The following is a 72,089-nucleotide window of genomic DNA, read 5'->3' as shown; positions in this document are numbered from 1 at the left end:
TCATGTGTGAATGTGACTCCAGCCCGTCCTGTGATTCCAATGTGAGGTCGGATGATTACAGAAGAGCTGTCATAGAAAAGCTGGAGTCACATGCTGATTATTTTCGTAAACACTGATTTAGAGAGCACCGCTCTGCTCTGTCCACGTCAAGGCTGGATATGGTTACTTAGCAAGTGTCGACAGCTTCTAAAATGTTTGTATGAAGCCTGAGAGGTTCAACCTTTACAGACCCACTAAAACCCTAATCCAACTCAGCAGCCTCAAATATAGATATATTAAGGTGGAAAAATATCAAACTTTCATTAAAAACATGATCTTTTGATTAAAAAAAAAAACCACATTTGCTGGAGAGTAGTATGCACTGAAAATTACTTTGTCTTGTTTTCCAGTAAAAATACCTAAAATGAGACAAATGTTTCTTGTATTGAGCAATACTCAAATGTAAATATCAGTTAAAAAGGATGAAATATAAAATACACAACTAAATAATAGGGGTGCGCCGATCCGATATTCGGTATCGGTATTAGTCCGATACTGGCCAAAATCACTGGATCGGATATTGCATGATTCGCGGGAGTATAACCCGATCCGATACGATCACGTCCCTTAGTCCTAAATTGTCATACAAATGCTTAACAACACCTGAGAGACATGCCGTAAAGAGAGATGAGCAACACGCGTCACGCAGGGTTGCCAGATTTTCACATACAAATCCCGTCCAATTGCTTCTTAAAAATAGCCAATCGCGTTTCGGGGTGGGAGAGACCGCGGACTTGGCAACACTGGCATCACGTGAACGGTAGCTAGAGGTGAGTGAGGTAAGCCCTCTCAGCAATTAAGTTATCATGTCAGCTGTGTGGAGTTATTTCAAATAAGACGCGATACGTTCATAATTAATAAACTACAGAACAGCGCGAGCAGGAAGCGGCGCGCCTCACGCGGGCACGGCTTATGCTCCGAGAACGGATTACTGCACTAGTGATATAAAACGCATCTTCCCCATGAACAACACAAAGTACACTCGCACGTAACACACATACACAGGTCTGTTAACTTAAGCAATACTTTTAATAAGATAGTCTAATATTTTTCTGACTAACAAATTACTGACACAGTAAGGGTAGATTTAAATAAATAAAAACGAAATTTAAATAAAGAAAAAAACGAAATTTAAATAAAGAAAAACGAAATTTAAATAAAGAAACGAAATTTAATTAAAGAAAAAAACGAAATTTAATTAAAGAAAAAAACGAAATTTAAATAAAGAAAAACGAAATTTAAATAAAGAAACTAAATTTAAATAAAGAAAAAATGAAATTTAATTAAAGAAAAACGAAATTTAAATAAAGAAACGAAATTTAATTAAAGAAAAAAACGAAATTTAATTAAAGAAAAAAACGAAATTTAAATAAAGAAAAACGAAATTTAAATAAAGAAACGAAATTTAATTAAAGAAAAAAACGAAATTTAATTAAAGAAAAAAACGAAATTTAAATAAAGAAAAACGAAATTTAAATAAAGAAAAACGAAATTTAAATAAAGAAACTAAATTTAAATAAAGAAAAAACTAAATTTAAATAAAGAAAAAACGAAATTTAATTAAAGAAAAAAAAACGAATTTAAATAAAGAAAAACGAAATTAAGTTAAATTAAAAACGAGATTAATTTAGATTGATAATAAGGGGTAAAAAGCTTAATACATTTTGTTTCTATTATTCTATTTTCCACAATGTCAAAGCAACGCAGCTTAACCCAAAATACAAGCTCGCAGGCATGCACTTCTGTCCTTACAAACTCCGCTGTTCTGCGCTCTAGCTAGAGAATACTCCCGTTGCAGGAACACTTTAGTAGGCCAACTGGCCAAGAAGCATCAAATAACGAGGTTGGGTTCCTTCAACTGTCCATATTAAAAATGGCTAGGCTTTATAAGATAGTTGTAAAAAAGAGTTCTCGGAGTATATAAGCCCCGCCCGCGTGAGGCGCGCCGCTTCCCACTCGCGCTGTTCTGTAGTTTATTAAAAGTTTATTCATTCTGAACGTGTCTCGTCTAGTGTGTCTATATTTCGTCAGATTTTATAGTGTTGAACATATTCAAGCGCGAATGAGAACCATTTCGAGGGGGATGCCATGTGCAAAAAAAAAAAAAAACCACTAATATTCGAATGTCAAATTCTCAAATCGAATACCAACCCACCGAACGAATATTCGAATAGTCGGGTACAGCCCTATTATTATGACTACATAAGAGTTTTGTGTTACATCCAGTTTTTGGCACTGGAATTATAATTTTTGTTTTATTTGCACAGTTGCACTTTAAATTTCATTAATTGAATGGCGCTGAATAATTAAAAATGCTGCTACAAGTTCTGTTTAAAAATTGTTTTAATAAAAATTTAGCAGCAGTATTGCACAACCGAGTCATGTTGTGGGCTACTTATTTCTTCCTTTAGGAAAGTGGAACATTTATTGCACTGTTTGAGCATGATGCTTTTTAGATGGCTAGGTTAAGCACACAGTGCATCCTCCTGACAAATGTGTTATTAGCTTAATTAAGAAAAAAATATATGGTATTGTATCGGTATCGGTATCGACAGATACTCAATTGTGTGGTATCGGTATCGGACATGAAAAAGTGGTATCGAGCCACCCCTACTAAATAATGAAGCATAATTTGTATAGTGATAATATTTGTTTGAAGTATTGCATCGCATTCATACTGAAAGCACTATTTTGTTTTGATCTCTTCTGAAATGGTTTTGGTGTTGAAGAGATGGAAGAACAGAGGAAGAGATATGTATTATTCATATACAGTGGTATTTACACTAAACTGCATGGTAGATCAAAGAATACCACAGAATCACCCGTCTGGTAGTGTGCAAAAAAACATCATGTTTTCCATTTTTTCATGGTCACAATTTGACCATCAAATATGGAAATACTATCAAATATGAGAAACACCTTTAGACGAGACATATAAGATATTAAAAAAATGTCATCGATATATGAAATCTATATATGAATGATATCTTAAATAAGCAAATTTAGTCTAAATGCACTGGAATTTTTGTTTTGTTTTTAAAAAAAATCTGCCAGTGCAGTAAGAAAAAATACATCTGTATTTAATGAACATTCTCTGAAAACTTAATATCTTAATATCTTACGGATTATTGCTTCTCAATACATTTATCTTGTTTCAAGGATTTTTAGGTACTATAACTGGAAAAACAAGTAAAAAAAGGTCATGAAAATCTCATAAATGTCATGAAAATTCAAATTGTTTGAACTATCTTTCCTGCTGACCTTTTTAAAAAAAATTTAATTGACCTTGCATTGAATATTTCAAATCTTCTGAAGAGATATCTTTCTGTGAGGAAGGCTAACATTTGCTAAAAATCTTCATCTCAAATCAAAATCCTCAATCAAGTTTAATTCAGTTATGGTACTTTAAAATGTGTAAAATGCGCAATCATCACTGGTTCTTATCTGTCTAATCATTGCTAGCATGTGTCTTTAGGAAGACTTTGCAAGATGTTGCTCCATATGGGTTTGGAACATCCCAGTAAGTAAATGATGACAAAATTCCTAATTGTTGGATGAATTAACCATTCAATGGATAAGTACCATCAATACTCAACAAAAAAAGACAGAGCCCAGAGCTCAAGTAGCAGGAGCTGTGCTCAATCCCTAACATTTCACTTTATTTCAATTGCTATATGTTTTCATCCAAAGTTGCAAATTTAACTTAATGCAAAATAGGGATATCGCATAAAACAATTGTGAATAAAGCGCCGCTTCCATCCAGTGAGCAGAAGGGAATAAAATCATCCCTTCCTGATAAACTGGCCCAAAACATCACCAAGAAAATGGACATTTCTGCAGTAGAAGCCAATGTATATAATCATTTTCGTATTTAATAAATGACTTGCACCTCAGAGCACGCAGACAAAGCGCAATAAACGTGATCATGTTATCTTGCTTTTGGATGCCTTCTGTTCAGGAATGCAGTCGAGGTATTTATACCAAACCACTTTGACGACAGGCATTGACAGGCACAGACGTTCAGGCATTTCAGAACAACCAAAACAGCATTTCAGATGCATTGCAACAAGATTGGTCCAGTGGTTAGTCCAGTTATGCCGATGCTTGACGCACATCAAGGAATTTATTCAGTAAATGCGTTTCTATCGTAGATCATGCGCACGTTTTCTTATCGGATAAAAAATGTATCCAACTCAATTGAGCGCATACGTTTTTGTGCGCATTTTTAGAATTTAGGAGCATCTTGGCGTTTCCATACAGCTTTTTTTATGCAATATCCAAAAATGCGCATAAAAATAGGTGGATGGAAACATAGCTATTTTGATTCTACAAGGCAGTCCTGCTGCAACCAGCGAGTGACGTTATCATGAACTTCAGTGTCGCCATGTACTGATAGTGCAAATACTTCAGATGAGATAAAATCAATATCCTGAAACATAAACATCTGCATGCTTTGCTGGCGACAGGACGGGCCAATCTAATTTGTGTCGAGACGCTGTACCCAAACCCAAGGTTTGTTAGCGAATGTACAAGGCTAATCCTGCACTGACAGACCTCCGAAGGTGTCATCTCTCTGTTTCCATAGCAACGTGACTCCCAACACCTGCCTGGGTGTCTCCGGCGCAGCACGGGCCACCCCTGCGGATCACGTGACGAGTGTTTCTCATTAGCTGCGGTCCGCCTGATCTCCCAGCACGACACTTTGGATTCACCGTAGCCTCTGCTCCTGTAATCACAGAACACAGCTGCCAAAACAATTACAGCTGTGCCAGGAGACCTGAATGTAAATATCAGGACCTGTTGAAAAGGATGAAATTTAAATTGCACAAGCATACAATGAAGCATAATTTGCAGTGATAACCGTTTTTGAAGCACTCTCTGTGCATTTTATTCATTTTGAAAGCACGGTTTTGGAGTAACCGAGAGATGGAGGAACAGACAACATGATGTGTGATTATTCATATACCATGGTATTGACACTGTAATGTAAGATGAATTTAAAATATAATAAAATTACAATAATGGTAGAGTCCAAAAAAAAAAAAAAAAATTCTATGGCCACACTGTGAAGTGTCATGTCAGAATTATTTATATACTATTATATAATTATTATATTTTCGGTTTAATTTTAGTAGTTTTGTTATGTGCTTCGTCGTATTTGTTTTAACATATCTCTATTTAGCTCAATTTCATTTGTTTTAGTTTTAGTAATTTTAGTAAGTAATTTTGTCGCTAATCTTGTCAATTACTGAAAACAATTTTTAATAGTTTTAGTTACCGATAACACCACTAATACTGTGCTACTTTCTTATAAGAGGATAAAAGTTTAGGTCATCATTTACCTCCATTCATGTTGTTGCAAATCCTTTTTTGGAAGACAAAGGTGAAATTTTGGTCACTCTTTATCATTTACCAAAACTTAAAAATTACCATTAAGATGATTTTTTGCTATTGTCTTTCATTTTGCTTATTAATGACATGAGAAATCAAATTTGCCTTGATGTTTTGACATACAGAGGTCAAATGTGTATAAGAGGTCTTTGTACCATTAAAACATCCTGCAAGTTTCATAAGCTTAAAACGTTCTCCTCATTATAAACAAAGGATATATTTGATCAAGCTCCAAAAATGTCTCGTTTTGATATTCTGGGATTTGTGATGTCACACAGGAAATACATTTGCATATGACTGCCTCCATAGCAAGACATCGATGAATAATTTAACATCTTCGCATCATAGGCCCCGCCCACTGGCCTTCAGTCGCTTAACGACTGACACTGCAAAAGCAAATAGAACCCATTATAATCACTGATGCTGTCTACACTGGATACAGTATAAAGATGCACATTCACTTTCTGGCATACTCCAGGCAATTAAGTTGACAACAGGACAAATCATGGAAGAGTTAATGGAAGCATCAAGGCATGTTCGCTTTGACGCGTCCTGTTTAAACAGCTCATTTGCTCAGTTCTGTCAAAACTTATGAAGAATCCCAATGTCAGGAACAAGTGGATGATTTATTTTAATGGCGTCATGGATCACGTCGGAGGACTATATGTTTGTTCGGAGGATTTGACTGTTTTGTAGAGGCACAGTGTAATGGAGAGATTGCAAAGAATTATTATATTTTTTTAGGATAAAATATCCCTTTAAATGATAAAAAAAAACTTCATTGGGGTTTATATATCTCTTGACACTCATATTAAAGACAATCTTTATTATACAATTAACTCCTTTCCTCATTCCCACTGCCCATGAGGACATAAGGAGCTGCTGACAGTGATAATTACCCCTCTTCACCCCTCCCTTGTGAGTGTTAACGCATTAAACAGTCCCATTTCATCCAGCTGCTACTGTGTGCTACACCTGCTATCGGACGTGCTGTAAATTTGATGCTCAATATAATGTCCAGGTCTAGAACCACACCATTATCTGAAATCTAATTAAGATTAATGACACGGCTGATGATGGATGCCTGGCTATCACAGGCTGAACCGGCCCTTTGCTGCTGATCTGTGTTAGAATGAGCAGCTCCAAACTGATCACCATGTCATACATAGGCAGAGAAACCGACAACATTTTCTAGAAAAATAGAGGCATTTTGTGGCCCATCACTTGTCATGACAGTTGTGAAGCAGATAAGTGTGCGAGAATAGTAATGGTGGACTCAGAACAGGTGGAGCGGTCCAGGTGTGGGGTAACAAATCTGTATTGTTTTATCAGGTACAACTGGCCCAAGCAGGTGGAAGTATGTCAGACACCAAAAGGTGAAGAGGAGCAAAGGATCCTGGGAAGATGAACAGGTGTTAAGTGACAGAAAGAGAGCAAGAGTAGGACACAGGGCAATGACGCTAGAAACGACAAATGTTGCCATTATAAAGCTTGGAAACGTCAGGGTGTTTATTAATATAGCTCTGACTGTATTCGTCTGAAAGAAGAAAGTCATATACACCTAGGATGGCTTGAGGGTGAGTAAATCATGGGGTAATTTTCATTTTAAAGTGAACTACTCCTTTAAAGGGTTAGTTCACCCAAAAATAAAATCAATTACTCACCCTCATGTCGTAAGACCAAACCCGTAAGACTTTCGTTCATCTTCAAAACACAAATGAAGATTGTTTTGATGAAATCTGAGAGCATTCTGTCTGTGATTTTCTGAAGAGACACGATCGCTTTATATGATTAACAGATTCAATTTAGGATTTTGGTTGAGCTTCTGTTTATGTTCGCTGATCAATGTTTGAATGTGAATAAAAGCCTAAATTAAATCTGTTCATCATATAAAGCGATCCTGTCTCTTCAGAAAATGTGGACTAAACCAGTGGTTTTCAAACTGTGGGTCGCGACCCACTTGTGGGTCACACAGTGATAAAAGGTGGGTCGCACAAAGGCACTTAGCTGCAGCTAAATTTACGTTATGATGAGTGAAACAAAACCAGTCCGATTAATGACCAAACGACTCTTAATTAAGTGAGTTTTAGCGCCCGCCAAAGTGAATTTTTGTCCCGCCAAAGTCTTATTTGATCGGTGAGTAATGTAGATGAAATGCTGCGCTTGTAACAGAGTGTATGTTTGACTGAAAGAACAAGAACGAGCAGAGAGAGAGAGAGCCGGTCGCGCGCGCGCTCTCTCTCTCTTCGGAGCCAGGCGAAAGTTTAAACAAGACTTCACCGTCTCCAAACTAGGCGCTGTCTTGCTCTCTCTCCCTCGCACATATTAATCAAAATAAATCAACACGGTGGTAAAAGGTCGGAAGACCAAAGTTTCATGTGGAGCATTCGGAGATTTTTTTTTTCCTTAATTACTGCTGGGTGTGAATTGTGCTAAATAAGTTGTTGCCTTATCTTCTCTGAAAAGCGTCCCAGACATTCACCTGACATAAAACAACACTTTAATTAAACGAAAAAAAAAAAAAACTATCCAGTGATGAAATGTTGTCTGTGTTGACACAAATCTTGGATGTCCATGTCCTAACTGCTGGGATAATCACACAACGCGCACACGTCCAATTCGCGAACTAATGACTCCTTTGAACGATTCATTTTAATGAATGGTTAAAATAACTGATCTTTCCAACAGTGAACTCAGGAGACGTCTGAATCGGTGCATAACTAATCAGTAACACTTTACAATAAGGTTCTATTTATTACATAAATTACATAAAAAGTACAGTTTGCTTACTCAAGCTTAAGCTTTAAAATAAATAAAACCACTTGTTTTTTTTTTAAAGCATATGACTACATTTTTCCACACAGTGCTATCAAGAATCTATGAGAATCGTTAAAAAATCGGATCGATAATCAGAATCGTCAGTGGCATTATTATTATTGGTAAGATCTTATCATTTCCCATCCCTATGTGTGAAGACGGTAAAATTATAATCAAACATTAAAGAACATACATGTTTTTTTAAGAGTTTTTTTTAAGAGTTAAAAGTTTAAAATATTTTGCTAACATGAGGTCTTGTCATTGTCAGTCTTTTTACATCAGTGCAAAACTAGGGTATGCAGATTAAGACCATCAGCATGCATTGATTAATCCCATGGCATGTAGCAAAAAAAAAAAAAAAAAAGTGCGACCAAATCATGCTGGTGCGACGAAATGAGAAAGTTGGTAGCACCAGTGCAAGTGGGTCTTGAGATTGATTATACTTGTCTAGGTGGGTCCTAGAATGAAAAAGTTTGGGAACCCCTGGACTAAACCACTCAGTTCACATGGATTAGTTTGACGATCTCTTTATGAACTTTTTGAAGCGTCAAAGTGGTAGTAGCATAGGAGGGACAGAAAGCTCTCAGATTTCGTCAAAAATTATCTTCATTTGTGTTCCGAAGATCAACAAAAGTCATACGGGTTTGGAATGACATGAGGGTCAGGGAAAAATGACAGAATTATCATTTTTGGGTGAACTAACGCTTTAAATGAACAAATTACAGACTAAAGCTCTATCCCAAAATATAATGAACAGACTTGCCTACATAGGCAGCTCCCTTTTAAGGGAGCATCCTAACTGAACTGGAACCTCATAAATAGCTGATTTGAAATGTTCTACATAAACACCTTCATACAGCAAACCAATGACACAGAGCAAAGCAAATAGAAGACTCAATGGATTTCAATAGATTTTTGCATTAGTATGTTGCTAAGCTACTGACATAACTCTCAAATAATCATAAAAATAAACAGTATACACACAATTATAACTTTACTTTTATTTTTATGGACACTTTTCTGTGTTTAATATATAATTATAATTATTATATATGATTATTTTACTGACTTTGTCTTAGATTAAGCCATCATTTCTTTAGTGAGTTCACCAAAAAGAAATATTATAAATATTACATTTGATTATAACAGCATTAACAATAAGTATATATTGTATTATAATAAGTATTATTATTATTAAATCATTGTTCAGAGAATATATATCCTTAAAACGTGATTTTCTTTTAAATTAACTGGAGGAGGGAAAAAATCATATAAAAATTCAGACTTGTTTTCATGTTTTCAAAGAACATATCTTGAATTACGTCTATTTATTATTACCCCATTGGGGTAATTGTTTTGTGTTAAGTTACTTTTAGTTCATCTAAATCTAATTAAAATACAAACTTTTTTCAAGATATATTCTTATGTTTTCAGAGAACAAATGTTGAATAAAGTTTACTTATTCTTACCCCATTGGCAGATTGTTTTGTCTTGTTTCACACATGAACTATGATCTAGTTGAAATAATCCAAGATATAATGTCTGAATGCAAGTTGTAAAATCTTACACAACATCTTAAGCAATTTATTTACTATTTTACAGGAAAGCAAGACACAAATACTAATTAAAAAGATGTTTTGCCATATTTGATGAGCCTATGCATCAGTAGCATGTCTAGTATGCCTTGAAATGTTATTTACACATGCAGGCTTTGGAGTCATGCCTATGTAATCATCAATAAACGGACCGTTTGTCACGATTCATTAAATCTGTTATACGACAGCAAACTTTCTAAATCCACCCATGCTTTCATACACAAGCTCACATGCACAAGCGCACGTCACATGGCTTATTTAGTAAAGGTTAAGCATGAGGAAAATGGTAAATTGATGAGGGTGAAGCTATGAATACTGTAGCCCGCAGGTCTTTTGTAAATTCAGTGGCCGTTCTCCGATTCCTTTGAATCACACTTGAAGGCCTTTTCCTCTAAAGCACATGACCGCACACTTCCCATGGGACGACACAGCACATGTGTAAGCAGTGACACACTGCAGCCTGTCAAACACACTCACTCACTCAGTGTGATTGTGACGTGTGTGTGCGTGTGTATTGTTTAGCAGCTGCTCTGTTCTCTTATATGTTTGATGCTGACATTCCCATGAGCATTTCTCATTAGCCAAATTCCGATAATCTACAACACAGCTCTAATTGTGAAGGAAATCACATGCCACACAGATCTCTGTTTTGAACTGGGGCATTTCTGCATAGCTCTGATAAGAAATATGAGATGAGATCTATTTTCACAAGTCCCCTGTGACACGATTCTTGACATCGGGGTGGCCCACTGACAGTTTGATGGAAATCCCAAGACAACCTGCAAACTTTAAATGTGTCGCATTTAATGAAGGATCTATACAGATGAAGAGCCTTAAAAACTGTTTGAGAAGACCAAATCTCAAAAACACGATTGATATGGACTGAGCTAAAGGGTTCAATGGGTGCGACTGTAGTTAACAATAACAGGAACAGGATCCCATCCCCCTCAAGACACAAACACACACACAGCTCATTACTGCGCTGGGATTAGGGTTTGGGAAGGGCATGGGGACAAGGAGCAAAAATCATTAGTGTTCTCTTTATGAGCACACACACTAAATGGGTGTGAGGATGCCTCAAGAAAAAGAGAAAATTAGTCCGCTTAAACAAACATACATTCTTGTCATAGTCGTAAAAAAAAAAAATACACAAGTGCTGTAAAAATGTTACTTTTGACAGTAAACCAATGTGAAAATGCTACAGTAAATTGGAATTATATTTAAAAATCACCTTAAAATGCACCACTTCATGTATTCTTAAAATGATTGTTGTATGAATCATTTTATAATTCACAGAAGTTTCTGTGTAACTCATAGACATTTAAATAGATACATTTGGCTTCTTATGTTAGTTATGTACAGTAGGTTGCATCAGGGAGTTTAATATTACATTTCAGTAATGCAGCTAATGTTTATTAATGCTATTTTAATTATTCAAAAGTATAGTTTTACATGACAATGTAATATATTATAACCATGGCATAATTTATTCTGTCTTTATAAACCTGCATTACTACTATGTTCAATGTCTTTTCCGTTTTTTTCATAATTCCATTAAAATGAGCTAGGACTGAAGCTGTCAAGATCCCCCCCAAAAAAGAAAACACCCTAAAAGTAGTTCAAATAATGCATGCAGGCATAAATAAATAAAATTAAACAAACAAAAAATAATATATTAAAACAAGAAAGAAAGAAAGAAAGAAAGAAAGTTGTTATTTGAAATATTTTTGACTGTGATGAGAATAAATACAAAATGACACATTGAAATATGTGTCATGTGACCATTGGCACCAATTCATTCTTAAAACACTCAATTAAAAACTGTATGAACTACTTCTGTCCCTTAATGTGTCCAATTAAACACTAATATGTTTTATGTTAAAGAATGTGCCATGCAAGTGAAGCAATAAATAGGTTTCATTAAAGTCAATTTACCAGGATTCAAAAATGTAAATGTCTTGAATTACTGGGACACCAACATGGAGCTCATTAGACAGGAGAAAGTGGTAAATTATGGAATGGAAAAATAATGAGGGAAGATATTGTGCAGTGATGCATGGGAGTATTCCCACAGGGGACCGTAAAGGCGAACGCACAAGGAGACAGAGGGAGAAAGGAAGAGGTAGCCGTCACGCTCTCATCTCTGGCCCATCTTTTGCCCTCTGTGAGACCCTAGTATTGTGCACCGCTGATCTAAGCCATTGTGAAGGGAGACAGTGGCTCTCCACTATTGGTTAAGCACTTCAGATACACATTGTTACAAGCTAATGTGACCAGCTAAGTGATCTATGATGACCCCCAAATGCTCACTCTCTTTCTTTCTCTGTCTCTGTTGCATTTCACCCTCACTCTCTGATCTCTCGCAGTGGTAGTGGTGGTGGTGGTGGTGGTGGGGGGGTGTTACAATATGCTGCTAAGACCTTTTAATAGGCTTTGTAAGGGAGTTCTTCAAAAGATCTGACTCCACAAATAGGATCACTCCTGAGGAAGAGGCATTCGTGAACACAGAAAAGCCTTTACTGTATGTAGCATATAATACTGGATATTTGGATGTAAGATATATACGTTTTATTCAATAACATAAAAGACATCAATAATACCCCCTTGTGAAAAAGGTGGTTGCTAAAAAGTGGCTAAATGAGACTACAGAGGTTGTCAGGGACATTAAATATCACTCATCTACTATCTAGTTCACTTACACACCCTCATTGTGTTTATAAGCGTGCTCTTGCAAACTATTCTAACTCAAACTTTAAGGGAAAATGTTTTACTAATAAAAGACTGAAAGAGTTAACAGAAGCGTATTGGTGGTGGTGTTGAAGTCATGCAACCGTTGTGTAAGACTATAGCCTATCATTTATCTTTTTACTTCTGGCAATTGTATTTAGGCTTCAAACTTTATAAAAGTTGTGCTCATTTGTGAATGTTATCATGATGAACAAAACATGTAAGAATCATAAACTTGTCACGGAACTTATTTTCTCCTTGGCCTTCAAAAATAATAATGTAATTATACCTAAAAAATCCACACATTCTGACCAATCAACTCTCTCTCTCTGTCATCTTGACCACCCTCATTCCACAGGTCTGTATTGAAGGGCAATGGCCGTGAAACAGCATTGAGGAGTGTGTGAGTGGGGTGTTGGCGGGAAATCTGAGAGAATGAAGCCTGTGAGAACCAAATCTCCCCGCCATCCCACCTCCCATCATGCTCTGCTCCCCCTCACTGCATGGAGACAGACAATGCTGGCAGGTGGTTTGGCCTCCTTCAAAACTGAAGGTCTTTTCGCTGTTTGGAGGCTGAAACCAGTGGCGTAGCCACGAGGGGGCCTGGGTGGGCCTAGGCCCCCTCATTTATATGTCCGGCCCCCTCAGATTTCTGATGGCTTAAAATAAAATAATAAAAATAAGAAATTATTGATGTGTTAGTCTAATTGATAGATTGATCAATCAAAATACTGCGCGGTAAAATGCGGCTGTTTTCAAACTTGATTTGACGTGTTGTGCGTAACCTACGCTGTCATCTTCGCGTGAGAGTTCATGCGGTGAATGGCAGCGTTGTGCAAAGTACAATATTACGCACGAAAAGATGAGCGAGAAGGAGAAAATAAGCCATCTACATCTGAGTTTGCTTCAGCTTACTACAAGACGACAGCGAGTGAATAAGCGGCTAGGAGACAGAAACGCACATATTTCATCACAGAATAGCGGTGAGACTTCATTTCCTGTATAGCCTATATCTGTTGTATGAAGAGTTTGGTTTCAAAACGCGATAAATTCATTATGATTAATTTTGAGTAATAATGTGTTTTCTTTACCAAGAGAGTGGAAAGATTAAAACCACTATTTTTTGTTTCAAACTTTCACATAGCATATTTTAGGTTATAATAACATAATTTCAAATCCATATTTGGATAAAAAAGGATTAGTTTCCCCCCAAAATGCAATAAATTCATGACACCTTTTTTTCCAAAATGCAATTAATCCATTGAATCAATATAAAAGTTTTTCATATTTTAACTGTTGAAATAGGCTACACAACAAAGTAAGTTGATCCACATATGACAGCCTCTGAACTCGGTCAATACTAATCTTATATAGCCCTACAGGCACTGGACTAAAAATAGCCGACATTAAATCACCATCGCTAAGAAATAACCTACCTCCTGAACTTTTTTTACGGCGATCAGCTGTAAAATGGCTTGGTCCTGCTCGGTTTTCGTTGACTTTGAGTAAAACAATTGAAAGTTTTTTAAAAGATCCCCTGGGTCAAAGTGTCAGCGTGACAGAAGTTTGATGCTGTCGTGTGAGAACAAGCAACAGTCGAGATTTTTCCTCCTCCCGCGTGCCTCATCTTCTTAATCTCCTCAAGTAGCCTAGATTATTAGATTTCGATGGCTTACGTTTCTTCCCCACCGCACCACCACAGGGTCACCAATGCCGTCAAATTTTTTATTTATTTTTTGGATCACAAAGTAGAAGGAAAACTATGCCGGGTTTATTCAAAGCGCCGCCGTTACGGTTTACAGAGCGTAAAATGGTGCGCTGACTGCGTGGATATCGCATTTTACGTAAAATTAAAAATGGACTTTTCAACACCGACCAGAATACAATACAGATTTTTGCGGGAACTAAAATATTATATAGCCTATATATATATATATATATATATATATATATATATATATATTTATTTAACGTTTATCGCGTTTTGGAACCAAACTCTTATTTGCTGAGTAAGATGACATCATTGACACTTTTTATAATCGCCCTCGTACTTCATGTAAAAGATAATAATCGCCGAGCTATGTCCTATATGCTATATATATATATATATATATATATATATATATATATATATATATATATATATCCCAAAAATAAAATTCTGGCTACGCCCCTGGCTGAAACTAAGCATTTTTGTCCTTATTTGATGCCAAGTTTTGCTCACATTCTGTCCAGTTAACAATATGGTTAAGAAATATCAGTAATTGTATCTTTCTTTAGACAATTTGGTTCCAATTGCATCTGTGTGTTAAAACACTGATCTTATAGTTTAATTTAAACCTCACAAAAAATGACCATGGTTTCTGCCAAAATGGTGACTATAATGACTGTTGATCATTATTTTATTCTATTTTAATTATCTTGTCAGTGCCACTTTGCTAATGTCATGTAAACTTATTTTCTATCAGCTGCACATGGAAATCAACACAGTCACTGTGAGGTGTAAAGGTGGCTTTAAATTATTAAAAATATGCAAATAATACAAGACCAATCACAATTCAATAAAGAGCAATTAAGAAGAGTAATTCAAATTCAATATGCAAGTAATAAAATCTAACATTCTCTCGATGAAAATTAATATGAAATGATTTACAAATAGTTTGAATGGAATATGTGCATAAAGGCATTCATGTTTAATTCATTGCTGAAGTTTAATGATCAAAGTTTGAGGTTTAGAACAAACCCTATTTTTTTAGGAATACAGTAGCTTCAAGCACTAATTAATGTGGGATCTACTTCAAATAAGAAGCTGTCAAACTCTGTCATATTTTCATTATACCACTGTAAATTAACTTTCCATAAACAGGTTACTATGGTACATTAATTTAAGGGAAGGCATTTGTCATATGCTAATCAGAGGCATATTTATACATCTTGCTATTGTAGAATTGTTGACTGTAAAAAAGCAAAATAGGCTGTCAACTGAGCTGAGAGATCGCAAAGCAGATCTCTCCTCCCATCACAACGAAAATAACTTAGTCATTATGACTAAATCAGGATGCACGACACCAACATATCATCCATAATTAATGAGCCCGCAAGATCAGTGCCATAAACAACAGGGTTTGTAACAACAAGAGACACAAGAGGGGCAAGGAATCTATTACAGATGCAAAACAGTGTGTAGTGTTCATATATATATATATATACACGTATATATCTGGATATAAGTGCTTTAGTTGAGTGCTGTCTATAGCAGCATCATCTCTGCTGGTCCAGCTCTCTAATGAGACCAGATTCAATAAAAGACACTTAGAGGTCCACGGCCGGAAGAGACAATGCAAATAGAGTTTATTCTCAGCCTGGACGTCTGGTTTTCTTGGAAAGCAGAGATGAAGCAATCATGGCTGTGATGTTTATTTGATTTAGGCCCCCTCTTGCTCTCTTCACCCACTCCCAAACAAAAAAAAAAAAAGAGAGAGAGAAAGAGAGAGAGACAGAGAGAGAGCGAGAGAGATACACGCCTGCCTGAAGAAAAGTGGATGAAAAGAGCTGATTCAGTTTGAAAATAGAGCGCTTTATCTGCTAATACACTTGTGATATATGGGTGAAATATATTTACAGCACTTTTATGATTTTGCAATCTTTCTAACAACTCCCGCTAAGTTTCTTAAAACCAAACAAAGCGTGTGATCTTTTTTATTTTACGATTTCACACAACCGATTCCCTATTCAGTTATTTCAAAAGCATCTGGAATTCCACAAGGCCTGACATGCATTATCAAATTCAGTTTTTCATCTTCTTTACAAGTCTTCATTTCATTCACCCGCTCTGCTATTCAAATCACAATGCATTAGCGAGCAGCGGCTCTAAGAATGTGCTGATATCCTTTGATAGCTGACCCCTGTCACCCCACTCTCTCCGGTTTTCTTACCCGCTTTTGTGTCTCTGTGAACTTGGCCTCTTTGGAGGCCCTCACAAAAGCATCCTGAGGAGCGAGGGTCCCGCGCCACACACAGAATGCAATGCACTGACTCAGTGTGAGACCAAAACACACCGACTAGTCTCTGCTCTTGCACTGACACCAATACGTCACACAATAAATGAATGGCAGTTTTTTTCAGTAGATTGTACAAATGCTTTGCATCAGTTGAACTCGATGCCCCCAGAAGGATATTGGCGCCAATAAACGTCCTTAAACTGCTTTATTAAAGGTAAACTTATTTAGGAATGGATTTGGATATGCTTAAAAAGATTTGGAGAAATAAATAATGAGGGTTTTAAACACTTTTCGTCAGGTTTGTTTCAGACTTTAGATAGATAGATAGATAGATAGATAGATAGATAGATAGATAGATAGATAGATAGATAGATAGATAGATAGATAGATAGATAGATAGATAGATAGATAGAGATAGACAGACAGATACACAGATAGATAGATAGATAGATAGATAGATAGATAGATAGATAGATAGATAGATAGATAGATAGATAGATAGATAGATAGAGATAGGCACACAGACAGACAGACAGACAGATTGATCGATAGATAGAGACAGACAGAGACAGACAGACAGACAGATACACAGATAGATAGATAGATAGATAGATAGATAGATAGATAGGTAGGTAGATAGATAGGTAGATAGATAGGCACACAGACAGTCAGACAGACAGACAGATACACAGATAGATAGATAGATAGATAGATAGATAGATAGATAGATAGATAGATAGATAGATAGATAGATAGATAGATAGATAGATAGATAGATAGATAGATAGAACAAAACCAAGCAGTCATTAACAAAGGCTACACTCTTGTGAAAACTTCCTACTTTGTTTCCTTGGCTCTGACCCCATTCATCCCACCCACAATGCCCTGCTGGAATTCCTAATGGGTGGGAGGGTGAACTCAAGGGGAGGGTCGGGGCTCCCGGCAGCATTCCACTGCAGAGATCCCAGCCAATGGCTCTAGATTGGAGAGGAGGAGACAAGAGGAGGGGGGGAGTTCAGATTTGGGCAGGGCTTTGCTAGCTTCTTCCCATGAACCTCATGGACATGGTACACCAAAGACAGCGTGCTCCCACACACTGCAAAACAGAGACTTGTCAAAACCAATTACAGATGACTGGGGCGTCCAAAGAGACCATGGGCATAGGATGAAATTGGGGTCACAGAAAGAGTTCAGAGAGGCCGTTCGTGGAACCAATAGGTTACAGAGCACCTCCTGTAGCTTTTTGTCTCCCTCAATCCATGTTTGTCTTTAAGACGCCTTTCCATTAAGAACAAATGTGTCACGAAGAACCACAGATTCTCTCTTAGATTAAAGAAAATGGAGGAAGATTGATTTGATGACATCTTGAAACTCACCGTCATTTTTCAATTTGTGCTCTCCGCTTCTACGTCCTGATCATCCTAAACTGGATTTATTTTATTTGCCAACTTACCAAATAAATATATCATTTTTAAAATAGTGATTTCAGTAAGAAGAGGATAAATTGAGTCATGTGGAAGAAAAAAAAAGAAAGTGGAGTAATGAGAAAGATGTACCTTGCACAGCAACTGTTTAAGTTGCCTACGATAATAGCCAAGGTTGTGCACCATTCAGAATTGAATTGAGAAAGCCTTAAATTCCAATTCATTTCTTGAATTTGAATTGAGGTAACAGAAGGCATTTCTCAGAATGCATTACCTGTATTTGAATTACAATTCAGTGAAATCCTCTTTCTGTCATTCTAATCCAAATTCCAATTCCACCTTCTTGTGGGGCGTGGCCAATTAAATTCAAACTCATGAACTGAAAGGGAGCCCTTTCTTTAATTCTGAATTTCGCACAACCCTGACTCAGACCACCATAACAGATCACGTATGTCATCAGACTGCTGCCATTAACAAATCAAGTATTCCAGAGAGCCGCATAATGAAGTGAGATCCGATAAGGTATTAAACGATAACACAAACAGAGTGAGGTGGGATTTGAAAGTAACTCTGAAATGAAAACTGACACCTTTGCTGTTTTCAGCATCTAAAAAAAAAAGGGTTGACCTTCCTCATGAACCTTAACATGAGCAAAGCCAAAGGGCTTCTTAAAGGGCAAGAGGTATTGACACATCAAACACTGTCACACTCATTACGTCTTAGGAAAGATATTCATAGATGTCTAAAAATAAATAAAATCCTGCATAATAATGAGATTAACTGACTGCAGGATGTCTTTTTGTCATTAGTTTTCAAAGTAGGAAACAGAGCCTTATAAGGGAATGTGGAAATGTTAAAAACAATACTAACATGAAACAATGCAAGGATTAAAAGACCTCACTTCCTTCTTACCGGTGTCCTTTTCAGCGCAGAACAAATAAAACAAAAAAATCTTTGTAGCTACACAGTGAATGACAGATTCAGAGCGCTTTGAGATGAAGCCAGATTCACACGACCTGTACTGTGTTGATGTGCCAAGCAGACACAGAGTGCATTCGCTCTACGGCGCCATCTATCGATCAGCTGAGGCACAGAAGGGCCTGTTTCTCAGAACTTCCTCAACAGGAATAACATGCTTGGAATCACTGGCAACAAACAGCCTGTTTTTTTCCAAATTATAGAGTGTTCTGATCTTGTGATGATCATAGAATGATTATAGTACTTGTCGGTCAATGAATTCTCTCCAGGCTTATGATGACTAACCACAGTGGTCATGTGGGCAACACATCATACTGGAGAGAGGACTACTCGAAGATACATGGACACAATGCTATAAAACAGTGTTTTTCTCATATGGTGGGTTGCAGGCAGCAAGAAAGATAATGCTAAATGCAAATCATAAAATGCAGCAAACCATATAATTGTACACCGTTAGGCTTTAGGAATGCACAGATTAAAAAAAAATTATAATTTTGTGATTATATTTGCCAGACATCAAACTGTTTTTGTATGTTAAGATTAACTTATGACAAAGGTCATGACAAAGGTAATGTAAATGAAATGTATATGAATGAAAAAAATAAGCACAATTAAATATCCAAAATCAGCTGATATATACACTACTGTTTAATTAAAAGGTTTGAGTCAGTAAGATTTGTTTTTCTAAAGAAATGGATACTTTTATTTTATACTTATGCATTCAATTGTCCAAAAGATACAGTTAAGTCTTTCATGTTGCTACAATTTTACCATTGATAATAATAATAAATGTTTCTTGAGCAGCAAATCAGCATATTAAAATGATTTCTGAAGGATCATGTGACACTGAAGACTGGAGTAATGATGCTGAAAATTCAGCTTTGCATCACAGGAATAAATTACATTTAAATATTTATTCAAATAGAAATCAGTTATTTTAAATCACAGTAATATTTCACAATATTACTGTTTTACTGTATATTTGATTAAATAAATGCAGCATTGGTGAGCATAAGAGACTTCTTATAAAACGTTTTTTTTTTTTTTCATTTTTATGTAATGTTAGTGCATTTATCCAATGTCGAGAGATACCAATATAAAAAAAAAACGTAAAGCCAATAACAATAAGGTACATATAAACTGTGCATGCCTAATGTGCTAAAGAACTTTTAAAAAGGAGCAAAAAACAATTATTGGATGGCAAAAGCATGAAACTGTCAAAATTTAAGGGACGTTTAGAAAACAAACCCTCAAATGAAAATGCACTCAACTTCAGTAGTTCATGGCATATTAAAGACATGTCTTCAATTTTGTACAATAAAAAATTCTAGTAACCTCTTGATTTCAAATGTACAGTAAAATCTGAATCCTGAAGCAAAACCGGTTGAGAAGCACTGCTGTGATGCGATTGTAAAATGCTTGAATGATGATGGATACTATTTCCAAATATAACACATTGATGCAGTTACTCAAGCTCCTCTGCTCTCCTAAACGGCTGTGGGAGTGGGAGGCAGGGTTAGGTAAGGTGATGGTGGTAGTTTTAATGTATTATATCCCAGAATGCTCTGTCTGTTTTAGCACAGTGCAGGGTTTGGGTGGAAGCCAGACTCCACTGTTACCATGGGAACCATTTACTCCAGTCTGGCATCACAAGAGCATTTCAGCCTTTTACTACAAGATGAACCAGCAATACAAAAAAATACAACATGCTTGACCAAAGTGTACAATCACCTGCATGTATCATTTTCTAATTTCCCTAAAATGGTCAAAGGTCCATCCCAGATGTCCAAAATTCCCATAAATGAAATAATAATAATAATAATAATTGTTCTCGGAACAAACACATAGTCATATTTGACAGGAAGGAGAATTCCAGGGTAATTCCACAGAATCTGCGGCGTTTCAGCGGAGGAATGTTATGTACAGAGGAGTGAGGGAGGGTGGAAAAAAACAATACTAGAAAAACATGACATTTTCGGAAAAGGACACAGTGATCTAAAAGTTCATGCGCTCATGAGGTTTGAAATGTGATGACTAATAATTAGACTAAGGGAATTATTAGATCGTGTAAATATAAAGAACAGGCCTATTATTATAATTAGATGTGATGTAGCGCTCCCTGCTGGCAATACCTGCGACAAATAATTCCAACAGCAAAAATCTAACATTTTCTTAATCAGTGTCTGTGTGTGTGTTGGTCTGCTTAATATCTGCTAACACTGCTAATATTTTGGTCCCCCAACAGACATTATACTGACTATAAGTATGTCAACTTATTCTACTAACACTCTACTGAGAGTTAGTTGACGTTTAGGTGCAATGTTACTTCTTAAGGTGACGATACACAGGGCAACTTTTTGAGCAATGTTGCTGGGCAATCTCGCCGATCGATTGTTGCTTGGGCATTTTCCCATTGAAAATTGGCAGTAAATTTCTGTCTGGATAATTTAGATCAGTCATGGACCCCGTGTCTCATCTGGTTGTCGGTTGACGGCAACATTGCCCAGCAAGATTGCTCAAAAAGTTGCCCTGTGTATCATCACCTTCAGTCAACAAAATATCTAAAGGGGACCATCAAAATAAAGTGTAACCCTTAAGTCTTGTTTTCACAGAAATGTAGCGTGGAGAAATCTATTTATTTTTCCTTTGTCACATTGTCACACCTCTGTACCTATCATAAAAACTAAATTAAAATTATATATATATATATTTTTTTTTTTTGCATTTTAATTAAGATTATCTAAAAATAACTAAATGTAGAACCTCTGCCCTTAGTTTTTTGTAAAGGAAAAATATTGTAATAAAATAAAAAATCAATAAAAAAATTATATATATATATATATATATATATATATATATATATATACAAAGTTATCTTTTTTTGTTTAGATGTTGTTTCGATATTATATCGTTCATTTTATAAATAGATATTTATGGGGGGGGGGCAAAAATACTGATTAATAAAATGTTTTTGGAAGTTAACACTGTCATTAACAAACAAAAACTGCAAAAGGGATAGTTCACCTAACAAATGGGGGAAAAAAAACTCACCAGTTCTTTGTGGAGAGAAGATGTTTTTGAAGGATCTTCAAGCAGGTCTTTTCCACACAATGAAAGTGAAGGGGACTTTTGTTGTCAAGCTCCTAGAAGGACAAAGGAACAGTCTCAAGTATTCTAAAGCCATTCTGCAGATTTGTGTGAATAACAAGCTGAAATTGAACTATTTCACAGTGAACTGACACAAAGGTGAGTAAATAATGAGAGAATTTTCTTTTTGGGCTAAAGAAAACAATAAATCAACAACCAATACAAACAACATAAAAACTGCATAGAAATAAAATATATCATGCCATTGATAGCCGTATGAGCATGAATCATTGTATACAACAATATAAAATGTGTTTAATATTATTAACAAAACTATGCTGGCAACATCAAGGATATGGGTTTGATTCCCTAACACAGTACACATTTAATGTAGTGCAAACCAATTTGGATGAAAGTGTCTGAATGCAAACTGTTGTGAAATCAGAATCTTAACAGGAAATGGACAGACTGGAAGAGTTTGAACAGCCAAACAAAACAGAAAATTGAGTGCAGCCCAAATGATGTAGTAAAACTGTTGGCAATAACAAGCGAATTCACTCATCTAGTGTCATTCCACTTTGACATTTCTGACCTTTTATTTCCAAACCGGTGGTGTAAAAACAGCCCGCTGAGACTTTCTATTGTTTGTGAAATATGTGGAACTGAAGTCCTGTATAGGTGGAGTGGGAGGGTCTTTTCCAGTAAGAGGCCGGTAAACTTCTTCTTTCTGGGGAATCGAAACTTTCATATTTCACTTTCCCGACATCATATGCATTCACTGAATGGACTTCTTCTTTTTGAAATGTCAGCATCAGGTGATGCCTGAACTAGAATGGGAGGAAGAGAGGAGGCCATAAATTTAGTTCATTGTTGTTGTTAAAAAAAAAAAAAACACAGATTTTTCCCATCTAAGGCAAGTATCACGAAGTAAATTGGCATAAACACAAAAAATGACAACCCCTGCATCCGAAATCACATACTGTATAGTAAGTACTACATGTGGTTTGAAACACACTTTGCGACCATTAAAAAAGTATGTAGTAATCTATATAGTATGAATGTGTGCAAAATAAATGATTGAAATTCACATTCACCATGTTTTCATTATCATGTGTACTACAGGTTCAGTTGCGTCGCTTCACAGCCATTTAAATCCTCTCCCGTGGCCTCATGGGATAGTAAAGTGTCCATCATAGCACTTCAGAATTTCAAAGCAGTAGTAGGTCATCTGGGACTTTTTGCCTGTTTTATGAATACTATGAATTCGGACATACTTCTCGGCTCACATACATAACTATATAGTATGAAAGTAGGCATCTTGAGATGCAGCGCACGGCTGCTTCTGAAATCGCACACTCTCGAGTAGGTACTTATTTTGAACAAGTAACTACTCCACGACTGCTAAAAGTACGTTCAATATAGAATGAATGTGTGTAGACTAGAGTGAATGTAATCTGGATGTTCACCATGTTGTCATTATCATGTGACCTACCAGGGTCAGTTGCATCGCTTCACTGTCATTAACAAATCCTCTCCTGTGGCCTCATGGGAAAGTAAAGTGTCCATCGCATGCACACTTCAGAATCTCGCCTGAAGTAGTAGATATACAAATACTTTTTATACTCTTTTATGAGTACTGTGAATTCGGACACTACTCTTGTCACATACTGTTTTTCGCCTACTATATAGAAGGGAAGTGTGCTATTTCGGATGCAGCCCATGACTCTGATTGCAGATGTCCTGCATGATCAACAAAGTTGTTGATTCAAATATCCCAAGGATCCATCCATGATCAAAACACTTGTCTTCAGGATATTTAGGGGTAAATGTTTCTGTAAAAACAGCAGGGATGCTTCCTGGAGATTCACCTTGCTGACTATTTTACAGTAGTACACCAGCTTTTCCATTGTGGTGGTTGGCAAACAGACGTAAGGTGCATTTCTGACACCTACTGGACTGGAGGGGGGAGCATGGCTAGTTGGATAGTGGAGGAAAGGGGGGGGGGGGGACCTAAAATAACAAAGTCTATTAATCAGACCAGTTGACTTTAAATATCTATTTATCTTGAAAATAATCATTATAATATCTTAAAAATCACATACAATCAATGACCCAATAAATTTGACACTGCTGCATATCTTGCCAATATTATCACCTCATACAAAGGATAATTCAAGAAAAACGGAATGAAATAATGACAAAAATATCAAAAACGTTCAAAAATATGTAGGTGATATTCTACCACTGTTCATGTTCTAGCACTAGAGGACACTGTTGTTGTTTGTACTGCATTTAGAGCACATAGATCCAGTCTGCATTTCTTTACAAAACGTCATGGGCGGTTAGAAATGAAGGATGGTTAATATTATTATCAAGTTTTTTCCCAACCCATATACTGCCTATAAAAAGTGCTTGTGAAAGTGTAAAGATGGCATGCATATTATTCTATAAATATAAAATATCTGTTGAACATGTAATGGGCTTGATTTTTAATGATCATTTTCACAGATCATTAACTCTTTTTATATGATATAGTGAAAACTGATACAAACTATTTTCCGGTCACTCATGGGTCACCAGAGGGTCCGGTCACAAGACACGGTGTGAACATTACTGATCTCCCCCTGTATGATTGATGGAGGACAGCTTACTATGGACTTTTACAGACATATTGAAAAAGTTATGCAAAATCTTATACAAAATATATCAAATTTAGCAAATGACATCCTTAACTGTATTACAGATATCCTGGTGTAAAACTTGTAAAAGATAAAATACTGTATGAAACAACTAGCTATTAAAAGAAAGAAAAATGCGTGTAAAGGAAATTTACACGTATCATAATTGTCCATTCAACAGATTTACTTTCCCAAATATGAATCTTCATAAAAAATGTATTCATAGAGGCTACTGATTTATCATTATCATTTATCAAAGTTGACATGAAACGCAAGTTGCGATAGTCCTTTCTTCCTTTTTTTGATGTAGGCTATGTCCAAGTGAAATGGCTTCTTGAACAAAAACAAATGTAGGGTGGGACTTGATTTTGGAATTGATCAGGAATTGATTGGATCATTGTGGTTTACTATTGACTATTGGTGGATCTCATGTGAGTGACAGGTTGTCCCGCCCTCACGCCAGTAAACACGTCATCAGAGAGGAGATGAGATGTCACTGCAAGTTGTGTGTGTGTGTGTGGGGGGGGGGGGGATCTTAAAAAAAAATTTTTTATTAAACATTACCAGTCCACATAAATAAATAAATAAATAAAAAGATGTGCCCAGATAAATCATTTATAATAAATACTGCAATATTCCACAAAAATAAGAATTTGTGATTTGATTTCATGGTGGCTTTATTTAATTACGTTATTTAATTTATGTTAAATGATTATTAAATTGCCTTTTTATGTTAATTTTCAGTTTTACTTTTCCACAGTAAATGCAAACAAATGCAAAGTCTGTCCAGTCAAATTCTATCGAACGGTAACTTTACACTCCTCTATAGGATCCCTCACACTGTCATTGGAAAGGTTGTGACTATCAGGACATCTTAAAAGAGCAAATATTTGAGCAAATGAAAGTTTTACGGTCAAGGATAAACTGCTCAGTTTAATAATGTGAGCTGTCCTTTCGTACTCTAGCTGTCATCGCACACAGATCTTCACACTTCATTACCCACACTCATAACATTCACAGGCCACTCGCTATAAATATTCAGCGGCACTGCGGAGTCACTCATGGATCAAATGGCACTGGCAGTGACTGTCATCACATATATCAAGTTCTTTTAAATCCTGTATTGATTTTAAAATAAATAAATAAATCAGTTTATTTCAGTGCAGCTCAAAAACACAAAACAACATCAAATTCAGTCCAAACTAAAATTAGGTATATACCACACAAATAATTAACATGATTCTGATTGCAGAAACATCGTGGATGATGTGACCTAATGATTTTTTTGTTTTATGGCCCAAGTCTTTAGTTTGTTTTGAAGTTGAATGTTGATTAAAATGTGTGGGTCATATTTCACCACCAAATCAAAAGAAAAATAAGAGATTGTATTTTGCAAGAAGAGAAAGTCTATAAAAAATGTTCTGAGGATGAGCTATGTTATGCTCGTAAACAGGGACGTGCACAGGGGGGTTGCTCAGGTTGCCCAGGCAACTGCCCATATGCCCTTCTCGACTCACGTTGCCCTTCCGAGGGGGGGAAAAATAAATAAATAAATCGTACAATGGCTGCAGAATTTCACGTAGGCCTAGATAAATAAATAAAAATCGCAAAGCCTCATTCACTTCCATTCGGGCACCGAAAGTGAAAGTCAGTAGGGGAAGGGCAAACTCTGTTTACGTGGCTGCAGCGCTGCACGCGACCGGTGTAGCAGTCGATTCTGTTCCCTACCGGAATTCCTGTTCCCTTTACGCAATCATACTACAAATCATGCGTATTTGCCCAGTTACCATACGTACCATCAGAACTGAACACGAGCAAGAAGCACAACTGAATGTGCGTGAAGCCAAAAGGTTAAAGGTGCTGTATGTAGATTTTCTACCAAAACGAATCCTTTTTTTATTGCCTGTGTGTGAAGGGGTTGTAATCTCACATTAAAATTATCCACTTTGCGGGTTTTGCTATTACCTCTGAAAGCAAGTATTCTTATTTTTATGTTAAGGTCCCGGGTCGGATTTACCGCCAGTGACGTCACCTGCATGCGCGCTCCCGAGCCTCTCGCCTCGTCTAGCCTACTGACTTTGCACTCAACAGCGACGACACTGCAACTTATGACATGGACTTATGACTTATGCAACTTATGACCTGTCTGATAACACTAAGAAACGACCTGCGGCCAGCGCCCAGCAAAACACAGACTCCAACACAAACTCCACATATTGATAAAAAACTAAAAAAAAAAAGAAGTTTTTTCTGCTGAAGCTCGTAAGGCCAGACGTGAATCGGATGAACTTCGGGTAAAAAACACGGATCAACATCGGCAGGGCATTTGAATAATGGAGAAACCTTATCTACAAACCTAGAATGTACATTTCCTGAAGAAAATGTGAAGTGGTGCTTGCAGTGGCAAAATTCGGCACGGTTGATAGGGTTCCATACTTATCATGGTACGAGCATGGAGCATTAGTTCAACGTCAAGCTAATAAAATAAAAGTAGCCAATTATTGTAACGTTGCAGTGGGAGTTTACCAGAGTTTCCAGCATGTTGTGGGATGCTTTGTGTGTTGCGTCCGGTTGCGTCTCATTCTGGCCGGTACCCACAGTGCTCGCTCATAAATTCGAGCACGCGTAAGAGCACGCGCTTGTAAACTTATTGGTTGCAATCTGAAACATCACCGCTAGAGGCCGCTAAAAACTACATACAGCACCTTTAAAAAAGGATTGTATTTTTCCCCGAAATTTAAGCGTTTTTTTATTTATTTTATTAGAAGCGAGTTTTTCCCCATCTGTCAATTCAATCCAGATTATTTCTTTTCAAATTTAAAACAATAAAAAATAAAAATAAAAAATAAAAAAACAATAAACAATAAATGTGTATTTTGGTGACATTTAACATATTGTTAATACATTTTGTACTGTTTACAAAGTTGTATATCATAAACCTGTCATCTCTGACGTTTTGCAATCTTTATAAAAAATAATAAGATCATAATATGAGGCATTGAGTTTGGACATAAACACGATATTTTAATAAAGACCCTGTTATTCTATGGTTATTCTTAGTCCTTCATATAGCCCGTGAGTTGAGAGCAACTCCCCGTCACAATTCCTGTGCACGTCCGTGCTCGTAAATGTCACAATGTGAACAAATATTGATGGCTTTATTTTCTTATGTTTTTTCTTTTCGTTTTTATAGAGAAATAGGCCTACGACTTAGACATCTTAGTGCAATTCACTGCTGAACACTGCTGCTAAGAAATGCTACTGCTGCATAAATAGACGTATGCAGATCTAGGCAGGTGGAGCTGGGGGAGGGGGAGGGTTTCAGAGAAACCTGCACACTGCAGCTTGCTAGCTTACAGCAAACAATGAACCAGACGATTTCAATTTTGATCAAGCAATCTCATTGGCTGCAGGATATATTGTTTAGTTGTTCAGTACATATATATGATACTGAATAACTGAACAATCATATATACCATAATAATACAGGTGTAAAATAATGGACCATACGGTTCATCAAATGTGACCTTTCTGTGTCACCCACACAAGGAAAAAAAACACCATAAACACCATTACTAACACAATTACCATTAACTAACCAACATAAAATACCCTAAAGTGCACAATAGAGTTTATAGTTAAAAGATTGCGATCTTGATTCAAGCACCCATGCGTTCTTATTCCTAAATGCCAACGATTTGGCTGTCAATCAAACCTGTGGAAAGTAACTTGACGCTTCAAATAAAGCTTGTATCAATTACATTGTTACAACAGTAGGTGGCGCAAGTAACTTTGTCATTGAAATGTATTTAATGTAAATAAAATGTATTTGTCATTGAATCATTCATTCAAGAGATTCGTTCAAAAATGCCATGAAGTCTTTATGAGTGAGTCATTGAATAATTCATTCAGATTAAAAAATAAAAATTCAAATTAATTCAATATAATTTTAAACAGACTGCAGCAATTAACATTTTGTCGTGATCTCTATTTTAAACAGAAAAATGTATCAATTTATCCTCTAGTACACAATTGATAACATAGGAAGCAACATAGCTATATAAATGCAATATAACATAATGCATCATGCAGAGACTTATGATCCATCCTTTTTACTCCATCTTTTACCAACAAAAAAACATGCATATTCTTTTTAAATATAATATGCATTTTGAACGATAAGGTAACTTACAGTTCACAGTTCAGCATTTTTACATTATTCTGTTAAAACTGCACACACAAAAAATGACAGTGTACTTGTGCTGTATTCTTTATGTAACAGCCATCATGTGAATGCACAGAAGCCTGCAGGACGAATCACAGGGCACAGGGGGTGAACATTAACAGACATTGTTTGGCTCACATTACTGCCTCTTTGTTTGTTCTGATGACTAGCGGGAGATAGACATTCCCTGACTGTTTTAGAAGTGAGAGCTGCTGTCTGTACTATCACACCATGCCTGGGTTTGATTTAAAGCCCTCTCTCACACTCTCTGGAAGACAACACTCTGCTGCCATGCTCTTTGTTGACAAAACACTTCGTATCTTGCCCACTAGACACTAGGGTGCTGGGTTTGGTGTCCGTCTGGGTGTAAGTGTGAGGCAGATAGGAAGATATGGGAAGTTTCAAACATTCTTGTCAGCTTTATGGCTTTGCGTAATCCCGCCGCAACCCCACTACATCATAGTCAGCGTTCTCCTGCTGGGCTTGGCAGCGGGGGGCTCGTGCCTTGCAATTTTCAACACTTAACACTGGAGAGAATCTCTCTGCCCCAGACGCTACTCGTATCGGATTGTGTGGCGTACTGTGTGTGACTGAATGTCGATTTCAGAATTTTACTTGAATTCTGTCCAGACACTTCTTAAATCATGTTAATCCTTTACAAATATTCACCAGTTACTATAGTAACACTAATTACGGTATACTACTGTATATATTGTTAGTGGAAATGCTGTTTCGCCAATTTTGGAAAGTCTATTAGGGGAATGAAGGCATACCTTGTGTTTATTACAATGATTTCAAAATGTCTGTTTTTCATTACAAATAAACCATGATTTATCTTGGTAATGGAAGCCATCAATGGTTTTGTTGGGTTTTGCTACAAATACCACCAAATATTATTACAATTTTAAAATAAATGTTTTCTATTTTTGTAACGTTCCTTCAGAAATCATTCTAATATGCTTATTTTGAGTACAAGAAACATCCCTTATTATTATTATCAATTGCATCAGTTGTGCTGCTTTATATTTTTGTGGAAAGCGTAAGACATTTTTACGATTCTTTAATGAATAGAAATTTCAAAAGAACAGCATTTATTTGAAATAAAAATCTTCTGTAACATTATAAATGTCATTATTGTCACTTTTGATCAATTAAATGTGTCGTTGTTGGGGAATATATATATATATATGTGTGTGTGTGTGTGTGTGTGTGTGTGTGTGTGTGTGTAGCAGCTAAAATAATGACTATTAATGTCCAGCTGGAGAGCCTATGGTAGCCACCAGAGGGCACTCTTTCTGTCTTTTTTTATCTCATCAGGGACTGCATTTTCCATTACCCATTTCCCAAACTCATTATGCTTGATTACTTTCAGCTGTTTCTCATTACCCTTGTTAACTCTGCCTATATAAGCCCTGTATTTTCACTCATTCTATGCAGAGTCTTTAATGTTGTTACATGGCATTTCTGAGTGTTATCCTTGTTTCATTTCTCTGCCTGTTTTCAAGATTCCCCATTTGCCTGTGTTTTCTGCCCTGTTGCTCACTTGTATGGTTTGCCCATGTGTTTGGGATTACGATTCTGGATTGTCCTAATAAAACTGCGTTTTGAAGTCTCTGAGCATACACCTACAGCAAAATATGGTTCTTGATAAAAAGAAAATTCTTCTAATGTACAATGTAAATGTTCATAAGGTGAAGGCCACTTGGCACATATCTCAATGGCATTTAAAGCACCTCATTCATTAGTGTCATATTCATCCGTCTTCACCGTGCTCTACAATCCAACTCAAAACCCAGTCTAAGCTCTGTATCAAAGAACGTTTGCCAGGGAGAGTAATTAGCCTATAAGAATAGCACCTATTGAATCCACCGCTTCTAAAAGTGTGCTCCGCAGAGACCTACTGCCCCCTAATTCATCAGAGGAGAGAACAGACGGACAGACGCACACACACACACATAGCAGAGTGGTTGGCATGTAGATCTGAAATGATATCTTACGAAGCTGTCTGCACCTTCTACATCGTTTCTGGCTCAAAAAACTTCTCCTCTAAAATAAACCCTTTGCTTTTCTAGTCCTAACCTACTCACTGCCCTACAAAGACCCCAGGTCGGCCACACACAACTGGTCACAGATTGAAAAACAGACACACTTGCACTGGTTTTAAGATTAAACACGATGTCTGTTGGGCATTTTTGTGCTCCTGTCTATTTCAAGCACTGAGATTATAAAAAAAGTCACTATTTGGTTTAATGCAATGCCATTTATATAGGCTACTTACATTTAAGTGTAACCAGTATAAGTTCAGTATAAGTTAAGCACAATCAACAACATGTCCTCCTCGTCTAGGTCACAGTGAGGCACTTATAATTATAACTAATGAGGCCAATCCATAAACATGCGTTAAAATACTCACTCAACAATATGTGTTGTTAACATGATTTTAGTGTGCAAAAACTCGCATAATAATCTTTTTTGTGTAGTTATAGACAACATTTTTGCCAGGAGAATTAATGGAAGCTTTTATAAATTAATTAAATAATTACATTTATAAATAAGCTTAACATGCCTTCTTCTAAATTCTTGAAAATGTACTTATATTGCTCATTTGCTCGTGCCTCGTTCTTTTTTCTTTTTTGGAAAATAAGGGACAAGTCAAAATAATATTTGTGGTAATCAACATTATGCCACAAATGCTGTTGAAGGATCGTAACTTGCATAAAAGCCAGAACATTCCCTTAAGTGTAATACAACAAAAGCATCTGTGCTTCTTTAAATGAACAGCATTTGATGATCTTGAAAAGCAGAATTCTTTTTCTTAACTATGCCGGTGTAATTTACAATATAAATGAGAGTGCAAATGCCAAATGAGTCACATAAAACACAGTGGCGTACTAGAACTTGATATGTAATATGATTATAGTGTTCAAACGAATCTATTCTGTGACAGCAGGTGGTAAGAAACCCATGATCCACTCACGTTATTCACACCGGTGGGAAAGAAAATCATTCTAAAGAGAGATCACTGTCAAAGCCAGTCAGTGATTTTCACCCCAAATTAGCGTTCCTGTGGTGATGAAGTAAGATTATCTCGCTGAAACCATTATGCTAATCTTGTGGCCTGCTTTTGTTTTTCTTCTTAATTTGCCAGGCACATTCTAGGTCACTGAAGATGAGTAGCATGTTGCGCGTGGTGCATATTTGGGATAATATGAAAGTAATATGAAAGCAGGGTTTGGCTGACCGTCTGTCCACACTGAACTGTAATTCCATTCCCGATGGCCTCCCAGGAAAAAAACACTGGTGCCCTTAACACTATCTCAGTGTCTAAGACATCTCAACTACCATGACATAATTTAGTGTCAGACTGGATGCTAATGTGACTGATTAAGTAAGAACCTTCCTGATCATGGGCTTGAATCTAATGTTACACTCTTAAGAAAAAAAAAGGATCAAAGTCGTTCTAAATAGATCCCTTGTGTTCTTGACTCAATATTAAAGAACACTTTAATGTATGCCAAAATGTAAATGTCTTAAATGATTGCATAATATACTTTCATGCTTAAATGGTTATAATATAATATATATATGAATACTTCAGATGCAAAAGCCTGAGTGCCATTTGAAATTTTCTTCTAGAATGATCATTTTTATCAAGCTTGTATGGTTATGTTCAGTTATTTCACTTTAATGGCAATGAACATTACCTATTAATTGTCATTAAAGTGAAATTACTGAACCTAAATATACGAGCTTGATAAAAATTCTCATTTTAGAAGAAAATTTCAGATGGCACTTAGAGGCTTTTGCATCATATATACAATACATATATAGGCCTAGTGATAAAGTGTTTACGAGCTGTTTTTAAGGGTATTTTATTTTTATTTTCATTATTCTCATTTATTAATGGCTTTTTATTGCCATTTTGTGAATGAAACTTCAAAAAACAAAACTTTTCCCCCGATTTCTAGTTTGCCTATGAAAGCCTGATTTTTATGTCGTTTTTGCCAGGGAAAAGGATGTGACGGTTACGCGCGCTCCCGAGAGCCTCTCTTCTTAAAAGTTTAGGATAATGCCGAAAGAGCCATTTTTTACAGTAATGTCAATGTGTCATGTAAAGGAAAGGGAATAATTCAAACTATACTCTCACATAGTGAGATGATATCTATATAATCTAGTCAATATACTCAAACTATCAAAACTGAGTAATTTGAATTAAGTTACCTCATCTGTCGACAAGATGCCGGTGAATTGCAGATCTGGTGCAAATCACTATGATCAGATCAGATGCTTTCTTAACTGCTGCTTTCTCGCTGTCCTTTTTGTTGTTTATTTTGTTATTGAGAGGAAAGCGATAATTACATATTCATAAACGTCACTCTCGTGGACGGCGTCGAGATGTTCCTTAAAAGTATATCGCTGCAAAGGTATTTCCAACTTATTTTTGCCTCTAAAAGCAATGAACGAAAAAGAACATTGTGGTAAGTATATCGGGGCCTTGCCTCACGTTCAGTCTCTTCTCTCTTGTAGGCCTACGTTACTATACATGTGCACGAGCCACGAGAGCGAGCACGAGCAGTTAGTTGCTGGCTGCAGTTCACTTAACGGCCACCGGTGTCGCTAATAACAAGGGTTTCTGAATTCTCCACATAGCCAAAAACCATAATACAAAAAAGGGACTTTGATATAGACTTTGACCCTTTAGACTTTGACCCTTTAATTCATAAAATAAAGAAAACGAACCCCTAAGCTTCTGTAATACAATAAAATATAAAGAAGGAAATATACAAGAGGAAAAAGATACAAATAAATGATAAAGTAATGATAATGGTAATGGTATGCTAAAAAGTTTCCAGGATCACTTTAAAACAAAACAGGGAAAAGGGTTACTTTATTTTAAGGTAACGTATACTTACTCAAATAAGTACTGAGTAATATTAATTAACTACATGCACTTACTAGAGAGTTACAGTTAGGTTTAGGGTTATTTACTTGTAATTATGCATCATTTACTGTTATTACCATAAGTACATGAAGTAATGTGTATCTACGTCACCTTGGCTTAGAATAAAGTGTCACTGGAAAACAATATTGACATCTTCAAGCCCTTGAAGAAATTGTTTAAAAAATCCCTAAATTTCTTAAGTAATCTGAAATTCAATTTATTTAAAGTATAAATTATTGAATATAACTTAAATATACTGATAATTATAGAAAATAATTAGTCAAATTAATAAGATTTAAATTATTTTATAGACATCCTGTTATGAGGGATCATAATCCTTGTTATGAATAGATATTTTATTTACAAGTATTTCTGTCTATTGAAACCTTTTCGATTGACTACAAACTAAACAAGACATTTATGGGGTCTTTATCAATTTGTTCTTAAAAATAACCCTGTCTCTTTGATGAAAGATCTGATGAATGGAGATAAAAATAGAATCTGATGATGTTGTGAGAGTACGCAAAAGACAGTCACCCTCGACCAGACCGATAAACTGTTCTTTAAACAGATAGACAGTCCAACGCGTGCATAAACGCACATATGACCATATTCCTAATTTTAAAAAAAATCTGCTTCAACTGATTATTAAATACTCTGCATCTTAAAAGCCAGCTCTGAAGTTTTGAACGCAGTGTTTTTGTAGAAACTATAGGCCAACTTAGGTTTTTGTGTGTGCTTCTGAATATGCATAAATATGATATGACATCTCAGCCTTGTGTGTCTGATATATGTCAGTGAACATGGGTGGAGTCAGCACCAGAGAAGTGTAACTCTTCCCAGAGCGGGTGCTTCTTCCATATAAAGCGTTGCAGGAGCTCAAAGCCCTCGTTAGAACAGGAATCCTCAGTCACTTCGGCTGCAGCACTGCTATTGCTGCGTCTGGGCGCCCTGATCCTTTGCACAGCTGCAGAGAGGTGAGAGAAGGGCAGAGAGAGAGAGACAGAGAGACATTACTACACAGCTAACAATGTCGTCGATTAAGTTAAATCCTGTGCATTATTGTGCATGCATATGGACACTGTGTCATACGGCTAGTCTGAATTGATAAATATTTGCATTGCAGCGATTTGTAAGTAATTGTGGGTTTAAATGTTTCTTAAAATTGCCAATGCAGTTGAAGACTGATATTGATGGAAAAATCCATTTTGGTTGGATTAAATACACAGTAAAAGTGGTGACACAATTGTTACCTTAAATAACTTTTTCTTCCTGATTTAATGCATTCAAATTAGTTTGTGGGTATAAATCAATTTATTCAGGTGGATTCAGTGATGTTAAATAATATTTTTTGACTTGAATAAAACCGGTTGATTTAGATGTTACCATTTCAAGTTTCAAGGTTACGATTTTTTCAGTGTATAGCATTGATTTAGAAAAGCTGAATAAATTCTGGAATAAGAAGGCTGGACTACACAAACATAGTGTGATATAATTCACATGTACATTAATAAAGCAATTACATGTGCATTTCTAGATATTTAATTTATATGTTTTAAAGTTATTATCAGCATAATACATGGAATCATGTTTTTATTTTATTTCATTGTAATAGCATGCAGTGTCATTTACAACAACCTGCTTAGAGTTTAAAAGGAAGGAAGAGCTCATAAACGATAATCACACATACCACGCATAACCACATTACATTCTGTATTCATATTCCTGATGCGGCAGGTCTTGCACACGTGTTTTGTAGAGTATCAGAGTACAGAGAGCACAGGAGCTTAACAGGAGCGGGAATTGGGAATGTATGTAGTGAGTGTTTGGAAGCTGAGGAGGAATGTGTTGATTGTTTAGTGATGAGTGACGAGGACAAACAGAAACACTCCGCTATTGCAAAGTGAATGTGCAATACAAGACTTCCAAATGCTAAGAATCAGTTTTTGATGAACATTTGATTATTTATTTATTTATTTATTTAGAATTGCTGTTTGGCAATGTCATTGAGTGGCATTTCCATGATGATGTAAAGGAAAACTCTAGAAATATATAATAGTTTTTGTTATTTATTAATTAATTCAACTTTATATTTATTAAGTGGTCTGCTGAAATTGGTACACAGTCATAGGGTCTACAGGGGTCCTTTATGTGATGTAATTTACAGTTTTAGGAAAATAGTTTATTGTATGTTAGTTAAGCCACACTTTTTTGTGATTTTGAACGTTTTTATTTTAAAATTATATATATATATATATATATATATATATATATATATATATATATATATATATATGTATGTATATATACATGTTATACATCATAATAATAATATATTTGGAATAATAATCATATCGTCTACAGTACATAGACAAATGCACATTTACAGCTGGGTACAGTTTCTATTGAAAGGCATTATGTTGTTAATGTTTACACACTCTAAAATGAACAGTGTGCTGAATATTCTTTGGTTTTCTTTTATTTCCCAGGACAGGCAGTGCAATGATTGAACTGGGCTCAGTGGAGGAGGGCAGCAGTCTGATAGACGAGCTGATGGAGTTGACATCTCAGAGCTTATGTCAGCTCGAGATTAAGGAACATTTCAACATCATTAAAGAAATTGGCCGTGGCAAGTATGGCCATGTGCTTCTGGTCACCCACCGCTGTAAAGGTACGCTATTGAGCCTTTATTCTGTATTAAGTCACTCACTGTGTTTTTTAAAAGTTCTGTGATTTCTTTTTAAAACAATACATACCTGATCCCAGCATTAAAAAGTGCAATCTTGGGTTTTTAACTAACTCCTTTGGGGTCTTGTATCACCCTGAATGGATTCATTTTAAGATAATGACTTGCTGACTGTACATTTTTCAGCTCACAAATTATTACACTCACTTACACAATAAATATGACACAAGACGAAAACAGTTTGAGAGCGCGAGTCCAGGTGAATGGACGAATACAGTAATTAAATAAATTGAAAACGCAATGGGGTTATCCATTACAAAAAACTTCCGTATTCTATAAAACAGGTCGCATCGCTTCAGGTTCAGGTCTTTTGTGCTTCATCAGAGCTGTTTTTCTCAAGATACTGTCAAAGGAGTGAAAGATTATGTGTATTTCAGTTGAATTTAGTCAGATGCATTTACATTGTTACTGTGCCTCAAGATGCAATCAACTGAAACTGTGTCTGTAAAGGTGTGAACCAAATGGCCCACAGGAACTGATAGGTGTATAGGCCAGACGGCCCACACAAATCTTGTGTTTCGAGTCTCTGTTATAAAGTTCTGCCCCACAGAAAGAACTTTGAGTTAAGATTTTTGAAGGACGACCTGCTAACATCGCTGCTGAAGAGCTATATATTATAGAGAATAAATTATTCTCCCCACACAAAACTCTTGTCAATCGTACTTATTTTATGTATTAGAGAAATCTAATACATTGGCGAGCCATCCAAACGACCGCTCGGCCAAATATAGCAAAATCTAACTGGAGCAAGCAAAGATGATCATATCTGATGTCCATTGTAGCTATATGCAAATTGATATCTAAAAGTTTTTTTTCTTTCTTTCTCACTAACATTTAGATATTTAAATAAAATAAAAACTATAAAAAAAGAAACTAGCTAGGTTAAAAAGTCCATAGATATTGGCGTGCGTCAGTTAGTACTGGCGTTAACACTTTCTCCCACAAGCAGATGCATGAGACCTGTTTGATCATGTGACGTTCGGCATAAAGCTTCTGAAAATATAAAAGAATTGTTTTTATTCTCAAGATGGTAAATGGACACCACTCACTGAGTTCAACATGCCGAGGTCATGCAGGCGTACTATTTGAAATGTTGTGGAAAAACCCCTCTGTTTGATTTACTAAAATAACCTAGAATATAACTTTTATAAAATCAGTTTAGATTCAGTTCCCACTTCAAAGCATATTTTTTGGTCATCCGACAAAAAAACTTTATATAACAGCTAGTTCATTTGTGTAGGCCTACCAAAAGCATAAAATAAGTTTCATTATTATACTAATTAAAGCAATTTCCTGACCAATAATTTGTGGTTAAGACAACTAAAGTGTTTAGCCATTTTGGGCTTGGCCCTTTCTTTTTTTTTTTTTGTCCAGGAGTGTACATGAACATGGGAATCATTCAGTACCATGCCATGATGTGTATCAAAGTACTATAGTATTACAGTTTGATAGATTTACTGCATGCACACTTCTGTTAGAGATCACTTTGAGCAGTGCAGAAATGATTTAATGCTATTTAAATGAAACACTATCTCCTCTTTTACACTCCCTCAAATCTTAATGCCAAGACATCATAACAGCTGTGAAAATACTTTCCACTATACGTCATCATTTTATGTCTCTATAGAGCACCATCGATGAAGGCCAAAAGTCCTCTGATCTTGTGTATTTTTCACTGCTGATTGTGTCACAGGGACTCCAATGGCTCTCAAAGTGCTTCCCAAAGCCTCGACCAAACTGCAGGGCTTCCTGAGAGAATACTGCATCTCCTTGCATCTGTCCTGCCACCCCTGCATCGTGGGCTTGTTTGGAATCGCCTTCCAGTCCAACGAGCACTACGGATTCGCCCAGGAGCTCGTCACAGGACGGGACCTGTTCGCCATCATCCAGCCACGGGTGGGTGCTCAAACATCATCAGATCTTTCCCTTTATTCATATGCACTAGTAATGCTAGGACTGCCAATTCACACACGCATGGGTCTTTCTTCAAGTGCGGGCACTTTAAAACTCAAACATTAAAACTGATTTGGGAACTTTTTACCATGCCGCCTTTATTTTTACTACTTTTCAATTGCATTTTATATATAAATTTGTCCTTTGTCCCGGACATTCAGTCTTTAACTATAACAATTCATCATAAAATAAGAATTATTAAATGTTTAATTAATTAAATTAAATACATTAAATGTCAAATTTACTTAAGAGCATTTAAGCATATGTAGCCTACTTTTTTTTACACAAATTACAAGGTGTTGATCATGGTGGAAATTATGCCACAATTAGTGTAAATCAAGATCAATATCTCATTTCAATATTAAATTGTGCATCATTTCCAATAAATCTGTAATTATGTCTAATGATACAAAAAGTACAAAAATATTATTTATTTGTGTATACTTAATACTGAAACCCAAATAAGTCAAGATTTTTTTTTTTTTCTTAATCTGCTGTGATCATGATATTTTCTTGGTTTGGAGGTAATGAAAGCACTTTCACACACACTATATATATAAATATACACAAATAAATAATATTTTTGCACTTTTTGCATCATTTGCATGCATATATATATATATATATATATATATATATATATATATATACATACATACATATATATATATAGCCAGACATACTGACTATGTCTGTCATTGCCAGATAGCTTCCAAATCAATGTCCGACACTTGAGAAGGTTACATTTTCATCGTCACAGACACTATGTGTCTCCAGATGTGGTATATTTTATGTCTGCATGCTTATATAGTGATGTCTGACAGATGCTGATTAAATGCATTGCGGACTAGAGATATGATGGGTGATTTTTTGATTTCAGATTTTTTTTGTCTCAGAAAATAATGCACGGTCTCTGAGGGCTTTCATAACTTCCAGATATTTTAAGAAAATATTAGCAATGGAATAAGCTATGGAGTCACTAAAAAATATTTAAGATGTAATTTTCTCTACCGTAACATCCAACACAGAGTGTTTCCATAATTTGAGATGGTGGAATGGTGAAAATGACATTGATCGGATCATTTACTGTTGAGCACACAAATGAAAGAGACTAGTGAGAAACGTATATTTTAGATTTATTTTATCATGTCCGCAGTGCCAAAGTGCCCATAGCTGAAGTAAACACTTGCACAGTATGTGACTAATAAAGCTCCAGATCCTTAACATGCCAGTGCAGGCCTGGAGTGACTTTAAGGATCTGGAATCCAGACCGCACGCTAAACATGTTCACATGCTTTTCGTACTGAATAAGGGGCAGGAGGTACGCTTGACATATTTCGGTAATGTTCACATGTCTTAGGAAATCTTGGAGGGTGTAATGTGTGAGTAAAAGAGCAGAGCAGCTGTTTTTCTCTGTCACAACATGAGTCTCTGTTACTTCAACATATCCAGTGAAACCTTAAGCCAGACGTACTGAAGGATTGGAAAGATTTAAAGTGGCAATAACACAGCAGGGGCTCCTAAACTCATGCAATCGAATATTGCAACGATGTTGTCTTGACAAAGTTTTGTACCAGCACACAAACAGAGTTAGCAAAATGTTTTTAGCAAAAAATTATTCATGTACATGTTACCAAAGTAAATTACTGAGCAAATTCAGTTCAGTTCATAATTGTTTTTAAATGTAAAAGATGTAGTTGTATATTATGTAATATATATATAAATATATATTTATTATTTAAAATGTGTATATATATATATATATATGAAGAGTTCAGATGCAAAAATCATTCTTATCAAGCTCGTATATTTAAGTTCAGTAATTTCACTTAAATGAAAATTAATAGGTTATTTTCATTGCCAATTAAGTGAAATTACTAAACTTAAATATGCGAGCTTGATAAGAATGACCATTCTAGAAGAAAATTTCAGATGGCACTTAGAGGCTTTTGCATCTGAACTCTTCATATATATATATATATATATACAGTCAAACCGAAATTTATTCAGACACCTTGCTATCTTAACTTAAATAAATGAACTATTGTGTCCTGCACCCACTAGTAAAAAAAATATCAAAAATTATATATGGTGTCTGAATATTTTTTTGTTTCACTGTATATATATATATATATATATATATATATATATATATATATATATATATATATATGTACTCAAAAATATAGATTTACTGTATTAGTTTTTGTCATTTTCATATTTATTTTATGTTACCAAATATTACAGGTTTTTTTCTGTGCCATTTCTGTGTACAATATTACCTACTTTTAACAAAAGTTTATTAATAAACTGTCCTGTATTTCTGTTGTTCTCCAGGTGGGCATCCCTGAATGCGCAGTGAAGCGCTGTGCCGTTCAGATCTCTTGTGCTCTGGAGTTCATCCACCAGCGTGGCCTGGTCCACCGGGACATCAAGCCTGAGAACATCCTGCTGCTGGACACACACTGCCGGCGGGTCAAACTGGCTGACTTCGGCCTCACCCAGAGACAAGGAACCTTCATCCGCTTCATATCAGGCACGCTGCCGTATATGGCTCCAGAGCTGTGCGCCATGGTCTTAGAGGAAGGTCAGAAGGAGGTGAAAGTCCCTCCGCTCCGAGTGGAGCCCACTTTAGACACCTGGGCCTTTGCTGTTCTTCTATTCTGCATCCTCACGGGCTTCTTCCCTTGGGAGCGCTGCAACGACAGCGACGATTTCTACGAGGAGTTTGCAGACTGGCGGAGAGCGTCGGCAAAGACCCCTGTGCCGTCTCAATGGAAAAGGTTCACACCCATGTGTATGCAGATGTTCAGGAGGATGTTAGCGCTGGATGCCAGTGAGAGGTGCTCCATAGGGGAGGTCAAAGGTTACGTGGGTAAAGACTGGGTACGAGCGAAGGATGCCAACGGATGGGTGGGAGAAAACGGAAAGGTCAGCACGTCCACACCGAGCCCTTGCAGAAGCAGCCACAGTGATGAACAGTGATGGTGTTATATGACAAATGAGCAATCAGAATGTGGCGCTAATTACAATGCAGACAGATGATTGGTGGGCTGAACTGACATCATTAGAGGTGCTGATATAGATATTGCTTCTCTGAAGTAAGTAAAGAGGAAGACACTAATTTGCCACAGTATTGAATTATGGTGGATTAAATACAATTTAGGCTGCTTTAATAGCAATTAATAGTTAATTGTCTATATAAAAGTAAATATATATGAGGATTCAAGCTATAACATAATTCTTGTAATGTATACTGTATGTTTATTTGACCTTAGAATGCCTTTGTAACAAAACACTTTTCTACATGATCTGATTCGCTCATGGTTAGATGCGATTTATGTGAAATTGTAGTAAAATGTTCTTGAAATCTTTATTATTGTTAAAAAACTCTTTATACCAATAGTAAAGGCAGAGGAAGCAGGGATAATTGTAACGCTCAATAAACTGACACAAGATGCCATCTTGTTCAAAATTTCCACAACTTTTTGGCAATGTTATTTAAATAATATCTGGGACAAAATCTGACAACAATGCCATTATAAATCTTGCTTCAAATTATCTTAAATTATACCTTATTTTTCAGGCTGGACCATGCACATACATAGAGTAAATAAACTGGCGGTGCCTCTCTCAAAAATGTGGTTGACTATTTTAACTGAGGACAACAGCTGCCATATTGAGCATTACAATTGTTCCCATTTATTTCTATATGAGTGGACCGTCTCCTCCCCTTTAATCTCTGATGCAGGTATGAACACGCACAATTCAAACCTCTACCTCCACACAAAATTTACACACTTTCAGGAATGATCCGTATTGTATTGTTTTATGATTTGCCAATCAGTTTTTTTGTTTCTAGTATAAATCTAGTATAAATGAGGGTCCAGTGAATGAAGAATACAAAGACAAGACATTAAATGTAGTGTAGATGAGGGGTAGATTTCAAACAACTGTTGTATTTTACTCATGATTCTATCCAAGTTTATTGAAATATCTATTATATATTTGTATAAAATGTGTATAGATTTCATATCAACTTGTTTGTTTTGTTTGCTGTGTGCTTATTATGAGACCCGTGTCACTATTAAAGCCAGTCCTATATTGTCCAAGGATAAAACTATAGTGTTTGAGAATGTTGTGTATTAACTAACAGTAATATAACCGTTTTAGTTTACTTGTACTTAATTACAAAATTCAATAATGGCTGCTTATGTCAAAAATGGTGGAGACAAAATTTCAAAGCTTAATGCCAAACATTTCCTGTGTAAAGGCAACATAATATCAGATATTACTGTTGCTTTTAAAACATTTAACTTTAGTATTTTTATGTCCACTTGCACTAAAAGCGAACATAAAACTGCCCTTAAATGTCAAAGCAACTTGATTTAGCATCTGATGTGCTTTTCATAATGCACAAGCTTGAGCAAAGAGCTCTAGACTACTTGACGAAAGAAAGAAAAAGGATAATTTGCATTAAAAGCAATTCAGTTTAAAAATAAAGTTCCCAGAGTGAGGTGTAGTTATTTACCCTTGAAATATGATTGACAGGATTAAACAAACAAGCAGCTCCCCAACCTTTTTTGTTGCAAAATGTGCTTTGAAACCCCTTCTAAGCCACTGATGGCCTTTGCTTGTAACCCCAGTAATTTATTACAGTACATACAAACACAGAGAGCACTACAACCTTCTCTGTTCAACATTCAGAGACCTCCAGGCATCTGTTGCAGCTGGTGTGGTATTGATGGATTCTGGGCTGGTGTTTGTTTAGGCCCGGCTCTAGAGAAACTGTCCCGGCGGTGCGTCGTCACGCTGGGGATTTGACAGCACTTCTGAACCCAGCAGCTCCCTTTGCTTTGCAGCATATTTAGAGCGTTACACTAACCGGGATAATGTTACCGCAGTCCCTGTGAGCTGGTCCAATCAAAGACCTTCATTACTAAATACTCTAAAGCAGCCAAAAGCCCATCATGGGGTAAAGGGTTTAACAGCTTTCACTGAAGCTTGACTCCTCAGCAATGACTCATAATCTGTTTCGGTTGTTACTTTGAGCCAGATTCTTCTTACAAAGCATCTGGCAATAACAGCCGTTTCGCTGGTCACTTTGTGGAAACGGACACTTTATGGTTGTCAATTAATGCAGTGAACTACACCTGTGGTTCCTCTGCTTTGACTCCTATGCAGGATTATTATCGTTAACTAAAACATTTCTGTTCATTGAAATAAAGCTGAAATAAAGTTGAAAGACTTCAACTAAACTAAAATTAGCCCTTAAACGCATACCTCGGGTCTTTAGTGACCCGGGATGTCATTCACTACCCTCCCCCTCATTCATTTTTTAAAAAAAGTTAAGACATCAACCTTCTTAGTATAGAGGGTATGCGCGACGTCATCGCCAGCCGAAGTGACTGCGGTTACGCCCACTGAGTGGCAAAAAGACTGAGTGGCAGCATTGGTTTTCAGCCTGAATGCCATGAGAAACACACAAAACACATCTAAAAAGGGAAAGAGCTTTGAGATTGACTGTACAAACAGATTTGACAAAGAAATCTGAGGGGTTTTTTTTACAGACTTCTGAAAGCTACAGAAAAGAGAAGCAAATGGGTCACTGCATTTCCCAGAAACAACCGGACTCCAGGCAGTGAAACATGGATTTGCAGTTATCATTTTGTCTCAATATGTTGAATTTTGGGGTAAAATCACATCCTATATATTGTAGGCTATTGTTATATATTGTATTAACAACTCATCAATTAAATATTTACCATCGTGTGTTCTGCCTAATTTGATGTTTATAATAAACACTGACAAGAACTAGTTTTAGGGCTGGACGATATGACTATATATATATATATATAACATTGATAGCCTATAAGTGATCAACCAGATTTAGACCAACTTATATTGTATTTATATGAAGCGTTCACAGGCAAATTTACTTAGTGCATTTCCCCGGCATCGGAATCAGGGACATATACTGTATATAATGTCATAAAACACGTTTCCTGCAGGTTGCATGACCTCACTGGATCGTTAGTTGTAAGTCCAACCTTTAATTTAAAGCATTGACGTCACTTTCCCGCTGGAACACGCCCCCTCAGCCGGACTGAGTGGCAAAAGAGCTGCTACATGACTGGAGTTAATAGGAGAAACTGCAAAAACGAGAGTAAAACAAACGATTATCAGTTTAAACTAAAGGTTGGACTCGATATAGTGTTCCTTGCAACTTACCAAAGATCCAGTGATCCATGGATACTAACTTAGTGTTATAGTAATAGTGTTTCCTGATGACTAAACCTAAAATTAAAACCGAAATAAAAATAAATTACATGAATATGTAAATAGCCTAGCAATATCTAAAATAAAATAAACTAATAAAATGACAAAAGCACATAATGAAATAACCAAAAATGTAACTAACATGAAAACTAAAAATATAAAAATAAAAGCTAATTCAAAATAAATAAATAAAAACTATAATAAAACTAAAATAACAGTGCTCTTGTGTGAGCTTGAGGAGAATACTTCATTCATTCACTAAAAATTCCCAAAACATTAGGAGTTGAAGAAAAATGATAAATAAAAGTTTCATGTTCTCTTAAGTCATGTGATCAGGTTCAGACATTTTAAGTGTCTGAATACTTTTTTGGAGGCCACTGGAGCAACAACGCTAACCGATACAGTGTCAGTTCCTACTTTGACGCCTGCTGAAATGGAAATGAAGTTATCACACTGCACTGGACTAATACGAGGCTCTAATTGATATAATAAATGCCACTCAGATCATTTCTGCCACATGTGGAGCAACAGACGAGCACAGACTGCTTTAAACAAACCATCATGTTAAAATGCTTTGAGCTTCTGTACTTTGTTGACAGACTCGACAACTTGACTTTTATGTGTTTTACGATGACACTAAAATATCATCCACCAGTGGCTGCAGTTAAACCAGTCACAACTATATTTTACAACTATCTTTTTATGCCATAAATGCAACATGAAAAGTATATGATATATTCACTAATAAGGCCATTACATTCAAAATGGTTTGTGCAAATGAAAGACAATTCATATTTATTGTATTGGTGAATTGTTATCATTCAAATATGCTTTGCTGCTATTAATTATGGTTCTTATTAATATAAATAATAAGTTGTTCTGCTGCTTTTTTTCTTCTTCTGGAAACCATGCTACATTTGTGTCAGAATTATTTGATTGATATAAAGTTCAAAAGAACATTTATTTGAAATAGAAATATTTTGTAACATTACAAATATCTTTTGTATAATTAAACGTGTCCTTGATAAATAAAAGTACTAATTTTTTTCTTTCTAAAAAAACAAAACTACTTACTCCAAACTTTTTAACATTAGTGTATCACAGTTTCCACAACATTATTAAGCAGCAAAAACAGTTTTCAACATTGATAATAATAAGTAAAGTTTATTGAGCAGCAAATCTCAAAAATAGAATAATTTCTGAAGGATCATGTGACACTGAAGACTGGAGTAATGATGCTGAAAATTCAGCTTTGACATCAAAGGAATAAATTACATTTTAAAATATATTTAAACAGAAAACAAGTTATTTTGAATTGTAATAATATTTCACAATATTAATGTTTTTTACTGTATTTTTGACCCTAACCCATTACTTTCAAAAACATTAAAAAAAAAAATACTTATTCCAAACTATTTGCTGTCTTATTTGTCATAATGTGGGAACATAAAAATCACCTAGGACCCCTCCACATGACATCACTCTCTCCAGTATCCCATAAGGCTTTGAGGGCCAGATGTCATGAAACGGCCGAAGAACCAATGGATCCGTGTTACTGCCAGCAGCTCATGCAGCATTACTGCTAATAAATCTTTGCCGTTATGGAAAATCACAATCTCACAGCCAACAACTGCTTATACCATCAATCCACAGGCATGTTTGTGAAGGTTATTTCTGCTCTCAGTGCAGCACAGTGTGTCTAGACTCATGGAAACATTGAGCAAAGCATCATATGAGATGACAGCTTGATTATATTTCTGAGCATCACTCACTGATGATATTATGCATGAAAACTGTTTATGAGCGTTATTAGGTTTATAATCTACTGAATATTGAGAAAACTTTAGAATTATAATGTTAAAGAAGGCCTATTCTGTGACAGTGTTGGTGGTAATGCTTTGCAAGAAACGTGAGATACATAATCAGATTACATTTTTCAAGTAAAGAGTAAAGTAACAGTACTTTTAAATTTACAACAACATATCTGACTTCACTTTTTTCAAATAAGTAAGTTACTTTGTTTTCCTATTTATTGACTGACACCTCTCATGTCAGTGTTGAGAGAAATCGTCATGCGCGCTGTGTAAACATGATGGTTATTTTAGTTCTAGACTAAATGTGAGCATGCATTTATTCATCTCACTTGCACAAAAAAGTTTCTCAAAATGAATAAAAACAGGGAAATGCAAACTCAGAATATTATACAAACATGAGATAATTAAATGTAAAACTATAAAAAGATGCATTTCATCTCACTTATTTTTCCTATGTCTTTGCTGCTGACTTTTAATGATCTAATTCAACCATGATAAGCAAAAATTATTTAAGTGAAACATCACATTTGCAATTTTTTTTTTTTTTTTGCATCCGAAATCACATACTTCCCTACTATATAGTAGGCTAAAAACAGTATGACAAAAGAAGTATGTCTGAATTCACAGTCCTCATAAAAGAGTTGGCAAAAAGTGCCCGAATGACCTATTCTTCCAGCGAGATTCTGAAGTGTGCTTATGATGGACAATTAACTATCCCATGAGGCCACAGGAGAGGGTTTATAAATGGCAGTAAAGCGACGTAACTGATGCTGGTCGGTCTCATAATAATGACAACATGGTGATAGTACATCCAGATTATTCATATTACACAGATTCATACTAGAATGCATTTTTTTAGCTGTACAATCAGATTAATTTAATTTTTTAAGTCCAATCAACTTGGATGTTTAAGTTATTTCAACTTTAATTACATTAAACTGACTTGAAAAATGTGTTGAATCTTGTATATGTTGAAAAATATGTTGAAAGTTAAAGCAATGTAAAAACATTAGTTGTCACAACTTATTGATCATATCATTTTTATCAATGTACTTTCCATAAAAAGTAACCACGCAATTAGTAACTTTTTTAGGGAGTATGCAATATTGTAACGCATTACTTTTAAAATGAACTTTCCCAAACACTTATTAAAGAATGCAGTGTGAAAATTTGATTACAAACCAAAAGATTATGTCAGATTGCAATGGTCTGCTGCATCACCCACAACCAAACTCTCAGAATCGGCCTGCAAACTCAGGTAATTGCACATTTTCTGGCTGCATAATTTCTTTTAAAAATGATACAAAGTCAAAACAACAATATAAACAAAAGACAAAATGTCCACCTATTATTTCACACCCATTAGCTCAGCACAAATCGGCACAGGCGTGATTAAACCTCTTAAACAGGCCGAGTTTTCACGGAACTGTAGAGAATGCTAAACAAATCCCAGATAATCCTCATTTGTATTTCAGAATGTTCTATTCAGAGATTCCGGCCCCTGAAGACACACGGACACGGTCACTTCTCTTCAAAAGAAACATGCTCTGTTTACACAAAGCACTTACAAATGAGCCCCTCTGGGTAAAGCAGATGACATGTGAACTTCACCGGCCACAGGAAGACGTCACCAAAATACACTAACACTAATACTACTAGTAATAGTACACAGCAGCTGTTACTGCATGTAGTAATGTAATCAGACATTTTTGCAGCAATTAAATACACAGATCATGTGGGATTTAGAAGTAGAATTCCTGATGAAACACAGAGAGCAAACTCTTGTGCTGTGAATCAAACTATAGATGTTATAGAACGATACAGTTTAACACACGGCACCAGAGCACTGCATCTCCACTGACATCGTTTCACCCTCCAGCTCTTTTGAGATTTACTGGACATACATAAAATTTAAAGAGAATGTATAATAATGTACAAAAGAGTTAGAACTATCAATTACTTTAATGTGAAATAAATCTATAAAATGGAAAAATCCATCAAAGCAGTTTTCAAAGCAAGCAAATAAAATAAGGCAAAGGATCTAAACAATGCAATACTGGATAAAAAATAAAAACATAGAACAGAAAACTTGGATCTTATTGTAAAATTTTAAATCATAATTCCTTTTAAAATAAGCAGTATCTTTAAAAATTGATGACTTTGTAAAATTAATAATCACATAATTATAATTTTATACATGCACACAAATAAAATATGCTTCCTTTTTCCCCAAACAGCTTTAAATATTAAATTCTGGTGACTTTGTGAGCAGCGTTTTTACATTTTCTTGAGTATAATGTAGCATTAAGAAAACTATTGATAACAGATTCTTCCATTTCTTGCATAACTAAATTTATATTGTTACAAGGTATATTTTTCCTTATTAATGTTCCAGAAAATGGATGGAAACTAAATGGATAGTTCATTTGTGTTCACTCATAAGCTGCGTTCCAAATCAAAGGCTGCATCCTTCGAAGTCCACAAAGATTGAACTGAGCATTGTTAAATGGGAATGTCTTTCCTACAGAGGATTGCAACTGTGACAGCTGCCATTGACGAGCAACAGTAACATTTGTACAGGACTTTTTTTAAAAGCTATATTCAACTGTCTGAAAACAAAACAGGATTCACAACCAGTCTAAATATGTTCACCCAGGGCCATTCATGTACATAATAACGAGTATAAACTATCTATAAAGTAACATCTTGGTGAGATACAAGTCAACATTAAAAAAAAAAAAAAAAAAACCATGAAAAAACATTTGAATCGTTAAATAGTCAAGTAAATTGAAACCTAATACTTATTTAAAAATGTAATCTGTAATTTAAAAAAATCCTGTTGTCATCTGTGCGCAATGAATCTTGCAACAGCCTTCATTGCGCCGATCTTCTTCGAATGAAGACGAAGGATGCCGCCTTTGAGTTGAGTTTCATACAAAAATGAAAATTCTGTCATCATTTACTCTTCCTCATGTTGTTCCAAACCTGTATGACTGTCTCTCTTCTGCTGAACACAAAAGAAGATATTTTGAAGAATGTCTGTAACCAAACAGTTTTTTTTCTCCATACTATGGAATTCAAAGGGTTCATTCAACTGTTTGGTTACCCATATTCTTCAAAATACCTTCTTTTGTGTTCAGCAGAAGAAAGAAATCCATAGGGGTGTGGAACAAATTAAGGGGGAGTAAGTGATGACCAAATTTTCATTTTGGGGTGAACTATCCCTTTAAGTGAACTTTGGCCTCCTCATTTTTTATACAAACATTGTGTTACCAGGTCATGACAATTTCAAAGGCATCGCTCTTGTACAATTTTAAGATATGTTATATAAACAAGTGAAAAGGATTTCTGCAGAAATCTCACGTGGACCTGCTCATAAGCTTCAACATTGAAAACAAATGAAAAAGAATGTAAAAAACTTAAAACAGATAAAACCAGATCAAACCACTACAAAGGACATCAAAACCTGAAGAATTTCATCAGTTTGGCTGGCTTGTCAGCAGAAAAAAAATTGCTCTTTTTATCAAGTCACACTCTTATGGTCTTGTTATTCCAAAACAGTGTCCTTTCTCTTATAAATTAGCATCATTACACAACATTCATATACTGTATAAGACTGTATTATCTTCCTAATGTTTTACTGATATGAAATAAAATAAAATAAAAACATAAAATCTTATCTCTTATTATTATCTTACAGTTTTTTACGATTGTTTACACACTAAAATAAAAATTTCCACACAATTTGCAAAATTGTACTCCAAGGAGCAAAACACCTCCACAGATTTGCACAACATTACACACAATGTCTGCTTCACCCTTTTTGCAAAACATTACACACAGTGATTTGTAAAACTCTACACACATTTTCACACCTTAGACACAGTTAAGGATTGTGAGGTTACTTCCTTGTCATTACAAAGCCCCGGATTGCCAATGACAACACTAATGAAGAAATTGGATAAATTGGACAACCACCAGGTGTGGAAGCACACATGTGCTAATTTGAAAACGCAGCATTCAGGTGTGCTAAAAGGCAGCAGGTGAGTTCACCTGTCTTCAACAAAGATGGAAGGAGCTAGAAGAAAAAGAAGAAGAGTGAGAATGAGAGGGGGAGCTCAAAGAGGAGATGAAGGAGGTAGAGGAAGAGGCCTAGGTAGAGGAAGAGGCCCAGGTAGAGGAAGAGGAGAAGGAGGTAGAGGAAGAGGCCCAGGTAGAGGAAGAGGAGAAGAAGGATATAGAGGAGGAGGCCTAGGTAGAGGAAGAGGAGAAGGAGGTAGAGGAAGAGGCCTAGGTAGAGGAAGAGGAGAAGAAGGAGATAGAGGAAGAGGAGAAGAAGGAGATAGAGGAAGAGGCCTAGGTAGAGGAAGAGGAGAAGGAGGTAGAGGTAGAGGAAGAGGAGAAGAAGGAGATAGAGGAAGAGGAGAAGAAGGAGATAGAGGAAGAGGCCTAGGTAGAGGAAGAGGAGAAGGAGGTAGAGGAAGAGGCCCAGGTAGAGGAAGAGGAGAAGAAGGAGATAGAGGAAGAGGAGAAGAAGGAGGTAGAGGAAGAGGCCTAGGTAGAGGAAGAGGAGAAGGAGGTAGAGGTAGAGGAAGAGGAGAAGAAGGAGATAGAGGAAGAGGAGAAGAAGGAGATAGAGGAAGAGGCCTAGGTAGAGGAAGAGGAGAAGGAGGTAGAGGAAGAGGCCCAGGTAGAGGAAGAGGAGAAGAAGGAGATAGAGGAAGAGGAGAAGAAGGAGGTAGAGGAAGAGACCTAGGTAGAGGAAGAGGCCTAGGTAGAGGAAGAGGTAGGGAAGGACTTATGCCATGAAGACATAGCCTGTGATGTGGATGAAATCTTATGGCCTGATCCAGCCAGACGGAGAGATGATGAATAGTTACAGTATTCTTGTTGCTTTTACAGTAGTTTTTCTTCAGAGTCAAAGTGTATGTACTTCATGCAGTAATTTTTATTTGTCTACAGATTTTATTTGTTTCATTGATTTCATTGTTGGTTGATTACTGTAACTGATTATAGTAAGAAATACTGTGTAAGTATTGAAATAAATACTTTTGAAATATAATAAATAATATTGAAATATTCAGTCTGCAGCATCAGTGTTGTGCAGTGCTTTGTAAAGTTTATAGCCTATTTGTGTACATTCTCCCTATATCTCAAACTAATCATGAAGAATGTTGTGGGTATGTCACTATTTTTTTATTTTTTGTCATCTAAATTATCCCTTACATAACAATGTCTGGCCAAAAATCTAGCACATGCTATTTCCTAAAATTAGTTTTTTTACAAATGTGTTTTATATTTATCACAGCTGTGTGTAACTGGCTGCAATAGTGTCTGATCATTGAGGACTGTGTTGGTTAAATGAAAACTAATAGCATTTTCACAAATATGTGTATATGTTTTGACTGAAGTGTGTATGTTTTGACTGAAGTGTGTCATTTTGCAAACAATCTAGGAATTATGCAAATTGAGTGTGGTGTTTGGATAATTGTGATTCTGTTTTGAAAAAAAGAACCCGGTTTTCAAAATTGCGTGTAAACAATTGAAAAAAACTGTAAAAGTAAAATTTGGGGTTACACTTCATTTCGAGGGTTCACTTTAGACAATCTACTAACTACTGTATAAGTAACTTTTTGTGTGTTTGTGTTTTTTTTTTTTAAATCACATTTTCCCCCATTTCATTCCTTATGGGGGTCAAATTGACCCGCAAGGGAAAGATTGGTTACTATTTTATCACAACAACAAAAACTCCTTGAATCCAGTCAATTTGTGTGTTTTCCAAATTTCAAGTGCGACAAAACCCCAAGGTCTTGGACCGCTCCGATGAACACAATTTTTAAAAATTAAAAGAAAATGACTTTCGGGTCAAAATAACCCGAACTAAGGATTTAGTTGCAAAGTTACTTACAGTTAATGGAATATCTAAAGTGGACTATAGAAATAAAGTGTGTAACCATGTGGCTGCATCATTACTCTTCTTCAGCATGAACTTCTACCTCAGTGGTCACCACCACTGCATCTGCATTTACACCTGTACCTGCTTCTGAACCTGTGCCTGCATCCACGGCTACATCTACTAGTGCTTGTGTGTCTGCCATCCCTGCATTTTCGACAGGCAAGACATCATCATAGTCCTCCTTGTTCTCTATCTCCACTTCATAGGTGTCCTGATCTGCTGAGAACATTAAGGAAAAAGGTCACCACTGATTCCACAGGGGTACTAACTAAACGCAAACACACACTGGAGGGTGTGCCTTTTAGTGCTGTACCTAGAATGTTGTCGGGTCGCTTGGGAAGGAGTGGGGCGTCGTCATCAGCGTGGGTTTGGTGAAGAGAGATGTCACTGTTTTGTCCCTCAATGTCATCATATTCGGTCCCAGAGGAGCCTTCACTTCTATCATCTGCATCCTCCCCTCCTGTTGGAGAACCGAATATGATTTACTCTAAAACAAATAAGTAAATATATATTTATTGTGTGAATATTATTGACTATTCCAAATCAATTTAACCTACTGTCCTTTCTCATAACACGTGAGAGTAAGCATCATTAAACAGCATTTGTATATAGGATACTGTATGAATGCTGAATATGCGAATGCTAAATATATACATTATATATATTTATTTATATAAACATATTTAGATACATTTATTCCAATATTTTATATTGCTTTTATATTTTTTTCTTTTTCTCACATAGTCCAAAAATATCCTATAAATTTCAGTCTGATTCATATTCATACATTTATTTAGCCTGATATGGGATGTCATTTTAGCTGACAAAAAATAACATTTTAGTTTATCAAACATTTAAAAAAAAGAAAACCAGTGTAAATAAAAATTTTATTATCATATTTTCAATCTTGTCTTTATTATTTTTTGACAAAGGTCATGATGAAAAATTTCATCAGTAATTTTGTTGAGATTAACAGTTATTTTAGTTACAGAACACTTGGATGGAAAAATGGACGTGTAGGCAGACAGACAGACAAATATTTAAATATCTTACCCGTCTTGTTGACAGAATCCACATCCTCATAGTCATCATATTCTAATGATGACGCCTTTCCTTGAGACAAATCTGAAACAGATTTGGCTAGCAGTAATATCTTTGCTTTAAATACACACACACACACACACACACACACACACACACACACACACACGTGCCGCGCACAAACAAGTTATGTGTTTGTGTTTTACTGTATGGGGACTTTCCATAGACATAATGATTTTTATATTGTACAAACTGTGTATTCTATCCCCTACCCCTAAACCTAGCCATCACAGAAAAATGTGTGCATTTTTACATTTTCGAAAAACATCAGTTAGTGTGAATCGTTATAGACCAAATAGGACAATAATTTCAGATATTACGATTCTTTGTGGGGACATTTTGTCCATTTAGGGTTTACCTGGACCACCCACCCTGCCACCAACCCACCCTTCCACACACACACACACACACACACACACACACACACACACACACACACACACACACACACACACACACACACACACACACACACACACACACACACACACACACACACACACACACACACACACACACACACACACACACACACACACACACACACACACACACACACACACACACACACACAGCTACATTTCCATTGGATATCATTTTTGTATTAGCTCATGCTCATTCTTTATATATGCATTATCCTATGTCTTTATATTCACATCGTTCAAAATAAGAATGAAATAATATACCTCTGTCCTCTTCCTCCATGTTTTTCATTTCATTCCTGTCAATGTTGATGTCTTTGCCATTTTTATTTCTGTAATTTCTTACTGCAAAAAGAGAAACAGGTAGAAAGTTGTGCTGTTGGAGGCCAAGGATGATAAATGGATACAGTTAATGTTTTGTTATGTAAATGTTATCATTTTATATTTATGTGAATGTTGTGCCTCTATTGTTCAATCTGCAGTGAAACAAGGACTGGGAAACACCGCCATCAACAGGTTAACAAGATGAAGGCACTTCAAATATCACTGTAACTTCAGTGTGTGAAAATAATGTTTGTCTGCAGATCAAGATGACTTCTTTCTGCAAGGTGCAAGTGATACTTACAGACTAAAAGTAGGCGTCTCCTATTCATCCACATAAAAACCATAATCAGCAACCCCAGTATGCCCAGCGATAGTCCCACTATCAGACCAGTATTATCTGGAGGTTCAACTATCTCCTTATAACCTGCAGTTTTAATGATAGTTTCAAGGGTCAGAATATTTATTAACTTTTACTAAAGCTATTTAACAAGAAAGAAAGCAGTGGTAAAACAAATACTACAAAGATAGATGATTTTCCTGTCATACTTTTTTACCTTCACATTTGATTTGAGCATGGCCTTCTGTGCATTTTTCATTGAGAACCTGCACACACTGAGAAATGTGCCCGTAGCTCTCTGGACGTTTAATGGTCACCTTCATTGCATTGGCTACGTCCTTTATCTCCACAAGTTTTTGACCATTCATGCAGTTAAGCATGTCACAAACTTCTCTAGTATGATTTTCATTTAGGGCTCCACAGACATATACCCACTGATCTCCATACTTGACCGCAAGCTTCCCGCCACACTTCTCAGTGGTGCCGAACTCCATTCCCACTGCAATAAAAATGTCAATTCTGTAAGTGGAAGTAACTGGAAGTATATTCCATACATTTGAATAATCTTTTTAATGTTTAAAAACTTGTATATATCTGTTTCTGATCAAAGTAAATTAGCAATACATAGGCATGTAGATGAGAAAACAGAAATTGACCAACAACTACAAAACCCAAATTTTGATTTCATGGGATGTTTAAAGATACACTGTAACTTTTAACTGCGTGCATTTTGCGGAAGAACATTGTTTTGGTTGTGCTTCGGCTCTGCTTGACTGTGCGGATGAATATGACTATTTTCATTTAGACGGTCAGGCCAAATTCGATTTTGTTGCATATCCGATTGAAATCCGTTCAGAATTAGCTAATGTGAACAGCAAAAATGAATTGTTATTTTCACAAATCCGTTTCAAGCTACATCCATATGTGGTTTGAAATCCCCTTCAAATCTCTTTTCTGGAAATCTGTTTCAGTCGGACTGCTCTGATCGATTTCACATGGTTTATGTGTCTTTCTCATGCAACGTAAAATGTAAACGTCAGACGTTATAGGAAACATGCTGAAAGTCGCTGCCTCTGCTTGTGCCGCTGTCTCAGAAGACGCAGTGGTCCAGCGCGGCGGCTAAACATTTCCATGTTCTAAAATTTAAATAAGACGACATCTTTACTGCTAACCCCTCTATGTTGCGGTTTGTTGTTGTTTTTGGGGTATTCCTACCAACGCAACGTCATCATCATAGAAACCAATGCAGATATTCCGGATAACGAAAGAGCTGCATGGACACGCAAATCGGATCGGAACAGTTGCAAAACAACAGTGGGGACATGAATAATTTTGGATTAGATTCCAATCGGATACACAAATAATCGGATTTGGACAGTGTGAACATGCTCATAAAACATTAACTACTAGACTTAAGAGATATAACCAGTTTAGATGGAAAGGATCTCAAGCCGACTAGCTGAAGACATTACTGTAGCTTTAGGCATTAATAGACACTATACTTCCTTGAAAATAAATTCTAGCACAGCGCTACAATAAACACAATGAAATGATCCAGTAGATACAGTATATCTTTACAATGACCTCTGTTAGAGTGCTACATATGGCATTTCACTTTCACAACATTTCGAATCCCTCAGTTGTTGCCATCTCTACAAATCCAATGTTGATTTTGTCTTTTCACTCAGGCGCATTCTATTTTTCAAGTTCGAGATTTAGCGCCTCCATGTCAACCTTTCTCACTCGTTGTGACAACAAACATATGCCACTCCCACAAAGCAACTTTTCTCTATTTACGGATATGCACGGGCGAGTGAAGTGTGTACGTAATTTCCCGAGAAAACCTGACATGTTTAAAATATTAAAAACTTACAATCAGGGTAAAACAAAACACGTTTTGTAAAAAAAGGATTGATGATGGATTGACTCATTTAAATGTTGTTAATTTTGAACAACAACAAAAAAGTTACATAGTGTACCTTAAAAAGAGGACCTATAGATTTCAGCATATTTATAGCCCAGTATGTGTATGACTCACTTTGACAGGCCACAGAAAGGATTTTTTTACATTTGCCCTTCGTATGGCCGCACTGCCACAGCAGCGTCTCCTTGCCAGAGCAGCTGAAATGCCAGCAATCTTCTTTCTGCATTTCTGTACTCCAGCTGTGGAAGGCCTTACCACAGCCGAGGCTGACACATAACTCACTGTGCATATAATGATTGTCCAAATGAGACGCACAAACATTCTCCGTCTCATTTATGCGCACCTCGCCTGTGCAGCCTTTGGAGAGGCTAATGGGTGGAAGTTTAGCTGGAGAGGAATGAAACCAGACAATCAGATATTCCTGTATGGCATGTTTATAGAATAGTTGGGAAAGAGTTTAAGAATTGATGCCCTTTCAAATCATGAGTTTGGCATGGCCACAGTCTCTTGAATTGAAAACTTAATTGGAAACCAACAAAATCTGAAACAGGCAAAATACTAAATACTGGCATGCTGTTTATGTTCGTTTTGAACACTTTGGGGTAAATTAGAGCATTCTGGGAAATGAAGTGGTCTTCTATAATAGTTTAAAAAAATCAAAGTAATTAAAATGTGTGTGTGTGTATATATATATATATATATATATATATATATAGTACAGGCCAAAAGTTTGGAAATATTACTATTTTTAATGTTTTTGAAATAAGTTTCTTCTGCTCATCAAGCCTGCATTTATTTGATCAAAAATACAGAAAAAACAGTAATATTGTGAAATATTATTACAACTTAAAATATAGTTTTCTATTTGAATATACTTTAAAAAATAACTTATTCCTGTGATGCAAAGCTGAATTTTCAGCATTCTGCTCATCAAGCCTGCATTTATTTGATCAAAAATACAGATTTTTTATATTTTTTTATATTGTGATATATTATTACAATTTAAAATAATTGGTTTTCATGTGATGCAAAGCTAAATTTTCAGGATCATTACTCCAGTCTATCACATGATCCTTTAGAAATCATTCTAATATGATGATTCATTATCAAAGTTGGAAACAGTTCTGCTGCTTAATATTTTTTCATAACCTGTGATACTTTTTTAGGATACTTTGATGAATAAAAAGTAAAAAAATAAAAAGAAAAAAAAGAAGCAAATTTTTTAAAAAAATTAAAATCTTTTGTAACAACAATATACACGACTGGTCAGTAATTTTTTTTCTTTCTTTTTTGAAATAAATCAATACTTTTATTCAGCAAGGATGTGTTAAATTGATAAAAAGTGATAGTAAAGATGATTTATATTATTAGAAAATATTTTTTTATTTTGAATAAATGCAGTTCTTTTTAACCTTTTATTCATCAAATATATTAGGCAGCAGAACTGTTTCCAACTGAGAACTGAGGTAGATGCAGAAAGATTTCTAAATGATCATGTGATAGACTGGATGTCACATGTGACAATGAAGACTGGAGTAATGATGCTGAAAATTCAGCTTTGCATCACAGGAATAAGTTATTTTTTAAAGTATATTCAAATAGAAAACTATATTTTAAGTTGTAATAATATTTCACAATATTACTGTTTTTTTCTGTATTTTTGATCAAATAAATGCAGGCTTGATGAGCAGAAGAACTTCTTTCAAAAACATTAAAAATAGTAATGTTTCCAAACTTTTGGCCTGTACCATACATATATATGTGTATATATATATATATATATATATGCATATGTGTGTTATTTTAGCATCATTGATATACTATAAAAAAAGTATTAATATTTTTAATGTTTTTATTTTTAGATTTTTTTTATTTATTTAAATTTTAGCAATTTTGTTGAGTGTTTTTGTCATTTTTAATAGTTTTGGTCTTTAAAAAAAATGTCTATATAGGTGTCATACATTTATATTTCAGTTTTAGTTATTTTAGTTTAGTTTTATTATTTAATTATTTAGTTTTTATTATTTAAGTTAAACTAAATTAAGATGAGAAATGTTGCCTTGGCCACTAGTTTTAGTTAACTATAATAAACCTAATATACTGTACATTTAATATATATTTAAGTTCCAATACAAAGCACAAATATATTGATTAATTTATAACTGAATTGGAATTTGATGTTTAAAACTGAATTGTCCATTTAACTCTGAATGGTGCACAACCCTGGTTTACTTAAACGTCAATTAAAAAAAAATAGATGGCAGTGCTGCTAAGAAAATAATGTTCTCTAAAAATAAGTGTTTATAACTGAGGTGATACCTACCGTCACATGTGATGTTTAATTGCCCTTTTTTTTGGGAGGCCTGATTATCTCTCTCACATTCCCAAATATTCGTCTTCCCTGAGCAATTATAGGTCTTACTCCACCACTCTTTTGTGTCATTGGCTTTATTGGAGTGTGTTGTGTAGTTTCCACACTGTAGATACTTGCACATCTCTTGCCCTTCCTCTTGGCCCCATCCCTGTGCGCTGACGTGCTGCATTTTCCCTTCACTCAGAGCATATACAGGACCACTGCAGGGGTCTTTCTCTTCATACAGGAGCAATCGTTTCCATCCTGTTACATCAACGGCAGAAATATTAAAGGTTTCTGTTAGCATGTTTAAGATGGAGAGGTTAAAAGTCAGAGGATATGCAGAAACTACACCCTTCACCTAAAAGGAAATATATGCACATTTCAAAAGAATTATTATCATCAAAAAAAGTGCAAAATACCTGTGCATTTTATATAGCCGGCAGTGCACTTGTCTTTGTCTGAAATGCTTTCGAGTGTACATTCGGAAACAGATTTGGCATCACTCTTACATTGAATGTTTGATAGTCCTGCCTCTTGTAACTCGTCTTGTGAATCAGTAGGGTTAAACTCCCCACAATTCAATTCACTGCAGATTGCATTACCAAGATTTGGATTAAGAGTGTAATTGCAGACGGGTATCCACTTCCCAAGGTAAGACAGTGACACAGTTCCAGCGCATTTGTCTCTTGGATCCTCCAGTTTAGCTGTGACGCTGCCTGCAGGGAGTGTATCAAATAAATGTTTATCAAATGGCTTTTCACTTTGTTCTTAACCCTGGATTAACATCTTATTTAACCCGAGATTAAAGAACTGAGGTAAATGCAACGTTAAGTTCAAATGTCTTTCCGCTGTTGAAACACTGATTGAGCGATTACATGAGACATGATACATTTCGGTAAGTTGTTGCCTAATGTATTTCCCATCATACTTTATTAACAATTATGCGTGTTTTTTGTTTGTATTAAAGACGAAAAGATGACTCGAAAACACCATTTATTGTTTGAACTGTACACATTACCTGTGCATATCACTTGGACTGGGTCTCTGCAGAAGGAGTCGCTGATGGGAATAAACCTGCACATGCTTATATTTTTCACCTCATTTAAGCAGTACACACTATAGCGGGTCACAAATCCACGGTACTGTGTCGGAATCTTTTTTAACTGGCTCTGAATTGGTTTACCACAGCCCAAGTCATTACAGATCTTTACAGAGTCTTCACTTTCAATTTTGCAAACTCCTCCACATTTTCCATTTATGCAGACCTCCACCGTTCCCCAGCATCTTTCATCCTTTTCCCCTTCAGGCTTGTTTCGAAGTGTCACGCTCACCGAGCCTACAAGTGGCATTATTAAGAATATAAGCATTTTACACAGCAATGTTAAACCTACACTATGTAGGTCTTGGTCCTCTAGTGGTTAAAAATAAAACTGCATATATCTTGAAAATCAACACTGCTTTAGTTGCGCTTCGGCTTTGCTCCTCTGCAGATGAATGTAGTCCTTTTAAATTTGAAATAATATTTCACAATATTACAGTTTTACCGTAATTTTGATCAAATAAATGTAGTCTTGGTGAGCATAAGAGACCTCTTTCAAAAACTAAGAAATTGTAATGTATTTTTTTAGAGGTACTGCTCATGTCCTCACTTAAGTCTAAAATGCAAGTAAGACTCTGATTGACTATTTTTTTTAAAGGCCGCAGTGCCTTTAAGACTGCACATGCTTATGGTTTGCTGTTGAATCCAGTGTAGCTTTTCCTTCAAAAAAAAAAAATTGCAAAGCATTGTCAAAAATCACAAAACTATTTGTGCTAAAATATGCAATTGATCAAATTAGATTAAAATGACAGTCAATAGCCAAACATAACAATTATGTCAATTATGTGAGTGGTATAAGACCCCTTTACTCAGGGAAAAACAAAAAACAAAACAAAAAAAATGCTGTAAAAAAGTGTATGATATGATCTCTGTGATTCTAAAGTAACTTACTATTCACTAGATCAGTTATTTAAGTCACATTTTTCTAAATAACTAGTTTGCTGAAAATTGCAGTCATATACAAGGTAAAAACAATGAGAAATGTTGGTGACACACATACCTGAACATGTGACATTGACAAATGTGCCGTTTTCAATTTCAAAGGAGTCTACAACACCACACTGCGTTGCACGGCATGTGTCGTTGGCTTCTGTCTTGTTGTTTGCTATCAGTTTAACAGGCCGCGGATTGGCCTCGGCCTCATCAAATGACTTAACGAGTACTCTTCCCTTGCAGGGAGAATCACCTTCAAAGAACATAAGTTCTTCCTCTGCGAATGAAGATAATGGATTTGTGGTTACTTACAGAGCATGCTCTACATGAAGAGTAAATCGGAGTGATACCTTAGCTTTAATTACTTAATAAACAAAAGCAAAAACTACTGGGATGAAGTATGCTGAAAAATAAGTAAATATTGTGAAAATATGTAAAAAAAAATATTTCTATATCATATTATTACTTACTTTGGCACACGATTTGTACATTTGGCCCCCCTGAGCTTGGAGGTCTCTTCTCTATTTTTAAGCACTCATGGAGTTTTGCTGAAGAGCTTTCACACTTGAAAAGCTGTTCCAGTTGATTCTTATTCCCTTCGATGAAGGAAGGTTTTTTTTTCTCTACTGGAGTACCACATTTGAGATGTGTACACACCATGGCTGAGTTCACACCGGTCCACACATTGGAGTTTATGGACTTCCATGAGTCCTCCAATTGCAGCTCTACACGTCCAGAACAACGACCCAGACCATCACTCAAACGCACATCCAAGCTGCCTGCCATTTAAAACCATCATATTTTATTATTGCCTCAGTTGCAGGTGATTTAAGTAACTTTCCTGTATATTCTGAGTAGATCGTAATTAACTGCAAGGCTGTCTCAGTTACCTGCACATGTAACAGTGGTTGGCCTGCATTGTTTTCTCTCATGTTTGGCCAGGCAATGCCACAGTGACTCCTCGTTGCCCAGGCACTCAACGTTAGTCAGCAAACCCTCAGTAAAGACGCTGCCCTCTTTCTCCCTCAGCAACCCTCCACAGCCAAGCTCTTTACACACTTGCTCCCCCATTCCTTTATTTAATTCATTGTAGCACACTGCATAGTTAGAGCCGTTCACACTAACACTAACAGTTCCAAAACACTTTGATGTGAAGTTGAGGAGCTTGACGGTGTCTGTGAACACAGAAAATGCAATCTTTACAATACCTAATTAACAAACAAATAAAAATAAAAAAGGATTCAAATGAAAACGTGATTTTTTCTTTAAAATGAAACATTTGCAGTTTGCATTCAATAAAACTTGTATGCATTAACACCACAATATACATCAAACAAAACAATAAGAATGAATATGTGATGCTGACTTTTCAAATATACCTTTTTCTAAAACACAAAAATTATGTGGCTATTTTTTCATATCATATTCATGTTTTTTCCTTCATCAGAAGGATGGCTTTTTTGGCCTGTTACTACCCCATGTGTTTCACAATTCTTGCAAGATTATAAAATCTGAACAAAATGTATGGAAGTAAAATTTAGTTTTATGTCTTTAATTCTCTCTCTCTCTCTCTCTCTCTCATATGAGAGAGAGAGAGTTTAATTGATGTGATGTATTATTAAAAGCTTTTAAATTTGATTAAATAAGATATCTTATTTGTTAATTAGACTATTTATCTATATGACTATACACATATATAAATACAATAAATACATAAAAATATTTTTTAGATATTTTTAATAATGTCAGAATTACATTCACATTTCAGAAGGTTGTACGACCCTGAGCATGTAATGTCAACTCAAACTGTCTACCCTATTAACATAATAATAATAATAATAATAATACAAATAATAATAATAATAGCCCTATTATTAAATTGCAACACATTTTAATGTATTAATTTAACTTAAGATGAAACAATACAATTTTCAATTAGTTATAACATTGTACAAAAAACATAATATTATAAATATAATAAATAAATACAAATAAATATATAGTCTATTAATAATTTTTACAGTATATTCACATTTTACAAGGTTTTACAACCTTAAGCGTGTAATGTCAACTCAAAATGTCTATCCTATTACCATAATAATAATAATTAACAACCCTATTATTAAATCGCAACTCATATTAAAATGTAATTTAACTTGACATGAAAAAAATTGAAATTCTATTTGTAATAATAACATTGTACAAAAAAATAATCGTATCAAACTTTAATAATAACATATCAAACATTTAAATACTTATTAATATTTATATATTTATTTATGTAACATTATTCACAAAAGAAAACATTACCTGAGCATGTCAGTTGGACGCTGTTATTTTTATAAACGGTTGTGACATTTCTACCACAATTTAACTGCGTACAGATGTCTTCGGGGATGTCGCTCTCCTGAACAGGAACCCATGCTTTATTTGTGACATTGTGCTTTTCCACAATCCCAGAGCAAAGATTGTTGTTGTCACCTCCCAGACGAAACCTCTCGTAATCTGTACAATACAAGTATTCCAGTGTAAATATCGCTGTGAATTTTACCACTCACTAGATTCAAACCATGGAAATACTGTCTGGGACAATTACTGGAAAATTTCAATGAATTTCAGTGAAAATGTTCAGTTTCCCAGATGAACGGACTGATTTACACTGTTGCTATGGACGACGATGAATATTAGAATATCAGAACGATGAATGCCACCAATCAGAGTGACGTACTTCTGAAAGCTTTACACTTACTGTTGCAGACCACACTGGCTCGATCCGAGCATTCCTTTGGCTCCATACATTGCCAAGAGAACTCGTCTTCGGCATCACAACTAAGCACTACATTTTCTTTGCTCTGACTTTCACTGAACAGTCCAGGATTGGGGATGTGACTACGACTTCCACATCCAAGCTCCTGGCATATCTTGTCTGCTATATTTTTATCTGGCCAAGATAAAAAAAGAAACACATAAAGATAATCCTTGCATAAAGTGTCAGCTGTCACTTTCAATAATACATACTTTTTTTTCAAATATATATACTTCACTCCACAAAAGACCAATTTGAATTTCATGGCCTTCAGTAATGTTACACACACACACACACACACACACACACACTATTTATTAATAATTACATTTTTAATATTAAAGGTGGTATCAGCGATTTCAGGCCCAAACATAAATGATCACATTCATCTAATATTTCGCTAGCTGCACGCCCCATAAGCATGCTGTCAAAAAAGCGCGTCTCTCTAGGTAGCCTAGGCTCTGAGATCTGCACACAAAAACAGCTGTTTTCAGTCTGTTTGGCCAAATAATCAAAACCCAAACAAATAGTGTTCCAACCAATCACCGACAGGGGCGGGTGTTGTGAGGTTTTCGCGTGCAGCCGTTATAGGCAGCCGTGCACGAGCGCAAAACCTCACAACACCCGCCCCTGTCGATGATTGGTTGGAACACTATTTATTTTGGTTTTGAGTGATGTTGATACCAACTGTTTTTGTGTGCAGATCTCAGAGCCTAGGCTACCTAGAGAGACGCGTTTTTTTGACAGCATGCTTATGGGGCGTGCAGCTAGCGAAATATTAGATGAATGTGATCATTTATGTTTGGGCCTGAAATCGCTGATACCACCTTTAATATGCAATGACAAACACCAAAGTTAACAGACTATAATCCACAAAATATACATAAAGCTAAACATTTATTTATTTATGTCATTTATTTGTAATGCAATGACATTCAGACAGTCTGATACTGATGTCACATTTAGAGTCTAAGTACAAATTAAAAATAAAATTCTTGTTTTTGTCCACTTACCCCAGATTGATTTACAGACGCCAAAGATGCCTTCCTTGGTTTTGTACTGCACCACTCCAGCACATTTATCACTCTGCCCATTCAGATCCAAACTCAGTTTAACAGCTCCTATGGTGAAAAGCTTGGCATCAACAAAGTGTATTGATTCACCTCTGGAAACTAACAAGATGACCTCAAAACAGAAATATAAAATTGAATAATTTCACAGTTAAACATGCAAAACCAGAAACACTACCTACCAGAGCATTCAACAGCAACAAAACTGTCTTGTGGACCTTCTTCTTTGCACACTGTTTTATTTGCACCATCAAATCTGCAGTGCCAAAGGCTCGCTTCATTCGACGTGCAGTCCACTTGATCCATCAAATATTGTTTGGGTTGAGATAAATCTTTATACTCGGTTTGTTCTAGACCGGATTTCACCTCTTCCCCACACTTTAATGATTTACACACAACCTGTCCATTTTCTCTTGTCCACCCGTAATGACACACCAAGCCCCACTCGCCTTTACTGTTACGCACCTCCAGCCGGCCTTTACACGGGCTGCTCGATCCACGTAAAGCCACATTGAGACCTGCAAAACAAAACAAACTTAAATTACTTTTTTTGCTTAAAAAAAAACAAAAATATAATAATTATCAATCTTTTTTGTAAAAATGTGTTTTTGTTTAGAAATAGCTACTTCTTTTTAATGCAATAAAAGATTGTATAGTAAACTTTTAAGTGCTATACATCATCACTTTTATCAGATTGAATAGATTTATGTTGTCATAAACAGTGGTGGACAGTAACAAAGTATTTTTACATTGTTACTTACTTAAGTGCATATTTCAAGTAGGCTATATGTATATTTTGGGAAACGTTTACTTTTTCTTCTCTACATTCTTAAAGCATAACAGGCCTATCGTACTTTTTACTCCTCATAAAAACATGTCGTTCCTCGTTATTCTGAACTGAAGAAAAAATCGTCACTCGCTTCAAGATGCAACCTAATCGTAAACAAGCTGATTTCAAATGAGCTGTTAGTTATTTGTTATTGGCAAGTTAACCTGTTATAACGATTAATTCGTGAATTGGACCGATCTGCTTTTTGAGTCAGCAACTCACTGATTCAAATGATCCGGTGAGAACGGGTCTCCAGTTAACAGTTCACTAAATTCACAAGAACAGCAGATCCTCGGTCCCGGCTGTCAGTTGTTTGTAAACTAGTCCTGTTGGCAACTTGACAATTCATAATTATTCACAATAATAATAATAAACATTCATCCATCAGTACTTTCTACTTTTGATTCTAAAGTACATTAAAAATCAAGTACTTTTGTACTTTTACTCAAGTAAAATTGAAAATGAGTACTTAATACTTTTACTGGAGTAATATTTCCACTGTAAAAAAGTGTACAAGTTAGTTATGTCAACATATATTTTTAGATTGCTTTAACACGTCAAAATAAGTTAAGCAATTTTCAACTTTTTTTATACGTTATACAAGATTCAATTTTTTTTTAAGTCTGTTTAATGTAATTTAAGTTTATGTAAATGACTTCCAAGTTGATTAAAAAATACAGTTTTTACAGTGTTGTACTTTTACTTAAGCAGGCTATACTTGATTTGTGTACTTCGTCCACCACAAAACACACAAAAAAGGGAACAGAAAGATAGTTTGGTAACACTTTACCATAAGGTCTCATTTGGTAACAATAATTAATGTATTAATAACATTAACTATACAGTATTTATTAATCTTTGTTAATGTTAGTTAATAAAAATCCAGCTGTTCATTGTTTGTTCGTGTTAGTTCACAGTGCGTTACAAATATTAAAAAAATACAACATTTGATTTTAATAATGTATTAGAAAATTTATATCAAGATTTTTAAATGCTGTAGAAGTATTGCTAATTCCTAGTTCATGTTAACTCCGTTATTGTAAAGTTAAATGATCATCATGGTCAAGGTGTCGTTTTTAACCTTATATGGTCGCTGGAAAATGTGGTTGTGAATTCTCAGAGCAGATGAACCACATGTTCTGCAGAAACTGCTGCGGTCTCTTATCTGCCTGTGGCTTTCAGCTCTGAAATTCTGGCAAGTTGCATGTTTATGCAGATTCTGAGATAAACCCGCTTCACATAAGCATGAGTAAGTAAACCACAGGCATAACCGTGTCTTTCCACAGGGTTATGAAGAACATACAAACCACTGCATGATCTTGGTTTCGGAATCATCAGGTCTATAGCTTTGAAATGTATTGCAACAATCATGAACATTAGGGAAACTCGTGTAACATGTTTTAATATGCATAAATATTCATGTATTTCTACCATTTTTCCATAAAGTACAATAAGGTCTCATTTGTTAACATTAGTTAATGTATTAACTAACATGAACTAACAATGAGCTATGCATTTGTTGCAGTATTTATTCATCTTTGTTAATAAAAAATACAGTCATTAATGGATTGTTCATGTTAGTTCACAGGGCATTAACTAATGTTAACAAACATAACTTTTGATTTTAATAATGTATTAGTAAACACTGAAATTAACATTAACTAAGATTAATAAATGCTGTCAAAGTATTGTTCATTCTTAGTTCGTATTAACTAAAGTAGTTAGCTAATTTTAACTAATGAACCTTATTGTAAAGCGTTAGCAACATAATAATAATACATTTTATATCACAAAGATGCATTATCATATTCTTCTATATATTAATCATTGTTGCTGTTTTAATTTAGATTGAATGCTATAGTGATTTTGATTGTTAAATTAATTTGTTAACTTATACTGAGAGGAGATAAGTAAAAGACCGGCTGAAATATGCAATTATATGCTATATGTGAATATATAACCTTTTTTTTATCCATTTAACTTAATTTAAATTAATTAATTAATATCAAATTTAACTAATACATTTTTTTTCTCAGGAACTTAATATAAAAAAAAAATATATATATATATATATATGTATTATGTTCAGCGCTTTAGTTAGGTAATCAAATAGCTAAATAAAAAGCTTATATATATATATATATATATATATATATATATATATATATATATATATATATATATATATATATATGTATGTATGTATGTATGTATGTATGTGTATATATCTATTTTTTTAACAATAATAATTATTTTAATGCATTCCAATAATTTTGTTTCGGACATGATCCTGCATAATGCAGACATAGAAATTAAACAAATTAGCCATTAGTTTTAAAACTGCAATTGCATTTATATATAATTTATACATTATTTACATTATAAGAGCTTGTTAATGCATGCATTTCTATACAGGCTTATCACATATATTATTTTATTATATTATGAAGATGAAGCTACGGAAATGTCATTGAAATTAATAAGAAACAAATGAATAAACAAACATATACATCAATAAATTAGCAGACTGCAGATTGCAAATTTTTTTTTGGTCAATTTCTCTGTCTGCATTATGCCGCATCATATCCAAAACAAAGGTTATTGAAATAATCAAATCCCCAGATTTTAGATTTTTTTTTTCTAGTATAGTAAAACATAGTGATTATAGCTTCATTTTCATGTCAATAAAGAGTTTTTTTATTTTAAAAATGTTAAAAACAAAAAAAGTTATACTATTTCTAGGTCACTCGTTAGCCATTTTATCAGATTTATCAGTCAGATATTCTTGCTTCCACTAAAGCAGATGCTCTTTGGAGAACATGAACATCAGGTTTTGCTCATATCGCTTAAGTGATAGGCTACTGCCATTAAAGCAATTTTTTTTTTATTGTTATCTTGATACTATAAATTGATTAATTATATGTAGCCTAATGAAAAGTGTTGCAATTAATTACAAAATAATGCTAAATAATACTATTGGACCCAGATTAAACAAACATATGCAAAATGAATAAATGTGCATGTCCAATCCATAAAGTGCCCCATTAACAGCAGCATAGAACACAATGGATGTAAACACGGCCAGAATATGGAATTTGTTTTAATTAGGAAATACAAATTCACTTGCCTTGAATAGCTGATATTTGCAAATACAGGAGCAGGAACCACATGATTTCAGAAAGGAGGACGGAGGAGAGGGACAGGCCCAGTGCTGTATCTGCTTTTAAGGGCTCTGTGATGTCACTTCATTTTTATTAGCATCCTGTTCATTTCCTTCATCTGAGACCATTCAAATGCATTTCAATTGATAAAATGAGCCTTCTATATAATTTAAGCAGTTATTCGCTGATAATCCTCTCAAACAAACTCTGTAATCCATTTGAGATCATTTCCGCCACGGAGTAAAAAATTCAATAAAAGAAATTTCACAATTTGTAATTCTCACTGTTCTTTTTCACAGAATTGCGAGTTTATACTATAGGACTATCTCACAATTCAGAGGTAAAAAGGTCAGAACTCGCAATTGTAACATTTTTCCTCAGAATTTTTAGATATAAACTAGCAATTAAAACATACAGGGCTCCCTTGTCCCCAGGGCTCCCTTGTCCCCAGGGCTCCCTTGTAAAAGAGATTTGACTATCTCAATGGGACATCACCTGGTAAAATAAAGGATAAATAAAATAAAAATAAAAAAATATAGGCTAACGATAAACTTGCAATTGCGATAAAAAAAAAAGTTCAGAATTGTGAGTTAAAAAAAATACCTTTTTAATTCAGTGGTGCAAACAATTCCATAATCTCATTCGTGGTTTATATAAAGCAATGACAAATTGTAACTTTTGTGGGAACTTTTCCTTCAACAAATAGACCTTATTCAGAGCAGCGCCATGACAGGTATGAAAGTGAGGCTGTGAGTTTTTTGTCAACTGAAATTTCTTGGAAAGATATTTTTCCAGTGTTTCATGAGCAGAACAATCCAAAAACACTTTAAATAACAGTGCAGCCCATTGCAGAGCTGCATGTCTGTCCCGAGTCGAAGCCTCACTTTCATTCACATTAAAAAATCAAAGATGGCGCTGCTGTTAATAAGGTCTATTGACCACATACTGTCCTTGAGCTCGCGCTGCTGTTACTCTAACACTAGAGGTCAGTGTTGCGTAATCATTTTCCCGCCTTTCACATGTCATAGGCTATGAAAGCTGCAGAAAAAGATTAATTATTACTATTTTATCGTTTCTGTTCTTGCTAGTTGCCTTGAGAGGAAAGGAGAATCAAGATTAGAGAGGAAAGATGGACAGAGAGACCAGGATTAAAATGGATTTAAGAGAATAAAGAAAATTAAATAAAAAAGGTTCTAAAAAAAGTTCTAGGTCTAATTGTATTATTGAAGTAATCAATTTAAACCATTTGCAAATAATGTTTTATTTTAAAATATGCCCACATTCATTCTTATTCGTATGTCTCGAAATAGCAAACGTCCCATTCATATGAATTAGGCCAACGAATCGTGTAGGCCTAAACTGACGTTAGTATATTTACAATTCAAAATTTGATAAAACATTTTAACATTTATCGTAAAACAGTTGTCAAGTATTAAATGTTTTGCTACTTGCATCTTACCCATAGACTGGATCTCAGCACGAAATCTTTTAGACTGTCATTGAAACTAAAGCCAAGCGTGAAGCGTCGCGTCGCGTCGCGTTGAGTCTTCTGTGAACAGTAAGGCCCGCCTTCTTCGATTTGATTGGCCATCTCAATCATTTTGACATTGATGACCTCTGAGGCAGACCAGACTAAAAATGTGGAGTTTCTGACATCCTTACAAACAGAGAGTAGTACGTAATGGAGTGCAGCAGAGCAGGGTCAAGAAAATCCAAAATTCAGGGGGACAATTTGCCCATTTCTAATGATTGGGGAGGACTTGTACCCCTGGTGGTTACGGCCCTGCCCCAAAATGAACATTCTGTCATTACTTATTCACCCTCATAACATTCCAAACCTGTATGGCTTTCATATGCAAACGTTTAAATCACAGATGCCAAAGTTTATAGTTGTTTCTCTATACCTAATAATCAGCTTATATGTTGTGTTTTGGATGTCTGCAGTACCCGGAGAAAGGTATCCATCTGCATTCCCACTGAAAAATAAATTCCAGACATGCAAAACCTGGCCAGCTTTATCCACGTTTGCAGGGAATGATGGTGGAGTGGAGCTTGATATTGAATCACATTCCTGGACTGAATGTAACAGCTTTGATTACATAAAACAAGCCTATAATAAAATAAAATATACAGAAAATTAAAAAAAAACTGATCATCATATCAAAGTTATACCATAGACTTGGCCTATATGGGCTTGGAGTTCAGTGAAACTTGAAAATTCACCCGATATATTTTCTAAATGCATTAAACATTTGTTGTAAACAATTGTTCCCTCTGTTGACCAGTTTTGCCAACTATTTTCAATGGAAAGTTGGTAAAGCCTGCGCAAAAAGACGTTAAATATCGCCAGATGACGCAATGCGTCAACTGTCCGCAAAGTAGTTTAATATAATATATAGCTAAATGTCCAATAAAGCTGTTCTCATTTAAATATTTTCTGTCAGACAACAGAACGAGTATGATATATATAGTGACTGACTAAATGTCAACCAGCAGTCCAAAAAGTCGCTAGTTGCTTTTTTGCAGCTAAAGGGATGTGAAAAGTGAAGTCACTAATCTAGCGACAAAGTTGCTAAATTGGCAACACTGCTGGTGACGTATACAGGACCTCTCCAATCTTTTAGTCAGTTTAAACGTCGCCCCTGCAAGCTTGCCTTCGTGTGTCTCCACTTTTGAGTGCAACGGCCACATCTCAATATCCAATCAACAACTGATGCATTTTTGATCTTTTTTTTTTTCATTCTTGATAATCTGTTTCACAAATGTAGCCTATGTCACAACATGGACGACGAAATCCCTGCTACTTTTGTTTTATCGCAGCTTTAAAGTCAACATAAAAAACACATTTCATCTTCTCATCCAATTAATTCCCGGAAGTTCAAATCAAGCCCCCTACATATTTCCAGCTGTAAATATCCTGTTCCTCTCAGAAATATCACATTAGAGATGTAAAATGGATTTCGAATGCATTTCATTTTGACTTAACACTAAAAGAATGGCTGTGGTGCGAGTAATTACGCTCAGCTAAATTATTTTGATTTAATGGCAAGTTATCACATTATGCATATTGATAGC

General features: G+C 35.4%; 3 protein-coding genes across 3 annotated transcripts; 1 reads left to right on the top strand and 2 right to left on the bottom strand.

Annotated features, from left to right (window-relative positions):
• The first annotated feature begins 34,725 nt into the window (after positions 1–34,725).
• On the top strand, positions 34,726–44,375 carry LOC308680486 (serine/threonine-protein kinase SBK1). Its single transcript, XM_081348616.1, has 4 exons — positions 34,726–34,881; positions 36,394–36,575; positions 38,344–38,546; positions 40,941–44,375. The coding sequence occupies exons 2-4, from the start codon at positions 36,407–36,409 to the stop codon at positions 41,586–41,588; spliced, it is 1,020 nt and encodes a 339-aa protein (XP_081204742.1). The 5' UTR covers positions 34,726–34,881; positions 36,394–36,406; the 3' UTR covers positions 41,589–44,375.
• Positions 44,376–51,475: 7,100 nt separating this feature from the next.
• On the bottom strand, positions 51,476–54,460 carry LOC308680696 (uncharacterized protein). Its single transcript, XM_081348973.1, has 4 exons — positions 54,440–54,460; positions 53,706–53,777; positions 52,966–53,112; positions 51,476–52,868 (listed from the first exon to the last, which is right to left on the bottom strand). Exons 1-4 carry the CDS (start codon positions 54,456–54,458, stop codon positions 52,666–52,668), a joined length of 441 nt encoding a protein of 146 aa, XP_081205099.1. The 5' UTR covers positions 54,459–54,460; the 3' UTR covers positions 51,476–52,665.
• A 179-nt stretch (positions 54,461–54,639) lies between these two features.
• LOC308680446 (scavenger receptor cysteine-rich type 1 protein M160) lies at positions 54,640–65,795 on the bottom strand (the record flags this gene model as incomplete). The annotated part of the gene is made up of 15 exons (XM_081348575.1): positions 54,640–54,651; positions 54,841–54,923; positions 55,054–55,335; positions 56,875–57,147; positions 59,084–59,377; positions 59,536–59,832; positions 60,054–60,452; positions 61,216–61,425; positions 61,619–61,927; positions 62,039–62,323; positions 63,459–63,653; positions 63,898–64,089; positions 64,968–65,075; positions 65,207–65,542; positions 65,786–65,795. The coding sequence occupies 15 exons, from the start codon at positions 65,793–65,795 to the stop codon at positions 54,640–54,642; spliced, it is 3,285 nt and encodes a 1,094-aa protein (XP_081204701.1).
• Between the last annotated feature and the right edge of the window lie 6,294 nt (positions 65,796–72,089).

This window comes from Scardinius erythrophthalmus, assembly GCF_964197995.2.
Source record: "Scardinius erythrophthalmus genome assembly, chromosome: 20".
NCBI lineage: Eukaryota > Metazoa > Chordata > Actinopteri > Cypriniformes > Leuciscidae > Scardinius > Scardinius erythrophthalmus.
The sequence above is the reverse complement of the archived record's forward strand: the minus strand, read 5'-3'. Positions and strand labels throughout refer to the sequence as shown.

Coding starts and splice junctions, on each gene's coding strand:
- LOC308680696 (XM_081348973.1), bottom strand. Junction 53,113..53,705: donor GGATTCTGTCAACAAGACGG/GTAAGATATTTA, acceptor GTTCTCCAACAG/GAGGGGAGGATGCAGATGAT. Junction 52,869..52,965: donor GCGACCCGACAACATTCTAG/GTACAGCACTAA, acceptor TGTTCTCAGCAG/ATCAGGACACCTATGAAGTG.
- LOC308680486 (XM_081348616.1), top strand. CDS start 36,407: ATGATTGAACTGGGCTCAGTGGAGGAGGGCAGCAGTCTGATAGACGAG. Junction 36,576..38,343: donor GGTCACCCACCGCTGTAAAG/GTACGCTATTGA, acceptor ATTGTGTCACAG/GGACTCCAATGGCTCTCAAA. Junction 38,547..40,940: donor TCGCCATCATCCAGCCACGG/GTGGGTGCTCAA, acceptor GTTGTTCTCCAG/GTGGGCATCCCTGAATGCGC.